At 31.8% G+C, this 72,089-nt stretch overlaps 2 protein-coding genes across 2 annotated transcripts; one reads left to right on the top strand and one right to left on the bottom strand.

The window, feature by feature from the left end:
* Positions 1 to 4,827: 4,827 nt before the first annotated feature.
* LOC111039971 (protein YIPF6) lies at positions 4,828 to 9,282 on the top strand. Its single transcript, XM_022323658.1, has 8 exons — positions 4,828 to 5,065; positions 5,224 to 5,286; positions 5,885 to 6,004; positions 6,070 to 6,148; positions 6,217 to 6,259; positions 6,327 to 6,455; positions 7,503 to 7,660; positions 7,729 to 9,282. Exons 1-8 carry the CDS (start codon positions 5,060 to 5,062, stop codon positions 7,842 to 7,844), a joined length of 714 nt encoding a protein of 237 aa, XP_022179350.1. The 5' UTR covers positions 4,828 to 5,059; the 3' UTR covers positions 7,845 to 9,282.
* A 3,029-nt stretch (positions 9,283 to 12,311) lies between these two features.
* LOC111039969 (POU domain protein 2-like) lies at positions 12,312 to 52,150 on the bottom strand. Its single transcript, XM_022323657.1, has 8 exons — positions 51,035 to 52,150; positions 39,636 to 39,686; positions 21,946 to 22,002; positions 20,509 to 20,627; positions 14,954 to 15,085; positions 14,702 to 14,884; positions 14,307 to 14,619; positions 12,312 to 14,233 (listed from the first exon to the last, which is right to left on the bottom strand). The coding sequence occupies exons 1-8, from the start codon at positions 51,459 to 51,461 to the stop codon at positions 13,644 to 13,646; spliced, it is 1,872 nt and encodes a 623-aa protein (XP_022179349.1). The 5' UTR covers positions 51,462 to 52,150; the 3' UTR covers positions 12,312 to 13,643.
* Positions 52,151 to 72,089: the final 19,939 nt, after the last annotated feature.

The following is a 72,089-nucleotide window of genomic DNA, read 5'->3' as shown; positions in this document are numbered from 1 at the left end:
CATATAGGTACATCATTTAAATTAAGTGAGTGAATTTATTTTAAATGAATTAATATTTTTTGTAGGTAATTTATCATCAATTTACATTTCAAACAAAACAAACCCATATTAAGGGCAGAACTTTTTACATCAAATTCTATATAAATATCATAAATATAGTTTTGCAAAAATGTCCACACTAACACAGATTTAATTATGAATTGGGTACCTACTTCAAATTAAAAATATTAAATATTTTGAAACATAAATCCACAATATTACAATATTAGAAAATTTGTAATATGTATTAAAATAATAAACAATAAATTCTTTGGAATCAATATACTCATAATTTCCTATAGGATGCAAATTAGAGGTTGTAAAATTTGTTTAGTTTGTTTGCTCCTACTGTTTGCAAATATTTCAAGACGATTATATTACGTATACCCTCAATGGTCATCAGCTGCTTCATGATCGCCGTCGCTGCAGACTTCTTCGTCTCTTGGAGGGCAACTTATAAACGACACCCTGTCGCCACTTTGAAAAGATCATCAAGTGAGCGATTTTTCATAGTCGCTTTAAGTAGGTTTTTCGAAATGTTTAGATATTTTTTTTTACTGTTCCTGTTGCCACTTATGTAGCCACTAACCAGTAGGTATACAGGCCTGTACTACTGCGACGGCCGAGCTACATTTTCAACACTGAAATTATTCTGATCTGATGGCTAAAAAATGTCGAAACAATCTCGAAAAAATCATCAAGTGAGTGCACTGAAGACCTAGCGGCGCGCGGCGTACCCATATGTGTATTTACAGTGGCCAAACTTTCTTTGATTAAGTTCTACTAAGAATATATTTTTGCATTGAGGATCGACTCACGTAAAAAAAATATTATTTTATCTTAAAGTCTGTATAACTATTATTCATAAAAAACATACTTAATATAATACAACATTACATTAAAATGTAAAGTTGTATAACAATTAGTGTTTAACATTAAATTTGCTGAATAGCTTCAAATATATATTAACATCATACTGTTGGTGTAGCATCGCCATAGTTTATGTAGGTAGTGATATCAATTTCGTAAGTAAGATTATCTTTGAAGTCCATCAACTCGAGCACTTCACTTTTACTTTAATCAGTTTTTACTTGATTTAAGACATATTTTAAGTAATATAAAATATAATTGTTGAGAACCTAATTTAGGAACTATTTAAATATCAATTTTAATACAAATAAATAAAGTTTGATAATATTCTTTGTATTAAATAATTTTATTAAACAAGACAAATATATTCTTTTGTCTGTATAACTTTTTCAATTGTATATACAACTGTATATGCAACTGTAACATTTATTTTTTTTTCCTCACGTACTTTTAACCTAACCCTAAACGGCGCAGCACAACATGCGCCGGACGAATTTCTTCGTCCGGCTCCAAATTGTGCGACGCCGTTTGGAATGTATAGGCTCGCTGGCCAACAACTCCTGACGAGTGACGTCACTACATTTGTCATGCGTTTCGGGTTCTGGTTGGTCCATCAGTGAACAACGTAGAAGGATGTTCGGTGCTGAGGACCACCGACAGCCACCCATTAATCTTTTACCTATGCAGCCACCGAATTCGCTTGTCTTCAGGATGCCAGCCGATGTTACCCGAAGTTCCGGCTCAGACGTACACGTTGTCGTGTCAACTCTGTCCGGTGTATCCACAACGGGGGAACTAATCGCATGGTCGACCAGCGACATGTAATGACGAAACGTTTGTCCTGCATAGTTCGCTACGGGCATATTGTATTCCGGTAGACTGGATGGGGTAGTAAGTTTGGTCCGATCTTTTTGGGCTGCTGGAGTAACTTATACGATTGTTCGAACGGGACTGACAACGACTGATAAATCTCGGCGTCTCCTACCGAGTGTTGACGACATGTTGTCGCCACGTTTGGCGTCGACGAGTATCTTATTATGGCCGACCCTGTTCTAACGCTGGTTGGAAACGTCGATGGTATGTGAAATTCAGCCGATCTAAGCTCTTCGAACGCTAACTTCATCTTATCACTCTCCGTCAACTGCAGCTTGATGGATTCAGACGAGGTAAACATATTCAAAAATACGTATTAAGCTAGTACAATGATATAGCAGACACGCAGGTCGATGCTTCAAGGTAGAGTAGCAAGTGGGTAATGGCTCATACGTCAACAATCTTCGAGTGACAAAAATAATTTATACTAGTCAAACCTATCGCAACGATGTTTTGTTGATTTTGTATCGACCAGAAAAATATTAGGAACTCTATTAAATATTGTTACAAATACATTAATTTAAAATTAAAAAAAAAAAACAAACGTTTTGATTATCTGAGTCTTGGGCCGACCTTTATTTTTTTTTTTTTTTAAATAGGAATGTGGCTCTTCTGTGAGAATATAAATTGTATTACACTATGGAACCTGTAGGAGGAGTTAGCTGAAGAAAAGATGAAAAGGTGGCAGTGTATACGTTGGCACCTCTTTTATTTTCATGGATTATTAGCCAGATATGAAATTACTTAAATGACAGTAATAAATTATATTAAAATATGTTGTATACATTTTATAATTAATGTTTATAATTAATTGTAAATTATTTTATATAGTTTGTTAAGGTAAACGAAGTCAATTTAGTGGATTGCAAAGTTCCGCAGATTGATATTGGGACAAGAAATAAACCGCACTAGTCCCCCTCCCTACAAGTACGTTTTTGAGTGAGGAATACTTTTCACGTTATGTTAACTAGGTTATTATACTCATAAGTAGTGTAGTAGTCATATTATGTAGAATGATTTATGTTTTACTAATAATATATGTATATTTTCTTAATATTGTTATTTTTTAATATATTAAAATAGTTTACTAACCTGCCAACGTTAAATTTGTTAAAAGATTATAGGTTCAATATTAGGTAACATTAATATTAATTGATATAGTAAAATAATATCAATATTTATTTTATAATTAAAAAAAATATATGCATATTGGTTTTAGTTCTATGTGTGGGTGGGTGGGTTACAACTTACGGATAGCTTCAGTATTTGTCCCTAAGAATAAAATGTTCGTAACGCCACTGAGCATCGGGTCATTCCACACCGTAAGCTAGACCATGATTATCCTCTTAATAATCATCTCAATGTGTTCCTCTGTATCCAGATTTTATGACTTTCAAAGTGAGAAAATATCATTTCGCACAAATAATAGATTAATATGCAATATGCATGCAACAGTGTGAAATTCGTGTTTTAATTTTAATTTTTAGTGTATTAGCGAAATGTATTACATAAAATAATTTCTGTCAACAGTCTAACTATAAAAATGTTGGTTATCTACATAATTTATAAATACCATTTACTATGTTATCATAAAAAAATGTTTGACAGCATAAGATAAGCAGACAAATTGAAAAATTGAACGCTAACTACTGTGCTTTGCTATTACGGTGCGTGCCGGCGGCGGAGCTCCCGTAGGAATGATTAGGGGGGGGGGAGGTGCTTGGAGCTTAACCATCCCAAAAATATTGACCCCCCCCCCCCCCAAAAAAAAAAATGATTGTACATTTTTCAAAGCCACCATTTCTTAGTTTGTAAAGAAAACTTTAAGCTCCCCTAGGCGACAATTATTGGGTACCTACCTTTCTACTAAATATTATTTATTGGTATCAAAAATAGATACACTGCGTTATTTGCGAACCAGCTAAAATGAAACCGCTTTGGAGCATGTTTGTTTTATGAACCGGGCAAAAAGAGATATTAGTATAGAATCGGACGCAGTACCTATCTGATGGATTTAAAATAGGTAGGTCACCAGGTAAGTATAAAGTAATGTGTGAAAATGAACAGCTTAAAATGTAATCAATTAATCGGAAAATTAGACATTTTTATTGGTGTGAAAATAAATCAAGACAGCCAAAAAAAAAGAGTATTTTTTAAAATTTAATATGTAATTTCGTTAGGTAAATTTACATTTTTCAAAACTCAACTATTAAATATCGTAGGTGGTTTATTAACAGTAACACAAAAAGTTAGTAAGATAGGTAAATTAATATTTCACCAACATGTTGAACATATAAGTACTAACATTTCTTAAAAAAAATCCAAAAAACCGTTTAAAAAGTAAACTGTATTCGTTCCTTAGTAAGTTTTAAATTTTGAATGCCTATAAACTATACCGCTATATAGAATTATACAAATAAGCGCTCCTAGTGGACAATACACTAAATTAAATGATGTAAAATCCCGACAGAACTTCTGTTAGTGAAATAATTTGTGATGTAGTTTGGATATTTGGAAACAAATTTCACCATGTAATTTGTTATCAGTGCCCATTCTAGGTACATGATTTATTCTATCTCATTTTATTCAGTGCCCCCGATTATTCATTTCCGTGTTACGACCACGGACTAATACAGACTTTGTCTTAGTCCGTGGTTACGACCCACTTTTGGAAGCCGAGTGACAACACTTATTAGCTACAGTTAGGTTAGGCTCGGATATTCCCATCTACCAGGACCTGCCACCTGGTCGTGTCGGCTGTCACCCTATCATGTACTTAAGAAGATCTTCTTAGTTCATGCCACGAATTAAGATATTAAGATAAGTATATCTTAATTCGTGGTTCATGCACCCTATTCATACTCACGATTTAAGATAGTATCTATAAATACTATCTTAAATCGTGTTCATACTTATCGGCTATCGCGCGGACTCGTGCTTATCCGTCACTAACTTCATTATCTTCATTATATCTGCGTTATCTTCGTATGTACCACGGTCTTTGATTAGGTAAATGCAAGATTATGTTATCACTTATCATGACACGTCTGGATTTTCAGTTTCCTATTATTTTGATATTTCATTTTTAGCCTGTGATTTTGGTTTTAATTTGTAAAATAAATATATACTTATTATTTTAAGTGGCCACGTATAAAATGTATATTAGCTTAAATTATTATTCTGTTAATTCAAAAAATTTCAGCGGAATCGAATGAAAACTTCTAGATTATATTTTGTACTCTTTATTCTTTAGTTATTCCACACATAAATAACAGCAATGGATGTAAGTTTTTTTACGCTCAGTTAGACTAGACTAGACATACACTTGTTTACTTTTAAGTTCTTAAAATACAATTATCTTTAAGTTTTTAATGAACTCTGAAAAGTAAATTTTTATTTAAACATTATTTCTTGTATAATTAATGCTTTTTTTATTTTTAGTTTTTAAATACTAATACCGGACAAAATAACTTCAATAATCCAAATGGTGGTCATACTGCAGTTGTAAGTAAATACTTTATGGGCTGTACAATTTAGTTTTAGTAAGCAACATATTGTGTTTAAAAATTAAATGTCTTATTTCCACAACATAAAGTTATGATTTAAATCAATATTAGAGAAATAATTGTATTTAACAACTCTAACTATGCAAGTATAAATTTACTCATATTACTATAAGTTTATCTGAGTCTTACTAGAAACTATTTATAATTGCATCTATACAGTGTACTGACATAATATACACAAGGTAAATCGTACAGATATAATAAAACAAATTATTAAGTTTTCTGTATTTATCTGTATAATGTAATAGTAGTTTATTTAGTATACCTATTTTTTATTACCTACTTAAAATTAATAAAAATGTCCTTAATAACCAAGTAGGTATGTGTTCCTAGCAAAATAATAATTATTAATTTAGTAATTAATTGTTATCAAAGTTTATAACTATTATTAAATAATTAATTTAATTAGCATGTGTTGTGAATTTGAATAATGTAAATAAAATCCCTGTTAAAGTCTACTACTTTTTTGTTTTTAAAATTTAGATACTTAGTTGATGATATTAGTTTTTGATTAAAATTATTATTTTTTTTTTAAGTATATTGATGACCGACCAATGAATAATGTAGAAGGACGGATGACTGTGTCTGGATCACTAATGCAAAATATTGGTGACCCTGGGTTCAACACATTAGATGAACCTATTAAAACTACTATTGTAATTATGATATTTAATACATTAGTTACTATTTACGGATAATGATGAACATTTATTAACTTTAGATGAGAGACTTAAAAGCAGTTGGAATGAAATTCAAGCACGTCTTGTATTTAAAAGAAAAAAATACGCTTCTAAAAGAGTGTAAGTCTTAAATAATGGTTTATATTTTTTTATTATTTTATATTTTATAATAAAAATTATGTTTTTAGGGGACTTGTGGGGCCCTTTGATGCTTTGCACTTTCATGGCCATGTGAGTTTATTAGTTTTTACTATTTTTTAAAAATATTATTGAGTTATAATAATTATTATTATTTAAGGGTTCTACAAGCATCGCCAGATTCTGTACAAATTGGTGATGGAGGTCCTGAGTTTGCTGAGGTTTTTGTTATTATTTGGATAGGGTCTGTAATTATTACATTAAATTCAAAATTACTCGGTGGCACAATGTAAGTATACCTTATTTATGTTATTGTATGTATTCATATTTTATACCATAAAATTCTTTTTGGAAATTATTATTTTAAATTAGGTTATGTAAAGTATTTGTTGAGTTGTATTGTCAATGCCAAGCCAGGATTAAGACCTAAAATGGTTCCCATTTTCTGAAAAAAATAATCACTGTTTAAACATTTTAATAAAATTGTATTGTTATACACACAATATAACTTTATAATTAGAGGGAAGTTGCATAACATACCACAATCTAAGTACATCAATTACAATTTTGAACGGTTAACTTAAATATTATTTATCATCAAACTTAAAGTTATGAAAGTTATCTGTGTCCTCCTATTGGATTTTTATGGTATTTTAATTTTTAAGTGAATTATAAGTATGTAAAATATGAATGTTTAAAAATGCTCTCAATTCACTTGAAAATTTAATTATCGTAAAAAATAAAAGGAAAAGTACAAATAATGTTTTTATTTTAAAACAACAATAATAGTTATAAGTGAATAATCAATTTGCTTTAATATTTATGCTAACAACACAAAATTGGAACTTCAAGACTTACATTTTGGTATGTTTCGTATTCGTAAGGTGGAGAAAACACAAACAAATGTCCTCTTTTAATAAACACGTCATTGTTATTGCTTTAATATTTACATAAAATATTACTTAAGTACACTTACAGAACTTACACTTATTATAATAGTTTTTTTTAAAGTTAGAATTTGAGAAAAAAAAAATTTTTTTTTATAACTTCTTTATTATTAAGTATTACCAAATTATTATTTAAATGCTTTTATTTTAAGGTTAATTAATTAATCAGATTATAGCTAATATTGTGTTATATTTGTCACCATTAATTATTTTTTAAATATAAACTTTTAAGAGGCTAAAAACCAAAATTATTTATATTTTCTTTCTTTTTCTTTTCTCTCCGCCACTGAAATATTTTTATGTTTCATTTATTTATATATCTTACATAGAATAATACTTTTAATATTGTTTGATTTTTGTATGATGTAATCAATTCATTTTTTTTCCAGATCATTTTTCCAGAGTGTATGTGTCTTAGGTTACTGTTTACTACCAATTGTTATAGCCTTGATAATATGCAGATTTATTTTAATATTTGAGCAAACCAATTTCTTATTTTTTATTCGATTTGCCATATCAATTGGTTCATTTTTATGGTCCACGTATGGTAAGTTATAATGCAATGAACAGACATTTTTAAAAATAATTCTTAAATTATTGTATTTTTTATTTTAGCCTCTGTTGTATTCCTTGGAGATAGTCAACCTCAGGGGAAAAAAGCTCTAGCTGTTTATCCAATATTTTTGTTTTACTTTATCATGTCATGGCTTGTATTATCACATACAGTATAGCGTTGTTGATCAAAATTACATTTTGAGATGTTACGTGAGTTTTGTTTATGACTTGTAATTATTTATTCTGTTTTAAATTTTAACTGTTAAGTACCTAACTATTAATATTTGGCGCTTGATGCCTTCAATGTAAAGTACCCTGTCATGTGAATAAAAGTGCTATGTTTATTGTTTCTGTGCAATAAATCTTTCATAATATTATTGTTTATTGTGTTTTTATAGTTTCAAGTATATCAATCTTATTATTTTTCTCTTATTATAATGTTATTCAATTTTATGGTTAGTTGTTTATGATAAATTGTTTAAATTAATGTTAAATAATAAGAATAGTTAATATTGATCACAGTAAGTTATTTGTTTAACTACCCAGAGTGACCATGTTTATTCATATACTTAAAAACGCATTATTTTTAACTTTATATTTGGTACACATATGATCATAATACATTTGTTACAATTAAAAAAAATATTTTATCATAAAGTGTGTAATTATTTATATTTTGAATTTGAACTCAATTACAAGACTTAATGAAACAGGTTTCTCTAATTAAATGTATTATGGAATAAACATGGAAATCTATAATGAGTATATACTTTTCGAGTAGCCTCTCAAAAAAATACCACTTCAAACACTTAAGTTTTTTGCTAGTTATTATTGTAGTATGAAAAGTTTAAATGTTAATTATATGACATAATATGTATGTTTATATAAATCTACAAAATAGATGTATACAAAACTAAACAACCAAATGTAGATCGTTGAACTGTCCTATAACTTATATAAGTAATCCTTTTTGTCAATCAATTTGTTTATATTTTTTTCTACAGCCAATATGACTGTCATCATTATTAATGGTCCCGATTTTTCTTCTTTTATGATTGAACATAAATTTGGTTTTAATAATTTCTGTGTTTGAAAGTACTCTCACATAGCACTTGTATAATGTCAAATTTAATATAAATTTGAAAACTATGAATACATTATAAAACAAATTTGATTAAAAAGATAGTTTTTGAGTTATATTAAAAGTGAAGTATATATTAATAAATAATTTCATGTATCCGGTAATTATACGTTTATACACTTTATGCTGGTATTGTGAATTTACTTAATGTAATTAACCTCTAAAATATTTTTTAGCTTATAAGTGTTTAAAATATATATATAAGGGCCACATCAAAAATTAAAATTTACTGGTTGGGATCTTGTAAATGATCACCTCTTAGCTGCCCTGGGCCAGGCCGACGCTGTCTATAAGACTTAAGTATGATATTTTATATTAATATACATAATCCATCTGTATCAAATTTAATTTATTTTTATAAAAATTGTACAACAATGTTTTTACTATCTCAGCGAGGACTTGCTGAGATCTTATAGCATTTCTTGCCTTAATCTCAAAATGAATATACCTAAAATGAATTTTATTTTTACATATGATTCCGTTTTATATCAATATTTATTGCATAGTACACTGAAGTGTCAATTATCCTTGCTATAACATTTTTGCACAAATTTATTTATAGATACTAATTTTATTGTTTGTATTATAATATTAGAGATTATTTTAGTATCTGCTGCGGCTCACTTTAATGTAGTTGTGTAATCTAACATTCAGTTGGTTCGTAAATGCTCGACTGAGTACTCATTTGAAATAAAATTAGTTCTAAAAGAAAACATTTTCACATGATATATTTTTATTTTAGATTGTTCTTTGTTCACAAAAATTAAAAATAGATTTTAAGCTAATTTGATGAATTATTGTTTAGCAAATTAAATGTACATTGTTTTTTAAACTTATCAACCTACTTAGTGACTTATTAAAGTAAGCTTATGACTGTTTTAAGGACTTAATTGAAGAAATTCTTTTGTATCTTCGGTTTATTATTTTGGTCAACTGTAAATAAATAAAATAAAATAACTTAAATGTTTCAATGTGTTACTTTAAATATGTTTTTTTTTTAATCAAAAATCAGTTGTTTATAAAATTACATTTTAAAGTGTAATATTGTAACTTATATAATTAAAATTTGATATCCCAATCCAATTCAACGTAAGCGGTAAAAGATTTTATCTATCTTTTAGCTTTTTTAATTTTTTGTATACAGTATGTTGGCAATAAAGCCCGATAAGCTAGGTTTTACTAGTTAATATTAGGATTTACTAATCATACTTGCTACTTAGTAGTAGGTCAAAGGCTTTTACTAAAAACAATTTTGTTCAACCTATTTATAAATATCAACATAAAATCTGGTCCATTAACATAAAATGTTGAAGTACAAAATTCATTAAAATAAATGTAATATTGGCTCAAAAAGTATATATAACTATGCCCAACATAAATACTGTAGATTCATCAATTTCAGCATAACTTTCAACTTGTTAAAATTTTTTCTCCAGATTTTGTTTTGTTTACCTCTAGTTTACTCTTATTTTCTGCATAATTTTAAATTTCAAAGAAATTTTATTATTGAGAATTTGTCTTGGGATATACTATTAGCAGTATTCTTCTCATTGTTTTTTCTTCAAACCCTACTATCTGGTAACCATAAATATAATATTTAAATTCCTAGGTACCATTAAACATAACACCAATACTTTTATATCAGCTACATGTCTGAGTGCTTTGTACTTTGCACATTTTATACCTCTTCTAGAATATGGTACAGTTGTATGGCACCCTTTACTTGCAAAACACCACCTTTTCTTTGTAAGCATGCAAAATAGATTCTCATCATATGCTAGCTGTATTCATAATATCCTGGCTATCCATCACGACTATTCACTTATCTGTGAAGTCTTACAAATTCATACTTTCAATTCATGACACATTGAAACTGACTAATAATTTGTTATTTCTTTGAAAAGGGTCTCCAGATCTTTTTGGAAGAGTAATTTAGAAATCTCTTTTAATCTCCCCGCAATAAGTATCCTTTCTTTATCCCAAGTCTCGCCACTTTGTACAGCCATAACCCCACTCCCTTTACCATACCACATACCTAACCACATTACTTTTCTGCTTGAAAAATCTGTTACCTTATATTTATTATTTATATATTATTTTACAGCTGTTATCTTAGGTTTTGAACTGTATTATATTTCTTTACCACATTTATCATTTATTGCTGTATATACTTCAATAAATAGATCGGTTATAACAATTTTCATAACATACGTATTACTATAATATTGAATAATAATATATGTTAGAAAATCTAAAAAAAAATTTGAAACTCAGTCACGCAGACTAATTATTCATAAGTCGTATTAAAAAACATAGTAAAACTCTTAATTATTGCATTATTTCTTTAATGTACGTAATATTTATGTAGTTTTCACAAAAAATTATATTAAGGAATATTTAACAAAAATAATAATAATAATAATAAATTAAAGATACAATTATGTACATACCAAAAAAAAAAACAAAAACAAAATATATTGATCTACAACGTTTGGGGCAAAAAAAAATGTAAGTTAATGCTAATAGGTTAAGTAAAACTATTTTAGTACACATTGAAATTGGAAATAGGGGTGACATGACAGGTAACCAAAAATAAAAAAGGATTTTCAGTTAATCTTTGTTTTATTATCTTAATATTTTACACATACTAATAAGACTAAAATTAATGTATCCTTAACATTTAGTTACCTGACACTTTTGACGTATACAAAACCGATAACACGGCCCCTAGTATTTATAATATTATAATAATAATAAAAAACACAAATACACTTAATAACTATTTAATTTAACTTAAATTTATAAAATTATATATATAATGTGTGTGTTTATAACATATATATTCATATACACACATTTATATATTAATTAATTTATGTTAACACACCTCTCTATTCTAATGATATGAACAATGGAACGGTATACATTGAATTTTTTGATGTTAAATTTGTTACTGAAGTTGATAGTACTGCTAACCTTTGTAGCACAATTAAAAACATAAGCATACTTAAAAATATTGTTAAAAGCAAACATGATCAATGGCCGGTTATTTGATCCGTTCACATTTCGGGATTGAACGTCTTGACAGTGAACAAACACTAAACAGTCATCGTGTTCTGTACTAGAAGTCAAAACATTCAAGCCCAACTTTAAATCCACAAAAAACATTTCTATTATAAGATACTAATGTACTATAGAAGAGTATTTTGAATTTTATGTGAGGGTTATGGGATATGTTGGAATTGGCTTTGTAGGCTTTGTAGGCTATGTCAAAGAAAGTGGCTGAACACATAATTGTAGGAACAACTAAATATAGAAAAAAACATTTGAATAAAAATTAAAAAATTAATTTCTAGTTCTTTGTAATAATAGATAAAAGAAAACCTAAATTATCAAACAAAATTAATAATGTAGAGAGGCTGATAACACTAATTTATATATTATTATTCTCTACAGCTATAAGACTACATTTTTATTGTATGGGATTGATAATTTTACCAACAATTTGTTGGAACCAAACCGATATTGATTTGTTCCTTGGAATTCCTTGTATTCCTAGCCATGGTTATTGTTTAGGTTATGGTAAACTTACTGAAATCATTTCAAAATAATAACTGGCAAATAATCACTAGGACTTAAAATATGATAAGAATTGATTAATAACTACACAATTGCCTTACAGGCAAGACTTTAGGAACTTTTGTGAAATGAATAAAAAAAGGTGGATTTGAATGATATGTGAATTTAAAAAAAAGTTTCATATGCTGTGAATGGACCCAAAAACCGATAATTATTGATTTTGAATTTAGTTTATTGAATTGAACAGATTTAAAAAAAGCCAAAATGTATTATTTATAATATATAGGTTTGAGTTATAAAGTCATACTAATAAAACACAGCAAACAATGAACTATGAAAATTGTTATTGTCTCCTTAAATGTTTCATTATATTTAAAATTCTTCAAAAAAAAAAAAATTGTACTTTTTTCAAGTCTCCAGGTTATGAATTTGTATAATTTTAACATCATTGACACTGTCGGAGTGTATTTAATCCCAAAAAAACCACCACCTGCAACGGTGTAACAATGAAAAATGATAACGAATTTAACATACATAATGTTCTCGATTGGTGGTTTTCTAAGACTGAATATTTTAATACTATAGTTAATACAATTTTCAGATTAATATAATCACTTACAGGTATGAACTGTCACTAAAACAGTTTTATCGAGAAACACATTAAAAAAAAAAAAATACTTACATATAAATTAATTAACAAAAGAAAGAGCGCTTGTTAGCACAAAAAAATACTTAAAAAGTTTGATTTTCAGACCGACAATGACATTATTTTGATTAATCCCCAAATTTAATGTTACTATTTACAATATGAAAAGAAATGAAATATTTCACTAACATTGTTACAACAGATCAAAAAAAAAAAATACTTATCTAAATTTAAGTTACCTACTAAGTATGATTAATTATTAAAATACTAACCACTATTTCTTTGTTTGTTGCAAAATAATAAATGTATGTACAAACTATTTATAAACAGATATAAGTATACATATACTATAATATAAACATTATATTGTAATAAATTAAATCATAGTTGATTTACTTAATTAAGTATTGCGAGGATAGATCTTTTAATTGTTTTTATTTTTAATTATTTGTTTTACATAGGAATTGTTGCTAATTTTCAGTATGAAAGTCAATAGAAAATTTTATGTGACTAACAGAGTGATAATTTGCCATCAATAGGAGCCCTGAAATATCTACGTTGGCCGAGCTCATCAAATCCATTGTTTAGGGACGATGAGATGGACCAATGTCACTCACTGTTATTTTGATGGTGGTGATGGTGATGATGACCCCCAATGGATGGGGAAGATACAAGTGCTAGTGGATGTCCTGGAGAAGTCAGCATGGGAAACATGTCACTCTGGTTTTGTACTGACATTGAAGCAGTAAACATATCTGTGTTGGTAGATGTGGTTTGACCAGCCATAGTTGTTGTTGGTGGATTAATGCGTTTCTCTTTTTGCCTACGGTTACAGAACCATACACGCACCACTTCTTTTTCCATGGATAGGTTATCAGCCAATACAGATATTTCTTCGGATGTAGGCTTAGGATTTGCTCTAAATGCTTTTTCTAAAGAATATCTTATAGATGTTTCAATGGACGTGCGTTTCTTGCGACGTCTTCCGATTGCTTCTGGTGTTGTCAGAGGATTACACAAAGCACTAGGATTGGTCATTGTACTATCAGCATCTACAAGCCACTTTTGCAACAGTGGTTTTAACTTGCACATGTTTTTAAAAGACAAATTCAAAGCTTCAAACCTAGATATTGTTGTTTGAGAGAAATCATTGCCATACAGTTTTCCCATTGCAAGGCCTACATCACCTTGAGTAAAACCTAAATAAAAAATTTAAGAAATTCATAAAGTTGATTCAATGTAATTTAAATGTGAAAAATATAATATCCTTACCTAATTTGATGCGTCTTTGCTTAAAGAGTTTAGCAAACTGTTCTAATTCTTCGAGATCGGTGGTATCATCAGTGCTAGTTTTGGTTTCTGCCAGCCGGCTTAGAGCAGCTGCTGCAGATAGATCCAAGTCATTATTAGATGATTGGGTCTGAGCGGAGTGTTTAGAATGATGGGATGGTGTTGAAGAAGCAGCTGGACGTATCGACTGATTAGGACCATTGCCAACTGGAGAATGCTGATGGTTGTTAGTCATATTTTGAGCCTGTTGGATCTGTTGTAGTTGAAGTGATGCTTGAGTCAATGCTTGATGGACCTAAATATTACATGTTTTGTTAATAACCGGATAAAAATTACAAATATAATACCTATGTAAAATAATTTTCAATTTAATTTACTTGATTTTGGAAAAAAAATGGAGTCTGGTTCTGATGTGTTGCTGTAGACTGCCTCATTAATAAATATTGAATCTGTTGCTGAAAAAGTGCTTGAAGTTCTTGAGGTGTTAGAGAAGATTGGCCGCCCGGAGGGCTTCCGATCAATGGATTGCTTTGCGGTGATAAAACTCCTAATCCAGGAATCTATAAAATATTATAAACATATAAGGTATGGATTTTGTGTGTTAGACAAATATAATGTATTAATTTTACCTGTGCGAATTGCTGACTTTGTAGTGCAGCTAATGGATCACTTCCACTTGTTACATTTGCTGAACAATTTCCTGATGGTCCGGTACTGCTAACGCCTGAGCTCGAAGAGCTACCTGAATGTCTGTGCGAAACCTGAAAATGTAAATAAAACTGTTCAAATATTGAAACATTCATTGTTTCTTAAGAAACATATTTTTATTTTTATTTCATGAAAATATTACACAAATCATTGTCTATAAAATGTATATTTCAATATTATTTATTTAAATGAAACTGTAGTCACATTGGAAAAATAAGCTGAGAAAAAAGAGACTATAATGGGATATCTAAATACCTACTTGTTGTATACCTATTGTAGAAGAGTTATACAAATACTAGAAAGGCTCTAGTGCACAATATTCACAAATCATGTACTAGGTATTGAGGTATACAGTTGTGAGTAAATGTGTAATTCAAAAACAATTCATTTAAAGAATAAAACATTACCTAGTAATACAAAGCGAAATGAAACTAAAGGATTAATATATTATTTTTATGATATACTCGAATGTCGGACTTGAAAAAAACAGAAGTAAAAAAAAACTTAATCCCTAGTCAGTTAATATACCGATCACGTTTATTTTGAAAATGATAAACCCAAACTCGTGGTTTTATACACATAATTGTGTGAAAATAGTTATCGCGAGTAATGCGAACCGAATAACGGGAACACAATCTTAATAAATAAACTGAACTAAAGAAAATAATAATAATAGTAAATTTTTTTTTTAAAAAAGTCATTTGGTGATTTCTGCGTGGAGAGGCGGTGACACTGTGATTTCGGGGAAAATTTAAACCGAATACTCGAAACGACGACTGGAAAACGTTTGCTTGCGAGTCACACGTCATAGTCGGTTGGTCGTCTCAGTTACGCGAGTGTAGGAGCATAAAACGAAAGGACGTTAAAAGTTCGCGCGTGGTATGTCTCCCTTGTGACACACAAAAGTTGCATCGTCGTCAATGTGTGTTACGCCTTCGTTGTGTAATAGTTGCATAGTATAATATTAATTATAATTAATTAATATTATTACGGAGGCTTGTCGAATAGTTTTTCGATTGCATTGTTTACAAATTTTTCAGTCATCGTTGATGTATAAAATATTTATAATGTTGTAAATATCGTATAATGAGATCATTTGCGAGCGACCGACGACGACGCGCGGAAAAACGAAACTGGAAAATAGCTACAAACTCGGCGCCGAAGGATACGTGACATTACACGAGGTCAGCGGCAGCGGTAAGTACACGATATAATAATAATAATAATAATAATAATAATAATAATAGCATACAATACATATGTATTATAATACGAAATTGTAACACAATATACACAATAATGTCGTATCCAATAGACAATTTGGATGGATAGGCAAAAGCGCAATGCGAGTGAAAAAAAACGATATTATTATTATTGTGCGTAATAAACACACATATTAAGTATATGTGCCGAAAAAACTATGACTTGTTTTTTGTAACCGAACACCGGCTGCCAGTTTTTTATCGAGTTTTTTTCGTTATTTCGTTATAGGTGTATAGTATAGGTGTTATACGCGCCGCGTCGGTGGCACGCGAACGTCGTTATTTTGTTATTTTTTATCTCTGAACGGTTTTACATTTCCCCCCGTCTCTTCGTTATCATTTTGCGTGTTATAATAATTGCGAAAAAATAAATCGAAGTGCGTAAACCTCTTGAAAAAATAATACTCTACGATGCGAATACATCTTTACTGATTTCGAAACGGATAGAAAAACAATGCATACACGCACAAACACACTAGGGGGCTCGGATTTAAAAAATTAAAATACACTACACATTTCGATAACGTTTTATGCACCCAGATATTCATCCTCCAGTGTAAAATGTTGTTCGCGGTATTATATAGTTCTTGCAATTGTAAGATGAATCATTGTCTTCCTAAATAACCAAAATTATTTTGTTTATCATTAAAATAGGTATCGCTTATTGATTTATTCTCTAGTCCAAGCTATTGCCATTTGCTAACTACTAACCGACCAACTATAATAATTATTGTACTTAGCGTAATGTTCAAATTAATAAATTATTACCATGCGTTTTTTTTACCGACATTAATTGGGTTTTTAATATTGGTAAACGATTTATTCTGGAAGATAAGTGAATTAAATACACAGTTAGGACATTGGACTAAAAAACCTGGATGATGTGTATATAATCCATAACGTCTAAAATATATTGTGAGTACGAGTTATAGATTATGGTTTATAGGAAGTGTAGCGTTCTAGTGTGTATAATAATAATTGACACGTCCAACGGTGGCGAGAGAAAATCTTTTCGGGGAAAATAATAATTTTCCATCGCCGCCATCTTTACCGACGACTTTTACCGAGACCAGGAAAAGCCATTAGGAAAAACGCTCGGGCCTTATTACGACGGGCGTTGACAACGCGGCGGGGGTGGGGAGGAGTAGCGTAGAGGAGTCTATATAGGTACCTACGCGTTTCACCAAAGTTATTAATCAATTTCTATCAATCGGTAGATATATGTTGTGTGTGTATGTGTGTGTGTGTCATTGTTTTCGTTGCTTCGTCGAACGATGTCTTATACGCCATATGAACGTGCATGTGCGCGAATATATGACGGCTGTCAAAATTCCTTTTATTTAATTATAACTTATTTCCCTCGTCGATGAGAGGTGTTGTTTTTGGACTGAGCGGCCACGTGCGCTTTAGGGCGTAAGGCATTCGGCGGTGCGACGGTTATACGCCAAACTTTCGTCGAGATCTAATGAAAAAATAATCATTGGCCCAATATACTCTCTCTCTCCCGCCACGCTGTCACCACCCATGAATATCGATTTTTTTCAAAATTCGTATAATCGTTATAGACTATTATAGAGACTTGCAAGTCAATTCGTAAGTGGAACACCTCTTGTCTGTGACAATAATATTATACGAGTTCACTTGTATAAACATACGGAACGAGTAGAAAAAAATATATTTAATTTGACTGGACAGGCACAGTCTTTTTGAACTATCGTGTTGTGTTATACCTCTTTAATTTATAAATACGGCGAATATACGCAACTATATTTCGTCCCGATTATTTTTGATATTATTGTTACCCACTTTCGAATATCGGCCAAAATTCTGTCGCATTTCTACAGGCAAAATTCTAAAACAAACGGTACTACAGTGACATGACAATATCTCTATATATTGTAAAAGGAAACGAAAATCGTAGGTACTTTTCAAATGGAAATTCCAGATGGTAAATTTCGAATTTGAATTTTAAATTCGAACGCAGAGTATATATATAATCTTGGATGTCAAGTAAAAAAAAATTGTATATAAATTGCGGATAATATAATATAATATGGGATTCGATAAGTTATATGTGTGTAACTGTGCAAGACAGTTCGTATATGTGTGTTTTATTGTGGATACATATTCGATGAGTTCCCATATATTATATTATATAACACACACAGCATGTTTGCTGAAATCGAAAGGGGCGATTTTTTGCGCCTTTTATGAGTTTTTTATTTATTTAAATAGCATACGGCGGGCCCTTATTTTGACCGCAGTTCGCACTCTTTTTGTGCCGGACTATATTAAAGAAGGGTCGAATATTAGATAGCCTCGAGCCACACATATTATGTATAATATATATTATATGTTATATGTATAGGAAACCTATCGATGTATAATCTTCAATAGACTGTAAATGTTTAAATATTGGGACGAAAGTAGTCTAACGCGTATCAAAGGCATGTTGACCGGACACTCGGAATACATTATAGCGATATAAGACATCGCATTATTATACAATGAAAACAGATCGGACTATATAATACGCATATACGATAATATGTATATACACCCCTAACCTATATATTAGGCGTGTGGAGAATTACCATTCGCGTTCATATATATTATATATAGGTGCATTATAAACAATAAATGGGTGCTTTGTGCGTATATTGTATATTATTAATGCTATAGGAAGGATAATAATTAATATATCACATTAGAAATAAATATAGAGTGAGTTGAACATAACTCGTCAACATTAATATACATTGTACTTTCAGAGGAAAATATATAAGTACACGCGCACAGGATAATTTTTTTCCAACGACTTGAATAATTGTCGAGCCTGTGGGTTAACGCCCCCGGCAGACGAGCAGTATACATAATAATATTATGAGATACGATATTATTATAATATATCATAGGCATCACATGATATGTATATTATAATATACTACAACACATAGACACGTCGAATTTTGTGCGCGTCGTTAATACAACCGCGCCGCCGAGGCAGTCGTGATTTCTCTGCACGAGCGTAATTGTGAAATTAAAATCGAGAAATTACAAACTATACGGATACCTACGCGTAATTAGTGGCGGCGAGCGTGGAATTTATTAAATCGTCGGGTAGCAAGCGGTTTGCAGTACTCCTCTAATCGCGCCCGTCCCCCGGGGCTCCGGTAAAACACCTAACGACAAGGCGTAAAACAAACACCACCCGACACACTATGGCCGACCATGCACTTAACGTAGGTATAGGTAATATTAAACCGCGAGTACGGAGAGCGTTTTTTTTTTCTGTGACGTTTTAATATTATAATCATTATTATACATAATTTTTTGTTGGCGAGTGCTCGCAAACGTTTATTATATATAGGTACACGTACGCGGGACCGATGGTTATATATGTAGGTAGGTACGTATCATGATATAGTATTACCCGTAGAGTATATTATGTATATTATAATATAATAGATAGGTATACAGTTGTATACACCGTAAATCGTAATATTCGCGGCGACCTGTTATGATATATCGTGTGTTCAAGTGTTGGGAAACATAAACGTATCCACAATCCGTCGTACCTACCTATACATATATATTATATATAGTATACACAAGTGGGCGTAATCTATAAACGCATTTCACGAATAATCATTATGATTTGTGATAACTGATAAACACGGTTTTGAATAACGAAAGGTAAAAAATTTCAAGTATTTATTAATATTGTTTGTACGAATAATATTTCGATCTATGATATTATAATAACGATAGAGTCTTTGCATAAATTGTTCAACTAAATCAACATTTTCGTTATAACTTCGAGTATAGTCGTATAGTAGTATAAATCATATAGATACACAATATAATATATAGTAAACAAGAGCTCTGAACTAGGGCTAACGTTATGTAGGTTTAGTGTATACAATGTGTACAGTGCACAAATATTGAAATATGTTCAAATATGCAATTTCGACCTACCTATATATTTTTAAAAGCATTCCACAATATTGAAATATATAGCTGTTACTGAACTTTTGAATAATAGTAAAACAGAATTAGGTGGGTATTATCATATTATTTTTTTAAAAATATTTTTCCAACTATATGTGATTCGTATAAAATGTCACTGACGGTAGTTGTGACTTATTGTGAAGCGAACATCTTTTATTTATTATACTTAAAACAGTTATAACATTAACTTCTTTAACATTTACCAAGTTTAATGCTCCAATTCTATCTGGTGATCCATCCGAGTTGAGCAACAAATCACTTCCAGTACTGTCCTCGCTGTGATCAACGATATCTTCCACCCTTTCCTCATCACCATTATCATCTATAACACAAAAGATAATATTAATCACAGTTTTATAATGAAAAAAAAAATCGTTCCATAACCGATTTCAAAGTTTTAACAAGCTTCATACTAGACATTAGTACATTCATGTCATACATAAATCATTTGATGTACAATACTTTTTGTGTTGCTTGGCTCGTGCACGAAAGGGGTGTCATTTGCCACGAGCCTCACCCTTTCTGTAGAAAGGGTTTAAAAAAATGATTATAGAATAATTTACGCTTTTATAATACAGCGTCATGATTGGGCCGATGATGAATTGTGTGTAGGGACAAAAGACGATTACAAAAAACTAACCCCGCATCTAAGTCGTGTACTTTTGCAATTGGTTAGTTATGCAAACGAGGGTTCGCATTGAACATGGCTTCCAACTACCCTTTTTTAACCCGCTGAATGTGCGTAACACACGCCCAAATTATAAAGCCAACATAGTTTTTCTAGTTTTACTGACGTTTCAATTTTACTCGGTTATAATCTAAGTTATAATTTTATTAATAAAACAGATTATCTATATACATTGTGTTAACATTTTATTTTAAATATAATTTATTATTATAGATGTAATTTTTTTTTATACCATTAGTATTATGTACATACTATTATAATTAGGGCGGAATTGTCATGACCATTGATATCGAGGGTTGCACCAGATTTTATACCCAATCGTAATGTCAAAACCTCTGTTAATTATGCTGGTGCCCGTATGTCTAGTTTTGTTGAATATAAATAAAATAAATATAGTCTAGTGTACCTACTCACTAATGTTAAAATTAGGACAAGTTTTGAACATTTTCAAAACTAGTATTATTATCTTAACAAACAAAAGAAAATCTTGCTGAATCACTTTTACCCCTATATGCGGGCTAAATTGTACTTTTTACTTTGAAAAATAAATTTCGTTCAATGTCAATCACAAGAGAAATATTTTCCCATAAACGATTAGGGGTTGATTTTAAAGCCAAAAATATAGTTTTACGGGTTTACGAACACACAAATTGAGCCTATGCTATATGCAGTTTTTATATTTTATGCAGAAATATAGGGAGTGAATCTTTTTTACCCCATTTTCACCCTCTTATATGGTTTTACATTTACTTGAATTTGACCCCTAAAGTTATGATCGAGGTTAAAGCAGATGAGCTGTATACTCATATATTTAATATACGATATTGTTATTTATAAAGTTTATTATTTTATGAGTACCTACCTACATAAACCTATACAACACGCATACAAAATATTCGAGTTGCGCTTACCTAACATAATCTAATCTAAATAAAAGTATTTTTAAGCTTACCTTCTTCTGGAGCTGGTGATTGAGACTTTTCACTTTTCATACTTTGGGCATCAATACCTGTAAAAAAAAGAAATTATTATCATTAGACTGTTCTATTTTATGGTATAAAGAGGGGTCTATTTCAAAGGGTTGTGGGCTCGTGCTATGTGGCTGTTGTGTTGTGTTTCTGTTCCTCACGCGTTCACTGCCTAAAGGGAATCGGTCGAGATTTTTTGAATAGAGTCGGCACGAGATATTATACAAGGACCTGATTTATACACACATTACCCATTGTTAAGGGACGTGACCAAAGCGGTTATAAGCGAAGGGTAAGCTATTGACAAAATACAGCACGTGATATCAGTAGCTATTTTTTTTTTATAATTCAGACAATTTCCAATTATATAATCACTTCTTTTTTTTTGATAATATTTTTAAGTTAAAATTCGAGATATATTTTCCCATGAGTAATTTCAAGTTTGTTAATGATCAAAGTTACTATATAAGATCGTTTAATTTCTAAAACTAAACTCTACTGTAATTTCCCAATGGACTTGAAATACCAAACTTATATGAAATAAAATGTATAGCAAAAAAAACTTTTATTTATACATTTTTTCATATCTAACAATAACTCTGATCACGTTTTCACAATATTAATACAAATGGAAACTCGTTGGAAATAAAACGTGAAAAATCTAACAGCAGTACTCCAGTACCTATATAGCTAAAAATGACCACAATACGAACGTATGAAAATTCACGAGTTTCATAAGAAAGACTTAGGGATTGGCAAAACACATTGAACTATTATACAAGACGAGTGAAAAAAGATAAAGGCCATAAGTAGTATGTACTCCCAAGGGTGACATTTCGTGTTCGAAAGTGCGATTTAGTCAGAAGTGATGTGTCTTATTTATACGAACGTAACGCGCCAAAAAAGACAACCCAAACACCCTATGGCCATTTATTACGTTTAACCTCGGTGGACTATATTTTTTTTGTATATATAGGGAACTCTTTAGTTGAGGGGAAACAAACACGAAAGGTGATGGGAAATTTAAATTTATATACCAAAGCGCCTGTCGAACGAGTCCAATAAGTCAGTTAAATATAAATAATGGTCAGTCGTTAGTTGGTCAATTTACCTCTGAAATTCCACTTTTGAATTTTATACTAAGGCCATATGAATTAATAATTTCCTTGCGATCTGGATGTATATACTTTGACAAAGGGGTGGAGCTGTCTATCATGCCTGTCTTTAAATTTGACGAATCGTATACGCAACTTTAACCCAATAAAAAATTTAAGAGCATGTCTATTATACACTTTTACAAATTACTGACAGTGGATACTCAACGTCAAGTAAAATATTATTTTTGAAAGAATGCACATTTCAAAATATAAAAATAAAACCTATTTAGTTATTATTAACATGAGACATTTTTGTATTTGATGGATCCTTTTGTAAAAATTAAAAAATGTTTCCTTATTTGTTATTTCTAAGGTATCAACATAATATGATACAGAATCTAAAAATTATATAAAATACTAGAATATTATACCTAAGCATACTTTATAGGTCATAATAATTAAAATACCGACCAACAAAAAAAAATGTTAAATATTGTCATATTGCAATATTTAACAAACATAAATTATGTTATTGAAATTTAGATTTTTTTAGTGTATATATATCATAAAACTGATGTTGTAATTAATCACCGACCACATTATTGCAGAATAATGAATGTGTAAAATACCTCTATAGGTCTTATAATTTATACTGATCATAGACGATATATTAGTTAGGTACAAGTAATAATGTTAGGTTGTTAGATTGTTTTTGTGTACAGTGGATAACAATTATTTTTCTAGTAATATATAAAAGGACCTTTTGATTTCACTAACTCGCAGAATGACTCATTTAGATATTGATCGTTGTTTGTGTGTGACATATTCTAATACCCTCGCAAATAAGAGCGACCGTGCATGCGTAATCCATATACATATAGGCGAAAAATCCCCAAAAACGAGGGTAGTTTTTGTCTCGAAACTGGATATATGTACATGGAATACATTATAGTAATACAACTCTGTGAATGTTTGCCGCACGTATATTCATTATATTCCCCAATACATCGCAGATGTTGGCTCGGGGGCGGACTGTAATATAGGGGTCAGCAAATCTTGCATATACGAGTGAGCTGTAGTCTGAATCATTCACCGAAGGGAGAATAATTTGAATCGGTTTTTTTTTTATGAAAAAACAAAAATGAATAAATAAATAGACATGGCAGTAAACGGGCCAAAATACAAAGCACATAATTTGAATTTCCATCGAAAAAGAATATAAAATTTAGTATTTGCGAATACTATTTTAATAATTTAAGCATGGTTCAAAAGGTTCGCCCTAAACAAATAAGTAAAATAGCTGGTATACGTTAAAAACGAAGGGCTAAAATAATACCCACTTCATTCTCCGCGCTGCTGGCCAAAAACGTCGGAATACCTATTTTATTTATTCTGGTCACTACTCACTACTTCCATAACTAGGCTGTGTATAACAGTATGTAAATTAAACAAAATATTTCAAACACACGGATTATCACGACATTTGGTATATATATTCCACGCGCGTGTGGCTTATAATATTTAGTAGGGTATTAAAATTGGAAGGATGTATTACGCGGCGTGTATGTGTACGTGTGTGTATATTTTTGCATTATATATTTCCAATAACACCAGGCTACCATTCATTGTGAAAATATACATCATACAAAATACCACCAGCAGTTTTGAAAATGCCGATTCAGGGTCGATACGGACATTTAAAATGTATATTTTATTATTGTACACATTATAATCTTCAACACATGTGCACTGCGTACACTATCTTTACATTATATGCTAATCCTGCCATCCTGGGCTGACCACTTGGTCTGTATCCCAGGTAGAAAGAGAGATTTCTTTGGAAATAATTTGAACAGACCCCTGTACCTGACAAAAGACTGTACCCAACGCTTATGCACATTGACCTGCAGATATTTTTGTATTATTATGATTTCTACAGAGAGAAAAAAACGTGACCTATTATATAGGTATATAATACAATATATTCTCTTATAAAACAAAATATTATTTTTATTTGTATTATGTTTATAATAATGTATAACTATTTGAATATGTAAAAATGGAAATGTTCAAATAGAACGAATTAGGTACGTAGTAAAATGTATGTTTTAGGAGAAAAAATAAGTAGTATAATTTACTAGGTATGTTTTACACTTCAGTTTTTTTTTCAGTAAGTTGACAAAAACTATAGCTCTTTTCCCACTTCAAAACTCCCTTTTCAATTATTTCCCATTAACTATTTCATTATGGTGTCCACTACTACACGCATATAAGTTATCAGCCCCTTCCAAACACCCCAAGCGGCTAACTCTAAAGGCCGTTAATAATAAATATCTATCCTCCCCTACCTCAGACATTAGTTGAAAGTTCTTCATTCCCTAAACTGAGAACCAACATGTGCACAATAGTTCCGTCATCTTGAAACCGAGTATATATATATTAAACGATGATAATATTACTCTTTAGCTCTTATTGTAACAAAATTGTAAGTGCTATCTATTAATATATCTATTATATATATATAAAGTAAAATGATATAATTTTTCTAAATGGAAATTAGAAACTCTGTGAGCCCCGTATAAGTTCATATTACGTCTTATACGTCTTATTAAATTCAACAATCAAAACTACAAAATAAAACAACATAATATAATACGATACAAACAATGTAGAGTTATCATAATCGTACAAGCAATAAGTATCGACTTCGTGTCTATAGCTGGTCACGTAATATAGAAGAAAATAAAACGTATTAGGAAAGAATAATTTATATTCCTTAGAATAAAACTTTCTCCAAGTTAAATATTTTATTTTAAAGTAATATAGAAAGCGAACTATCATAGTTTTAAATTATAAGCGATTTAAAAATTGGAAATATACAAAGTTATCATACCTAACAAAAATATTATGCTAAACAGCGTGTAATTGGATACTAGCCATTGATCGAACGGTACACATGATTGTATGAGTCAATAACGTTTGTTTACATATTATTTGACAATAGATAGTTAAATTTTTAAATTTTGTTTGTTATTCTTATACGCAAAATACTAAAATGTAAGCATTTTATTGAATAATATTTACTATTTAGGTTATCCTAGTCATAATAAAGTATAAAGACTTACTCGGATAAGGAAAATATTTAATGATTTCAATAAAAGGTTCCATCGTTTCTATTTAAATTAATATCACACTCATAAACATAAAAACACGTGCATGAACAACGATATTTACGGATCGAACGTTTCATAAACACTTGGCGTGCTATACTATTCAAATATACGTTCGGACCTAATTTCGACGTTATTTTATCCCCACCCACGTTAAAATTTTTGGTTTTTATTTATGTGTACAGAGTTACAGATTTTTATTACCTACTTAAAATGTGGTCTCTACCTTCTCGATGGGTTCAATTGTGTCTCAAAATTCTTGCTTAACAATATGTATGAAAAGTAAAGACCATCACAAAACATTTAACGTGAAACACAGTTTGGGTGTTTGACACACGTACCAGTGATTCATATTTCAAAAACACCTAATGTTTTATTCAAGGAGGAAGATGTATAATATTATGAATACTCAGTATTGATGATAATTTATACATGATTGTTATTTTAATTATTATTTTTTCAAACGAATTTTGCATACTATACGAATATGAGAACTAATCAAATAAAAAATGAGACCATATTTAATATAAAATTTAAAAAAAAAATTATTACATAAGTGATTTTACAATTTTGAGAAACCCTGTAAATCTGCATGCAATATTTGAATTCAATACGGCTTTACACGTTCGAAATTCTTGGCACCCCGCTGATTATTTTTGAATAAAGATTTTTCAATTGAATTTATACACGTATAGCATTTCGAGATGTTTCTCCCTTTGATGTCAGTACCTATTTTACTTATCAAATACAAAATAGAGTTTATAGTAGTTATCTTCCGGTTTCTACCAAAACCGTTTTTAGCAATCATTTACCACTGAAAAATAAAATAAATTGAGCCCCTACACGTTACGATATTGCGACGTTACTCATTTCACGCCTTTTAAACACGATCAGTCGCCCTTGGCCAAATAAAGCTTATTTATGATGTCCATATGCTTGCTTATGGTATATACCTATCTACTTACTTATTTAACGAAAAAACCACTTTAAAACATTTCAATGGCGTAATGCTAATCATAAGAATAAAGTCGCTACAAATTTTTGAATTAGCTGTCATGGATATAATAGTGTGTACTTACAACAAAATTACGGATATTATCAATAAAAATAATATTTTATTTTTCACCAATGATTATTTAGATATTCGAAAAATTATTTCAAACAGGATGATAATACTTGTTGAACTTAGGATTTATCGCTCAGTCCGTTTAACTACTACACATCGTTATGTCGAGGGGCTGAAAACGGTGGAGAAAATCTGAACAACTAGAGACCTAAAACGAAAAAAATGACCGAATATAAAAAGGGGTGAATGATACACAAGCACGAGTTTATGATGGCATGTTTTCATCGTATTACAAGATGTGCCACCCTCGCATACTCGTTTGTTTTTTTATGCGCTTTTCGCATGTCTGCACATATAAATCAGAGATTCGTAACACCTGCTGTTGAAATGCAATAGTCCCTTAATATATATAAAAAAAAAATTATACTACCGATATCCTTGCAATGTCTACATTTACAAGGCCACCTCTTGTATACCCCATGCAATCCAAGGTATTTTCATTGTTTTTTTCTTTTTATTCTAGCTCTCGATTACTTAGACCGTTCTTTTCTATATAGCAGGTGTGTTTAAGTGTGCATAACTAATTTGTAAAATTCAACTAGTTATAAATAATTCAGCGTTTTTATTTTTGCAATACAATTTTATTTTCTTACTAGAATAATTGTTGTTAAGTTTTCAACATAATAATCTGGACACAATTTATTTCGTTATTATTTATGCGCATATATAAATTATTAAAAGGGGAAGTAGAATAACAAAATGGTAGCTCGCGTTTAGCTTCTGCATTTTATTATGTCCGTGTCACGTGACAAAATTTCCCTTTTTATTATTACCTGTATATTTAATAGAAGGGTTGAATGTAAGTAACGCATGCCGACATAGCTTGTGCCAGCAGTAAAACCCTTTTGCAGTATTTTCAATCAATGAATAGCGAAATTGTTTATACTATGGTACGTGTAACGTTACTCTTTTTAACATGCTGGATTTAATACGCAGTAGTTGTTTTTCTATTCATAAGGGGTGAAAAAAGCACCCTATTGGCTCGAGCTATTTATTCAGCTCTTTTATTCATTTTCATATACCTGCGTTAAAAAGGGTAAAAAAACGGTTGGTTTTACCACCTGCGTCACGTGCTTGTGTCGAAATGCACACCCTTTTTTGTCATCGAAAAATGTATTTGTAAAAAAAAATTATGTATTATAAACTTAAGATCCCGGAGTGTTAGAATGCTAAGGAGGAAGTGAAAATTATAGGGAGGTTCATTAATTCAACAACATATTTCTCGTAACGGATTTTTTAAAAGTACACAATGGCACAATGGTATCCCTTTGCGAAAGCGACCTATAAAAACCGTTATGCAAAAAGGGGTGATTGTAAGGGTTGACTACGTATGGTAATTCAGGACCTGATTGGTTTATGTAGTTCAATGAAAAATAAAACAAAATGGTGATTCAAAAAATAAAGGCGATGATAAATTTATTTAAATAATTTCTGTTATGCTTTATGTTATATGTATTTTATTAGGCGAATGTTAGTATGATGTGAACGAAATTAAGTTCTTAGATGGAGTTAACAAATTCGTGTTAAGTGAACTTTTCAACGTTACGAAGAAAATAATTCAATCTTTCGCTTAAAAAACGTAATTTAAATGCCATTGACCAACCCTAAAATGCGTTCTATACACAGACTTATAGGTTTTTTATATTGTCCACCGTAATCGAATTTTGGCCGGACCCTTTCGCACGTTTCTTTAGAGTTTTACTTTAAGTGCCTTTCAATTTCGCACCCATTTACCCAAGTAGGAGTTTATTTTCTAGCTAAAAAAAACAACCACTTGGCCTTAACAGCTGTTGGCGAGTACAGGGTAAATAAATAATAGGAAGTGAATTTATTTCTTTTGTTTTGTTCGATTTCGAAATGATAAAAAAAAAAATCACTCAGAATTCCGTACACAGCCTTTGACGTTTTTTTCAAAGGGCTGAGGTCAACTACATTTATATATATATACGTTTAAGAAAACCAGTCACATAATTTGAACTAAATCCGATTGAAATGTAAATAGAAATAATTCGGCGGCCAAACGTCGGGCAGAGAGCGAAAACGATGAATTCGTGCTTGTGTGTTCAGTGTTCCCTCAATAATCTAAAGCAGCCGAGGGAGTAAAGATGGAAAATAGGAATTTCAAAAGGTCAGTGAGGAACAATAATACGAGATAAGAAGAGACATGGCAAAGGGCAGATAGCGTGGATACAAAGGCCAGTGAATTGGAAAAAGGGGTATGTTAAAAAACCCGTCCGATGATTGAATATATATATATATATATTTCGTGTCCTCCCCCAATTTACTTACGAGTACATATTGTGAGAAACTATGAGTAGAAGAGGGGGATGTCATATGTTTGTTTTTCTCTTTGACCATAGCTTTTCTGAATTTAATTCTATTAAAATACCAGTCTAACGCTTCACATAATGTTTGAAGTTTAAAATAAAACTAAATTGAAAATACATTTAGAGAACATAATTATACATGAATATATATGTATAATATTGTATATTCATAATACACACTATATACCTTTTAATAAAAACAATAAAAACTATAAAGTAGTAGTATACACCTCCAAAAAAAAATATCTATTTGAGATCAGCAAGAGAAGTAGGTATATCGTATATACAAGCTTAACAGCTACTTATTGGTTACTGTTAGATTATTTTAAAATAGGGTTCAGAATACAAAACACAATAAAATCGAAAGTCAAAGTAATTTTCGTATTCTTAATAAGTTTTTATATTCTTGTAGTTTTTGTCTTAACCGTGGGACAAAGCGTATAGGTTTTCGCAATAAGTACCGATTGTTCGTGCGACGACGGCACGGCGCTTTCTTAATTGTTTCGCTGATCATCTTATACACACGGGCTTCATTAGAATAATAATAACATTATAGGCACAATTATTGTGGTTATTCGAATAGTTAGGACGCTATTTTTCTTGGGCGTTGTTTTGACAACACGGGTTTTATTGCGTAATCCTTGTGCACAACGTGTGATACACACATATCACATTCATATAATTCCCCACTAATATAGATTGATCGAAAAATTGCAAACACATTCTTTTCGTTTTACTTACAATTTACTAATAAGCTAATGTGTAAAATAATGAACACGTATTATGAACGCATAGATAGAAATAATAATTAGACTGGCCGCACAGTGTGACGTATTTCATAAAATATACGCATGCGTATGGTAAATAAAAAAAACAACTTTACTGGTTTTTTTCTTATCTAATTAAAGGATTGAAAATGATTTTAGTTATAATATTATTAGGTACATAGAGATACCTATACCTACCTATTTATTATTGAAATTATAAAACGTAACAATATTTTGAAGAAATGACGCATATTATTATCATATTGCGTAAATACCATTTAGTAAAAATTATTGTTAATTATTTTTTTTTGCATCACGTACCTATGCTGGATTACAAGAATTATATACCTACCTAATAATTTATTGTCACGATTACGCATTTTGTTTTGATTTTTTTTCTTATATTGTACATCATGATAGTTTATAAGCATGCACCCGTGCTATCTTGCTATTATAATCACGAAAAACGCTGTCTTGATTTACACGCAGGATTTTTTTTTTTTATTTGAGTTCTACATGGATATATGCGTTTTTTGGATGGACCCATTGTACAGTCTATACCTACCGGTCTTTTTTATATGCACGCAATATCGAATGTATTCTTTCTAAACCAACACAGCTGCATTATTTTTTTCCGCATATTTTTTTTTTGTGCTTGGTAAAAATCATACTACCCCCCACATAACACGCACACATACACACACACATACTAACAGTGTACGCAGAGCAATCACAATCGGCATGACATGTGTGTCTGTCATTAAAGATACATTGGCGCAGATATATTATACAATGTATAAACGGTAGAATGAAACCTAAGAAATGTTACGTGAGCATAACCTGGTTTACCGCGAAAGATAAGTAGGTTTAAGAAAAGGGGGTAAAAAACGTTATTAAAAAAAAAAATCGATTGTCGAATGTTTAACGGAAAATACATACGCGTCGAATACATTGAATACATTTTACTAGAACGGTTAACCCGATTGGTCTTGCATGTTTTTTATGTACAGGGTCTCTATACATTGAGTACGAAAAAATAGGGATCGAATAAAATGGCTGTTTTAGTCGGGAAGGGTTACACAATATGTTAATAGGGTACCGTCTATCATTGGTAATTTTTATTAACGGAATCGAACAAATGGCGTTGGGGTACACAATTTCCGTTAGCGAGTGTATATCGTTTTTTATTTTTAAAACTATTTTTGTTATATTTCGCTATAGGTAACTATATAGTATAATATATACCTATTTTATATCTGTTAAGCGTTTATTTTTAACGTAATGCTTGTTGTAATAACCTAAAAATAAAATCAATCACACCACAACACTTCAGTATGTAATGTAGTCGTTTTCCATTAAAGTTAATCAATGGATAGATGATTATAATTTATTTATAATAGTATACGGAATACGGATGTATAAAGATACAAGAAAAACGAAAAAAATGGTCTCACGCATTAATAATGGCAAACAGCTGATATTGAACGTATTTAATGATATTTTATATTTTCCTGTTACGCGAAATACCGTCGCGAACAATACCTTCCGATTTTTTGGTTTTTATAAAAAAAAAATTAGGGGACTTGACAAAAAAAAAAATCCGGAACCACTTATCTTTTTAACCCTAAAACCAAGTTATTTCGTACCTACGTATACTATGGTAGGGGGTCAATCTCCCTCAGAAACAGAAAAAAACGGCGGCGTGTTTTAAGGTATAAAAAATATCCAGTATTACGCAAAAAACAGTAATTCCCACGAAAAAATGTCCCTACTTAAATAGTGTACAGATTTTTTTTTGTAAAGGGGGAATCGTTTAATTCAGGTTAGAAATATTTTTTTATTATTATTATTAATTCAACGGTACCTATATACACGTATATATTATTTTTTTTTTACTCAAGTTAGGAATATATTTTGGGGTTGGTTTTTTAGTAAAAAAACGAGTTCTCACGGTTTTATTTTTATATCACGCAAAGGTAGTGTTAATTTTTTCTACGGTTATTGTTTGCGATTGATTTTTTTTCACAAAAAAAAGAAATGTTCCCGTATGGATGATCAGTTTCCAAAAGAGAAATTGCCGGTTTTATCCATGGGTGGGTATGTATGTGTTCAGTTATGTATATATGACGACAAAATACTCGTGGGTATTGGATTCGCAAACACCTGACAATTTTGACGAATAAAGAATGAATAACTTAAACATGTTTTCGTATTTATATAATCCAGGAAAAAAATACAACCCAGATAACATCGTCTTATTTCTTTTCTACTACCTATTTATTTTTTCCATTATTCCTAGTATTGAATTAACAACAACGTTTGAAACTGTCAAACAAAGGACAAACGTATTTTTTTTATAACAATAATAACACACTGATCCTAATTCTTGGTAATAAAAACCAAACACATTTATTGATTTTTTAATAGTTTCTCAACTAACTAATAGTTTGTAATAAAAATACATATAATAAAAGTACTACACTGAATGGTCTTTTACTTTAAATGCAATTTAACCTAAAAAAAGCCAATAATGTGAGGTAGGTATCCTTATACACAATTTACTCAATATAGTTTTAATTGAAATTGTAATTAATGATTTTCTTGTCTTCATATATGACGGGTTAGACTTTTGCAAGTAAAAATGTAATATTGTACAGTTACAATTTTCGGCTCGACCGCGCATGCGATTCGTTTGTGATATCATTATTAGTTAGGAAGACGGATTATTATTTTCCATGTGAGGTAATTCGATACATTGTCACAGGCAACGGTTCGTTTAATCGGCCGCGTCTTGGTCGATTACGCGACGACGGGAGATTCGTCACCGGACACGGGGGTGTGCTCTTCCGACACGAAAGCACGCGTAGGTGTTTTTTAACGCAAGCTTTACGGTTCGAGAAATTCCAAGTGAAAAATACAGATAGAGAGATAGAGAAAACCCGTGTAATCGCAGTGACCTGTAAAAAACTCGGTACGTGTTTTTTTTCCTTGACAATTTTTTCCGCGTTTTTCACCGTCGAATAAGCACATACAGCGGCAAAGGCATTGACGATATTGGTGTTTACACAAAGGCAAAGGCCTCGGGCGGGGGTGGTAGTAAAACAAACAGAATTCCCAGAACTCCTCCCGAATACAATTTCTGCACCGTGTTTGACTTATTTTTATTATTAAATTTTCTGTTCCGGAGTCGCTCCGGGGCGTTTCCATCCCGGCCCGCCGGCTGTATGCACTACAAATCCTGACTGTTTTCTAATAAAATGATACACACACGGGCTCCGTGTAGTTTTTAGCTCTTGCGTATGCGTTATTCGATTTTCAGAGGTCGTCCAGTTCATTCTTACTGCGGCGTTTTTCTTTCTTTCGAGACCGAATATTATTCGTACGTATATAATAATAATAATAATAATAATAATAATAATAATAGTTATAATAATGATAATAATGTATACACACATAGACCGGCAAGGACATTGAAATGTGCAGCAACATCAATCAAACGAGATCGTTAGCTTGTACCGCGGCGCACATTCGGCAATTAGTCGGTGGCCGACGCAGGAGTCTCACGTTCCTCTTTTCAACCATACATATAAGTTTGTTCCTTACCATCACATTATGCGCTTAATATTTACACTATTTATTTGGGTATTTTTTTTTTTTGAATCATTATTCAAAACGTTTAGCATAGTGTATGCAGGTATGCTTCTCACGTAAGATTACACTTTCCAAGCAAGCGCATAATATAACCGAGACAAACATTAATTAGTATCGTTAAATTTAGGTATTTTTGCTGGAGGGAAGGCATAAAAACTTAACTGCGCATCATTACACCCTGTATAAATTTGCTAGATTAGAATGAACATTATATACCTTCCAGTATAATCCTCCCACCGTAGGTACTACTGCATTGCAAGGTACAGAAATAAAAAAATAGACACGTTGCAAACGCTGTCATATAAATGAAACCCTACCTGTCAGTAGGTGGATAATACAATACACGTCAGTATTATGATTGGCAAATGAATATGTCAGACGGGGTTTTTTTTAAGGGTTTTCATAAGCTCATTTATATCCGGTACGGGGGTGAAGGATTTATAATAAAAATTCAATTAAAAAAAAAAATTAATAGGATTAGGTTAAAGGGTATCGAAATTATATTAAAGGTTTACTCGCCGCTATCAAAAGGAATTTGATATTTTTCAACTACGCTGCAGGAAATGGTAATAAAGAGAAAAAGTTTTTGGGTGTCTGAATATACGAGTACCTACATGTTTAAAACGAACGCAATGTTGAGTCATTAAAGGAAAGAATTAAAATAGATTATTATTTATTTGTGATGTCATTATTACATAGATTAATACTTTGATCGAGAAAGACTTGAACAAAATATTGAAATAGAGATTCAAACAGAATCACGTTATTATTTAATTATGTTTCTCTTAAACGCATTAAAAACCTTATAAAATCTATTTTTCGTATAAAAAGTGTGCCATGAGTCTATGACTCATGCGTGAATTACATAATATAGAATTTTATATTATTTTTATTTGACATTCAACGGAAGTTAGCAATTATTTATTAAGGTCGTGTAAGTTTTAGAGTAAAACAGAGTAAAATACTGGGTGCATCTTTATTTAACAAAGAAATTGTTTTAATTTGTAATAAAAATGAACGTTTAATATGGGTAATATATTATTATAGTTATATATAATAATACATTTTGTAATTAGTGCAATTTCAATGCCAATAGGCAAATTATTATGTGTGTAATGTGCATATATTATGTAAAATATTTTAATACCATAGTAGTTATTGTATATACAATGACGTAATTTACCGACAAATTGAAACATTCCGCATTTAACAATTGACGGATAATCTAGTAAATAAAATAAAATACAGTAAAAAAAAAATCGTAGGTACCCATATACTGAAGTTAATTGCATATTATTAAGACAGCGTCTTAATCGATGGACGCCGTGACGTATAAGATGGGAAGAATGTACATGAAAAAAAAAACAAACAACCCGAAATACCTCCAATATAATCGAGCGATGTTCCCTGCACGAATAATAACAATAATATGGCAGCTCGTGTCCCGTTATAGTCGAAAAGTAGCTACGCGGTTGTACCTAGGCCTTTATATTATAGCTAACCGAAAGCGTTTTATAAACGTCCATCGGGTCTCGGGCGAGCGTTTTAATAATAAATATAAAACAGACCCGAAAAAAAGAGAAATACGAAACCTATACGCGGGAGGCGGCAACGGTCTAATAGATTTAAGGTGAAAAAACCGACTTTGATATATTTAGGAGCCAAATACTGTAACCGTATACACAGGCACTGACATAATATTGCACACACACACACACATACAAATATATAGATTGTAAAGGAGGAAAAACGAAAAGGAAATTGAAGCAATATATTTTCACGTGAGGGGTTAGCCGCCGGTCGTTTCGTTAATATGGAAATGGACGAGGAGCTATTATTATTGGGTTCGCCGCCGACGCGCCGCCGCCCTTGTTGAATTTTTGAACGCGCGTGCGTTATGATTGATGCGGAGCGAATTATTATTACAGTCGGCGCGCGCGCACTCGTCGCAGACGATATCCAGGTGAAAGCGCATATACGCTTGGAAACGACGCCTCCGACGATGATGACTATCCGCCGCGAAACTGGTGATTTTCAAGTCCCGTGGTTTGCGTGCAAACAAACCGCACCCCGATGCGACGACACAGAGCCATATTGTTAGATACGATTTTTTTGAAAATATTTTTTCAACGATTTCATAATGTAAACGTTGGGGGAACGTTGTGGCGGACGAAATTTTGTTCGGGGCCATTCCGATGTAATGTATGAGTTATGTTGTGTTTCGGGTTAAGCGGATGGAAACATTTTTCTGAACATTAAGCATTAACATTAATCGAGTACCTATACTTGGTTAAATTTGTTTGTCGGCGTGGAAACGAATAACTATATACCTAGGTACTATAATGGTATGTAATCATATGAGGCGTATACGCGATCTGTGCTTGACAAATATTAAATAGGTAAGTTTGTTTGTAAAACAAATATTATTAAAATAAGCAATCAATAAAAAATAATTGATAGACATTCAAAAATAATCATAATTCTTACATGTATAATTAAATTCATCATTGATGGATCATCAGTAATATACTAATATAAAAAGGGTATATTAGAGTAATAAGAAATAAGTTATTACTATTTAACTATACATAAAGAATAGTTATGATGTGAATAAAAGGAAAACATAAAAAATAATCAAAATTGCTCGAGTATCGTATAACTGTACAATATTAATGTAAATCAGTTGTTTGCGTTGCAATGTTAAGAATTGAATAATTTAAAATATTTTAGTTATTTATCTTCCGCGAGTCCGGCGTATTTTATCGGGTAAATCGTTAGAAAACATATTATTATATTTGCTTAGCAGTGAGTTATTACTAGTATTTTACTTACTTAATAAAATATAATACATTTATTGTAATTTTCAATTCTGTCAATATAATCTTAAATATTCGTACCATTTTATAACTACCATTTCTCTAACACTCATCAAAATATGTACTTCAAATTCTGAGCAAGTATAATAATATGTTTTCTAACGATTTACTCGATAAAAAATTACTACCGGGCTCGTGCAAGACAAATAACTCAAGTATTTTAAATTATTCAATTCTTAACAACACAAACAACAACTGATTTACATTAATATTGTAACGATACACGCGGTTTTGATTATTTTATTTTTTATGTTTTCCGTTTATTTACATAACTATTCTCCATTTAATTACACGTTGTTCACATCATGAACTATAAAATATACATGTGTACTATCGCGTTTTCAACCGATGTGTGCAACGAAATTGTCTGTTTTACAATAGCAGTTGCAGCACGTGCAATAGTTCTTTGAATCGGTGTGCTCGGATTGAAGATGAGTGTACAAAACTACAAAATAAGGTAGGGAAAATAAAATACCCGTCTAGGACCAGTCTGGGGGGTACCGGCTTTAATGCAGTTGTGTAAAAAAACGTGACCAGACTGCAAGAACGAGTAGGAAATTGTCAACAAAATGCGCATACATGAATGGGAATTATATTGTTGCAGGGAGGAAAAAAAGAAAGAATTGTCCGTTTACAAGAATTTATTGAAGAATTTCCTAGTCTGGTTAAGAAACTGTTTTTGTTCGACGTGGTCCAGTAACGATTTTATTTTACATTATATAGTTCTTGTTAATTATCATATTTTCCGTATACCTACGTATACCTACGTATTATTATAATAATTTATCATCGCTTCTTTTCCATCTTTTTTATTTCCGACTCAAAGAAATACATCAAACCCGAAATAAGTATTTTTATGAATATAACTCTAACTACTCCCACCAGAATAATAACATTAATTATTCTTTCGCTGTTACTCGCAATATACCATACATTTGCATATCTGATAATCAAGAGCAGCAACATTCATGTAGATACCTAGTAGGCACTTACTCGTTTCCGATATTGAATTTCTGCATGCAAAAAAACTACGCTATCTGAATCGTAATCTTATTCGGAATAAAAACAACGTGTGCATTTACGCGTTTTTATGTACATTATACTACATACACATTTATTACTAGGAATAAAATCGCATAGAACTTTATATCCATATAAAAAGAAGTAATTTAAAATTAAATTAGATTTACGCTTGTCTGTATAAGACATGATTAATGAGAACGAGCCAGTTCAGGTTTCAGTTATTTCAACAGTAGTGCAAGTCATTTTACATTTTTATCTTATTGGATTTATATAATATAATTCAAAGATACATAACAAAAACACTAATTTTGTAATTTTTGATTTACATAGGTACCCCTGTGGTATAGGCAGTCCGATACATATTCGTTTCATTAAAATATTCCGTAACATGCATTTTGGACGATTTAAATTAGCCGAGTACAATAAAATCACTAGTATTCTGGTTTCGGTTCATTACTTTAATACGGGGAAGCCGGAAAGAAAGCAGACGAACCACCACCTCCCGAGAAGTTCGTGACATACCGAAACCATTAACTCGTGCTCAATGCTGGACCGTTTCGGTTTAATAACGCAATTTGTCTTATACGGAAGATCACGATAATCTAATTAGATCAACATAAATATAGGTATATGTTTTTACGATTTGGGATACTAGAAATGACCGATTGTTAAAATTTCGAAAGACAACAAAAATATCGACCACGGTTCTTAACGAGAGTAGAAAATATATCGGTTTTATTGAACAAAATTATTAAGACGGAGAGTGAAAGTAACATATTATAACATTATAATACACAACCGTTTATTGCTAATAATGAGCGTGAAATTCGGAGCCTAAAAATGTTTCAATTTTTTGTTTTGTTTTTTATTTTTAATTCCGTACCACAATGCCAAATTCCATTGTCAAATATCATTCGGTCGTCTATCACGATTCGTCGTCTGCGGTCCAGTCGAAAACAATACACGAAGCTACTACTTCATTATTTCATTATTTTTTTTTTATTTTTTTATTATTTTTTTTATTCCATAGACCTCTAATAGACTCTCATTAATCTGTGCCGTGTTTCCCACGGAGTTAATCCTTTTACTTGTACCGATTCTCCAGTAAAAAAAAAAGAAAAAATCGGCACCAAACACTCTTATAATAATATTCTTACACAATGCATACACCAACGTTTATTATATTATATACATATAATAAAAACAATATTATATTATATCTAGACACAATACACTAACCTGGGCCAACGTTTTACAGGTAGTCGCTAGAAGGGTGGTGGTGGCGGTGGTGGTGCGTTGGCGCCAGTTTTCTGCACCCGAGAGCTATCATTTTTACCTCGAGCAAACACGTTTTAGAAGCAGTATACTCTAAGATGAGGCCTAATAGCCGTAAAAATATCTTTGATATTTTTCGACCGCAACGGTAATAAAAATGCCAAGGTCACCGCCGATGGTACAAGAACACAGACATAATTATGTTTGGCGAAATGAAAAAAATAAAAAGGAGGGAACTATAAACACCGCTGCAGTGATGCACAGTGTACATTCTACGTCATGTATTGTTGTATGATATAATGCAGATATGACATGTATATGCTTGTGTATGAAAAATGAAAATATAGAATTTTAAAACTCACCATCTCGACAGTAGAATTTGTGTTCGAGGTTCATCAGTCGGTCTGAAGTGTCTAAAAAAGAAAAAAAAGAAATGAAACATAATATTATAATATTAAAGAAATAAAAATATATATTATAATAACACTATAATATTAAACGTTGTATACACGCAGACCAGATTTCACACACTATTTTAAAGAGAAACTATGCAAACGAGAAAACAAGGTGAACGACAGTTTCACAGAATAAAATATAATATACATACAACTAATACCGTGTATATTATATGATATACCGATTAAATGTTTTAATTCTGTCTCGTACTTAATATTTCGGTAGGTATTTGAGTCATTCGTATACAGGTAATAGTCATCCGGTATTCACGAGATGAATCAAATGTGTTGACGTCACCATATAATATGTTTAACCCATTAAATCATGCACCTACCTATACGTGTTATCATATTATATTATTCAACACAGACATAAAATAATTATTTTATAGGTATTATGGTACCTATGGAATTTTGTTAAATTAAAATATTTTAACTATTTTGTTTGAATTTTTTATATCTATTGGGTACCTATTGAATATTTAATTTCCTGAACGGTTATCGGAATCATATTTTCGAAGTTATAATAAAGTATAAGGAGGGCAAAAAAATAAAACCGCAACAACTGACCATTACAGCATTATAGACTTTTACTTATCTAGTTTATAAGAGTGGGGAAGATTAATAATCATGCACAGAGTCGTGTGTGTGTCATTAGCGGGGTCCCAAAGTTTGAGGGGAGGTGGGGAGAGAATCGAAAGGCACACACTCGTTCGGTCTAATGATATTTTAATGAGAAACAGAATGGGTTTGAAGCATATATATGTAAAGAATATTTCGTCGTTAAGCAATACGATATTATTTCTTTACCTCTCTTTCTTTCGGGTTCTTTTTTTTTTTAATAACGCATGATTCAGCCCCGCGTGTCAGCCATGAATAACTAATGGCCTTCTCTCTAAACACTTTTTCATTCTTCCGGGGCTACCGCGGTTGTTATTATTATTATCAACTATTATTATTAAAATACAATTTTCGTCTATTCTAATTACGCGCCGGTTTCCATATATTATATCCACAGACGCTTTTATACACAATTAAGACCAAGGATTTCTTTCGGACCCTTTCTATCTCGCCGCTAATGAATTCCTAACGCTCGGTATAATAGTGTGTGTTTTTTTTTTGTCCATCTTAATGCTTTTTTTTTTACATATCAGACCGCCGCCGTCGTCAACGTACATGTATAAATATATTATATACAATAATAATATATTATATACACGCATGAGCTACCGGGTGGCACCGAAATTCGCAGCAATAAATTCCACTACAGAGACCTTGACTTCATTTCGAGACTCCCTAGACATATCCATACAATAATCGCTTTTGTCTCTATCCCGGGCCCGGTAATACTTCTCTCGGTAGGATCTCGTTTATTGTTGTGGTTTTCGTCACTATGTGTGTCAAGCATTCGAACTCGAATTCACTTTTCGAACGCTGAAAGCGTCCCGCTGGCCCTATAAATCCTATAGTCACGTTCAAGGGAATACACACATCATATTATGTGAATATAATAAGGTAAGGCGCGCACTATCTATGTATGTTTAATGAGTTACAACTATATATTCAAATACAATGGAAAAATAGAGGTTACACAAACATCACAAATATTTGATAAAAATAATGATATCATCGAATCGCGAGCGTAGTAGGTTTATGGGTACATATTCAATATTATATAAATATAAGTTGAATGTCGAGGAAAAAACACCGAGGTAACAAATTTCGCACGTACCTATAATATAAAGTGTGTAGGTAATATATTGTGATATAGTTGGTTTTGCAGGCGTATCGGGTGGGATATGATACGAGTATATGTAATAATAATATATAAGTAGTGTTATATTCGCGATAGAGATAATAATAATATTATTACACGGTGAGCCGTCTATAGATATTATTATTCTTAGGACTAATTTTACTCGTGGCGAGCATGTATAGAAAAATAATGACACCGATGGTCAACTACAGTGGCGGCGGGAAAGTAATAGCGTTTGATGTTGGTGCATACCTATATATTATACACCTTCATACATACATAATACTATAACCACCGACACTTAATTTCGTTTTCAGGCCGCGCGTATATTACCTAGACATACACACAAAACCGTTTAGCAGTCGGTCGTATACCGGCTATTATTGTACGAAATAGGCGTAGTACAGATTTTGAAATTTGTAAAAGTGAGGAACTCTAGACGCGCGCGGAGAAGAAGCGTTTATAATATATAATATTTTTACTCTTTCGTTTTGATTGAGCGCACCTGTCTCGGCGGTCGCGCGAGCGTACGTACCGATATATATAAATATATATATATAGGTATGTATTATACACTGCACACATAGTACATCTATGTATAATAATAGTACTGTAGGCACTACACATTATAGCTCTAGTCTCGTCGTCGTCGGTATATCATATTATTATTATTATTATTATCATATATTATATCGAGTGCGCACGCGGTCAGTAATGAAGACGTAGACGTCGTCGGGCCGCGAACCGATTTACATGCAACGCGGCGGCATCATCGGTCGCCGTCGTAACACTCTTAACGTATTATGGGTATATTATATCATATAGGTACCTATACTGAAAAATAAAATAAAAAACATTCCTAGGTGCCGGTCGCCGGCCTCGGGGGCCCAGCCAATCTTCCCGCCGCCGCCACCGCCAGATCGTGTGGTTATTTTTTAAATATATTACGGTTGCTGTACGCGCATATAATGTGCGTATATTATACCCATGTATATTTATTTTTTCCTTTCCACTCTTTATACGCGTTTGACAAACGACCACCAAACGTATATCTACGACGATGATGCTTTACACATTGCGGCGGCGGCGGCGGTGATTAATCCCTTGCGCGATAATTGGACAAATTGAAACGGTGCGCCGCCGCCGCGGGTAACTTGTTCACACCGTGTCGTCTCGCAGTACATGCGTGTTGCCGCCCGAGGAAGTATACTTTTTTATTATTATTATTATTATTATTATTATGCGCGGTAGTTGGGCGCTCACACATAGACGTATATCTACACAATATTATTATTATAATATATTACTTAATACTTACCTATATCCTACCGTTGCAGTGCCGTACTATAATACACATAGTGAGTATGTGAGTGTGTGTGTTTAGTGGCGGGACGGACGAGCACGTTGGCAATTATTATTATTATTAACAGAAGACGACCGGTGCGCGGTGGGGCAGGTGCGGAAACGACGGGGGCGACGAGTCCGCGCGAGACCACGACTGTCGTCATGTATAGGTATAATAATATTATTATATAACATCATATTATAAGGATAGTATAGTCGATAGTAGACGCGTGAACATATACATACAGAGTGGTGGCGACGGCCACCCGACGATACTCCGCGATTGTAGGTGGAGGTACACCCGCATCTCGTACTAGAGAGTTGAAACGTTTTTATTCTTTTATACGCTTAATTTTTTTTTCCGCTCAACTCGGATCGCCTTTCGACCCCAGTGTTCAAATCCCATAATATAATATTTTGTTTACCCACGCGCGTCGTTTGCAGTAGGTACGTATTTCAAAACTGTCGGACGAGACTACCCAGAGATAAACACCCGAGCCACCAAACCAAAAACTATGGTGCTCGTACTTCAACCTGTACTATCTATACGTTTTATTATTATTGTTTGACATTGATTACGCTAATTACAAGGACTTTCTAAATAATGTTTTATTCACGAATAATTATAATTATTTTGCAACAATGCAAATTGAAACAACAACGAGATTCTTTTCAATAGCTTATGGATGCTATTTTATTAATAATTTATGACTAAAATATATCAACGCTTTTTATACTCATAGCACATGGCAAAAAGTATTAAATATTAAATTACAAGTAAACGGTAAATATTAATTTGCAGTATTTCTAGTTCGACGTGAATGTTTGTAAGTTATAAATTATTATCAACTAATTTTAAAAGATTTAAATACCAAATTTGATTTTTTTCTTTGTACAGATTTCTCTCCTTAGTTTTCTTTTGTGTCACGACATCAATCTGAATACATACATTATAATATAATAATAATGGAATTGAGAAAAAACCGCATGTGGAATGATATTATTGTCCATGTCGGCCATTGGTCGAGACACCAATAAAGAACGCATTTTACTAACAAAAGAATAATTACCCGAAACGGATTACATATATCGCCGGCATTCTTGCACGAGTCACACAATCGATGACAAATAATATTCTTAATGCATTTTTATTTTTTCTGTGTTGCTCTTTCTAAGACGTTCGTCTTCTTATATATACTGTATTCATTATTGATAACTACGAAGGCCTTACACACGTGTAGTATGATGTGAGTATGTGTGTGTGTGCGTGTATGTATGAAAGGAGAAGCTAATTCCGAACTAACAAATTGTGCCGAGTCATTACCGGAGTAGAAATAATACGTTTTAGCTTCTGGGCTTTTAACTGGGCACTTCTTTTTTCTTATATATAATAATAACGTATTCATAATGTGGACGCCGGCCGTCTCTCGCTCTTTCTCAGTACATTTAATTTATTTCTTTTTATTTCCCATTATTTTACTAGGTTTTTTCCCATTCTTATACACATACCACCCTTCTGTCTCCTGTACGACCGAGTGCGAGTCCAATTTAGATTTTTCGGAAAAGTGACTTTAACGCCCCAGGCTTTGTCGTGAGAACGAAACAATACCGACACAGTCATTCGGCGAAACCGTATATGTATATTTATACAGCGATATTTATCTCTGAATACGATTGTATAAGGTTGTATTAAAATACACATAATATATTTTAACATCTTCTGACTAAAATCTGATAGCAAACCTGTTAAATTGACGTATCAACAGGTGGTATACAAATATTATGTGAATGCATTTAAACGTCGTGGGCCCGGGGTGCAATCTACAGGGATCTTGGGAGAAGAGGCGCCACCGATTTTTAGTTATTATTATTGGCACTTGTCCGGGTTCAGTGGGAGCGTGAGATAATGCACTTATAATTATTGTACTCGAAGGAGAGGTCAATTAAAAACCGATTTGATGCATTTAGACATTAACATAAAATGTTGGATGTAGGTATACGATATTATATGGTAATTTTACTAGTCCTTGTTCTAATGTGTTACGATGTATACCAAGCTACACTGCCTGTACAGAATAGTCATTTCTTTGAGTTTTGATGGATATACGTCATTACACCGTAAATGCGATTGTTCACGTGTTCGGATAACAAAATATTTCACAATCAAGGACGAAACCTTATTTTATTCCTCCTTAACACTTTTTATCTTTTGTTTTTACATAATTAACTACACGGCTGTTCAATGAAAGTATATCGTCCATCGGCTGAGATAGACAAGCATATTATTTTATTTATGCCTACAAAATGTGTGAACTCATTGTTTCTGTAGATGATTACTTTAGACATTATTCAATTTTTCATTTTTATAACCATGATATCTCATTATGTCTTATGCAAGTCTTAAAACGGAAATTCCTTGAGATCGGCGGTGCAGATAGGACAGGGTATCACCGAAATTAACGGCACTAGGTCATAATATGCTAACGTGTTATTTGCATAAAATTAAAAGACTACTGTGTTACAGAGGTTGTACGTTATTGTTCCCTTTTGTTTCGAGTAATTTTCCTTTAACTACGCGGTGGTGCCTATATCCAATTATGGAATTAATGGCATGGCAATAAAAAAACATGGAATTTAAATTTTTAATTGAGTAATAAACACGGTTTTAATAATGATATAAAAAATGCATAATTATATAAAGGTTCAAAAAAATGAGGTAGATGATCTTATATAAAACAAATTATGACGTCAATACCTCGGACGTCAATGTATACTTAGTACACAATAAATTAGTCACTACTCACTACAGCGAGAACGATACTAATTACTAATAAGTAATTATCAATGTATCTTCTAATTTTGCGAGTTCATTATTTGCAATAGGTTTTTACCAGTAAAAATAATAATAATAATGGCTTATAAATTACAATTATCTTCAAATAATAAAAACGCTTTGAATAGCACACCTAGACGTTTTCTCGATACGGTTACTTTATAGTTTATATTATTTAAAACGATATACCTGCATAATACCTATATTATAGCGTCAAAGGGAAAATATAACATAATATTAAATGAGTCGTCATTATACGCTAGATAATATAATTTACTGGAAAATCATGCAATCAAACAAACGACGGTTGATATCGAACAATATCGCGAAGAGACATCGTACACGTGTAGGCATGATGTATTATATACTTCTTATGGCAGTTACACGCGATTCCCAAATCCACAAAGTTCAACTTGTAGGTGATAACTGATAACACTGTTACTAATACTGTGTAATGTTGATATATTATTGTAGGCCGATAATTCTGTCGGACAAAAAACTAAACGAAAACCGAAAAATCTAATAATATGTAATACTTTTTCGTTTACACCCTAGGAGGGTCAAAAACGTAGTTTTACTAAATTCAACGCTCGCGCATAATTCAGGTCCACTGCTGGATGGATCAAACCTGTATGTGTGTGTGTGTGTGTGAATTTTTGTTTTCATATTACACTCGACGGGACGTTCGGTTTTCTCGTCCGATTGTCTCTAGAAAAACGCCGACACGCGCGCTGTTTTATTTTTTAATCGTTATTGTTTTTTTGGTAGGATATTGTATTATTATTATTATTTTATAGTTTTGGCTCGAGCGGGGGAATTTACGAGCCTCGCTCGAGCCGAGGTAGACACACGACGACGGTGTGTGCATTATGTATAGGTACCATTATTATAAACATCTGTCCGGGGGACGCGGCGGCGGCGCACGGGCACGACCGCCGGCCCGAGAGTCACCGTGTAAATATTACACGGCGCGCGCGAGCGATATAAAGTAACAATAATAATGGGTACTACACCGCCGGGCGGGCGGGGGACGCGGAAGTGTGCCCTCCCGAACAAAGTAGCCCTCGTGCCCAACCCGTTACACCGTACAATCCGCGCACGGGATTCGGACCCGCAGACCTAACCGACGGCGCACGGGGATGACGACGTCGTCGTCGGCGGTGATGATGATGATGATGGGGGGGTGGATGCCGGATGGGGTTACGCGGACGCGAGCCGTCGGAAAACAAAACGGGGGAAAAAAAAACCAGGAGGCGCGACCCTTCCGGATAACTATACTTGTGTTACCTATACCTCTTTCCTTTTTTTTTTTATCCGCTCTCCGTCCGCGGTGCTGCAATCGTACCATAGGTATACCGAAAGGGGTATAGACCTACACACGGAAAGGACGCGTGCGATACATTATCATCGATACGAGCTCGTGACCAGGGATGCACTTATATAATATATAAATAGTAAAATACAGTTGTACCTAAAAGGATTATAGTAATATTATGGCTCCTTCGCGTCTATCTCGCGGGTTATTATATTATAGCACTGTATCTCATGACAATTTTGTAATGAATACAAACTGCGGTAGCCCAAGATCAGGCGGAGGGGGTTACGGCTTAGCCTCCCATATAATTAATTCGAAGTCGAAGCTACAATAATTAAATATTTGATTATTTTGAAATATTTTGCACGTCTAAGTTAAATTTACGCATACTATTATTTTAGATTCTGAGTGCAGGGCTCTATTGGTTTTAAATTGATATTTATTTCTTCTTCTTTTTCATTCTGTGTACTTACACGTTTTTATAAAATTCATCAAAAGAGATATGTATCTTTAGACAAAAAATCAAATCATCTTGGTAGTTTAATGGTTTTAGTAGGTACACGAACTATACCATAATCTATGGAAGACGGTAGTTTAAAAAAAAGTAATGTTCTAGTTCCGCAAAATATTTTATTTATTCTGTTCAGTTTGGTCGGTTTTGTTATCATAACAAGCAGTACTATAAAAAAGTAAAATATTGTAACGGTAAGACGGGAGAATAAACCCTCACCTCCGAACATTTTACAGGATCTCCGCCTAAGCGGTACCCGGTACAAAATATATGTACGTGATTTGTAAAAAGCTCACCATATACAGAAACTAAATAGTGGTTGGCCGGTTTGAAAAACCATGTATTCCCAACAGACATAGTAATTAATACAATTTTCGATTGAAATTGTTAGTATTACAGAGCCCAAATATCTGTTTTTATTCCGATACATTAATACTGATGGTTTATGACATTTAAATTTCGTTTCCTTATTAGAGCACGACCGTGGACCGTGGTCTTCAAAAAATAAGTCACTCCAGTGTAATTTTCATTGCGTGGAAACTACAGGAAAACTATCTGAAAATTTTCAAAAAAACCAGCTTCGATAATACGGTTAATCGATTTGATATTACGATGTTAACGGTCACCAACGCGGTTAACCTGTGGTAATTGCGATTGGCAATTAGTATAAATTCCTCTCGGGTGGCGTTTTTTTAAAATGCTGTACACCCGCGTAGTGTACCTAGCTAACTGCAATAATTCAACATTTTATTATACGCCTATAAATTACAATAATTATGTCTTAGACGGAATTCATAACCACTATAGTAATATAACCGGGTACCTACTTATAAACATAATATAGCGATAACCACGTAAAATGTAAACCGGGCCCACAAGTATAATATAAGTAGAGTTTAATAGTTTTATAATTTGTAGGAAACGTTGCCCGATGAAACGAAAATAAAAAAAAACGGAGCGAAACTGAAGCTACACGTATTGCACACGCGGGCTTTGTTCGTTTCGCAATTATATTATATTTTCTAGTTTTTACTGAGAATCGCGTTAAAGAACATGAGCGAAAAATAAACATATATATATTTTTTTTTTATTGTTTTGTAGTATAACAACTATATTATTCGTTTCTATTATAATAAGAACGCATTTCATGGATTTAAATACGATATGTGCAAGATTATTTTATGATGGATGTTTGTAATTCACACAATCTGCGCACGAGATAAAAATGCATATAATTACCTATTTTCCTGTGTGTGTATCTACATAAGAATTTATAATGATAAAATGAAAACAGGTGAACCGTAAAGTAATAACTCATACATGAAATGCAAATAAATATGATGGTATAACATAAAGAAACATGGTAATTAATGAGATTTTTAACTGCCTCGGACAAAATTTGAATAATAATTAAACTAAAGAAATGTTATATCATATACAAAACTGTTTTATAAGTGAAATAGTACTGTTTTGTTGTATAGATTATGAATTATAATGATCAAACTAATTATATAAAATACGTAAACAGGACTGATTCCTATTTTATTTATTTTTTTATAGAAGATATTAAAAATATACAACATTAAATATAAATATATAATAATATGCATATATCTTTACGGCTATACATTAAATCATTATGCTTCATAAAATATGTTTGACTGCATTAAGAAATAAGTGTATGCATTCAGATTTAACTAATATTTCAAGAAATCAAATGCACATTCAAAAGGTAATAATACAATGGTTATTAATTATTATGAAGTTAACAAACTATCAACTAATATACGCACTAATATTAATGGTTTATATATTTTATATTTATTCATATTATAAAAAAATCATATTAAGATGTTTAATCAATCAATTTATTTGATACATTTAAGTTATAATATAAAAATAAATAATATATCCTGTTTTTATATACTTTAAGGTTACGAAATAATTTAAAATAATTTACCTACGTAATTTAATTATGCATAAAAAGGAAATTCGATAAAAAAAATGTAACATTACGCTCAAAAAATATTATTTATAAATTACGTTGTTATTAATTTATTATATGAAAATAAATTGAGTATTATTTAATTAATTGGATCTCAATGTTCCTATCCCTTATATATAAGAAGTTTTAAAAATAATATTATTAGTTTTAATTTAAGGCCAAGAGTAAATTAATTTTCTAACGTCATATCAAATCTAATCGTAATTTCACAGTTTACGTACACGTGCCGTCTCAAATAATCTATCAATCTCGTTTAGGTATATTATTCTAATTTTGTATCTTGAATTTGGGAAACGTAGACGGGCTTGCAATGATTACATTCAAACCCGTATCTCGTAAATATATAATTTCTGCGAAATGCAATTTTTTTTAATCTTAAGTACCTATTTAATTTAATTTTCACCAGGATCAAACGGCAGTTTGCGCATTCTTTATCGGATTATTCAATAGAATGTAATAGTGCAAGTGCATAGTATACACCCAAATTCCCATTGAATTCGTTTCCAAAATTAAGTCGTCGAAGAACTAGTATACAACATTATTAATCATTGCATAATATGACTGTCGAGTTGGAGATAAAGAGGTTGTGGGAAAAATATTATACAGAATATCAACCGGCATAAATATCAGTCGATTCTAATGCATAATTTTCCATAACGATTTCCAATAATTATTATGAAATTACATGTCCTTGCAGGCGCGTTTAGAAGGAATACAATAATAGTATGTTATAATAATAATTGTTTAATTAAAAAGGACACAGTTGCAGAGATAATTAGGTAACAGCCAATTGTTTCGTTGCATCTCATATCATAATCGAACAGGTATCTCATCATATTACCACGACTACGGTGTATAATTATGATTATAATATTATGCCTACTATGACGTAAAACTGTAAAAGCGATTGACGAATTCGGGAAAACATGATGATATTATTCATTGACCGGAAATAACTATCCAGACAGACCTGTGGGCATCGGATTATCGATATAAACCATTAAGCCATGACTAATTGACATGTCGTATCTAAATGATCGCTAATTATAATAATATCGTCGAAGTGCTCTCGTTCAAAATATCGTAAAAGACGTGCGACGACCATTCCGAATATGGCGTAAAGTCGATCGTAAATTTGCTTATACGAAATAATTATTGACAGGTGTGCGGGATAGGCGGTTGCCTAGGGTCCAAAAAAAGTGGATAAATATGTAGGTACTTACAATACGTATATTAAAATATATAATTTTCTGAAAATTCATAAAGACGCAACGATAACGGCGAGGAATACTCAGTACTTGAATTGGGAACAAAAAAGAAAGGGGGTGCAGTGTAAAAAAAAATTGTGGGTAATTGAATATTTAAATGCCTTATTGATTATTGGGATTTAATTCGAAGGGACACGCATAAATATTTTATAAAAATAAGAGGGATTTCGTAGTCCCCTTGTCCCTCTCAATTCAAGCACTGGAAACACTTTCGAATATTATAAAAAATGTACAATCGAGCAGGTCGATATCATAATATTATGTCGAGCCTTACCGTTTTCGTTGGGCGTGGGCGGCGGCAGCGGCGACGACTGATCGCCACGACTCCTCCTGCCGCCGATGCTTCCGCGTTCGTCGTCTTCGTCGTCTTCGTTGTCGTCGTCGTCGTCATCGTCGTCGGACGACGAACCAACGGCCGCGTGGACGGCGCGCATCAGGGCCATCGGGGGCGGCGATGGCACCGTCGACTTTGCGGACGACGGCTGGTGTCCGCCGGCCACCCGGTTGTGATGGCTGTTGTGGTGGTGGTGCGCAAAGTACGGATGCGCCCGGCCACCGTTGTTGTACTTGGGCACGGACAGCGAGCTGAGATCGAGCGGCTGCTGGTCCGTGGCCGCGGCTGTGGCGGCGGTGACGTCGCATGACGACGACCGCCGTCCGGCCAGCAGACCGCCGATCCGGTGGTGCTGTTGCAGGATCATGGCCGCGGCTGCAGCGGCCGCGGCAGCCGCCTTCTCTGAGGGCGGCGAGTCGTTGTTGTTATTGTTCTTACTGCTGTGGTTGTTGTTGTTGTTCAGGTTGTGGAACTTGTGCAGGTTCCGGTAGAATTCGAACCCGGCCGGGTGGAACTTGTGCGCGAGCTTTGACTCGTCGTCGACTCGACGGTACTGGGCGCTGGTGGCCGTGGCCAGCCTCAGCCCCTCTCCGCCGGCCACTGCGGGTAAGCCCTCCAGCTTAACGGACGGACGGAAACACGGACGAACTCGCGCGCGCGACGGATGCTCGCACGGAGAATGTGTCTCGGCAACGGCACAATTGCGATTATAATAAAAAAATTAATAATAATATTATCACTGCGCGTATATTATACAGCAATTATATAAATATAAGGTGTATGTAATATTGATATATAGGTGACAACGACGATCCTAATAATAACGCGATATTATTATTAATAATATCGTATACAATAATACTCGACACGGGCACTGTCTCACGACGACGATTTTTTTTGGGTTTCCACTATGGGGTGCGAAGATGAATTTATTTGTTTTTAAAAAATATGGAAAATAAAAAACGGAAAAAAACCCAAAAAAAAACGGACGATAACCGCACGCGGAACGACCGTGTACGTTTGACCGGTGCGTATGACTATATGAAGGCGGCGCGCGGTGTCGTCTCATTCAGTCGTCGCCGTCGACGTCGTCGGGTACCGCCGCCGCCACACCACCTCCACCGACGCCACCGCTTCGGTTCCGATGGGTTGGAGGGGGGAACCGCTTACACACACAGGTACTGGTGGGGCCGTCCGAGGGGGCATGACGGGCGGCGGGACCAATCGGAACACGCCCCGCGTGCGTGTGCGCGCCGGTGTTCCGCGAGCGCTGTTCGCGGGCATTTCCGTCGGAGGCGACGACGACGATTTTCCACTCCGTCCCCGTCGGACGTGTGCGCGTACGGATTTGCAAAACTTTCGAGCCCCCCCTCCCCCTCACACTACCTCTTACGATCGCCCTTCCCGCCCACGCCCGGCGGCCCTTGTAACTTTTCGCGCGGGTACGGATTTTTTCTTGCATCTCCTGTCTCCCCGAAAGGACACGCCTAGTTCTTTAAATCGGACTTCCGTTTGGCCGCGCGGCTTTTTAAGGTTTTCTCCTTCGCTTTTTTTTTCCTTATTTTACGTTATTTTTTTTATTTATACGCTCGGCATTTTTTCTTTTTTTTTTATACATAATATAATAATATAATACAATATATTTATTATACGTGCGCGTCGCTGCAGCAGGTATTTGGAGTACAAATATTATTCCGTTTCATTATTGTATTTTTTTCCCGACTTCCTATTATACCTTTATACGTTTTTCGAGCTTGCAGAGACGTTGAACTTCCGTTTAAAGTTATATATCGCCTATTTTAAATTCTATATACTTTGATGAACGACGGCCTTCCTTCGTCCGTGCTCGATATAGTACAGACCATTTAAGCACGTCGTTAATTTTAAGTATAAGTTTGACTTTACCGTATAGGCGAGGACCTCTATTTAAAATCTCGCAATATATTATCGTTAATTGTAGGAATAACTGCACGATATGGGTAGTTACTTTTATAATTATTTTTGTTACATAATATCGATAAATATAGTAACTGCTTACGCGTCTATATTATGGCTTAAAAATCTGAAATTTATTTCCAACGTTTGAAGTAATTAGCAATTATTATTATATACTTAAATGAAAAATAATCCAGCAGTCTTAAAAATGTTTCGTAGTAGTATTATATTCCTCGCGTCAATAAATTCGTTCTTACTACGAATCGCTCACGTAGCTACCTAATTTTTATAAATAATAATACTGAAGTCACTAATTGGATGATATACACATTCATTAGGTATCATATACTTATGAACTCATATTCTATACTTATACATTTATAACCATTGATTAAGTACAGCACATCTCTGAAATAAATTATTAAGCTTTTATACCTGTCTTTGGTATTTATTATAAAATATGTAACATACAAATAAGTATCCAATATTAAAAATCTTAATTAAATTAAAATCTTCAAATCAATGGTTTAGTTACTAAACTAAACTTTAGTAGGTATTAATACAATGGTGTAAAACAGTATGGCATGTAAAAGTCATAGTAACATTTTTTATTACTTTTTAGTCTAAGTCAATACAATAAGTGTAGTTATAGCTTATTATAGTTATTACTATATGGGTACATCGTTAACTTTATTCATATAAGCTAAATTATATCTTTTATATGTAATATACATACTTTTTTTATTGAACTGTGCTAGACTTTCAAAAAAAGCATTGATTAAAAATAAAATCTACAAATATTTTTGCAAAATTTCGACATTTCATTATTTAAATATCGCTATAATCCTATACCTATACTTATATGGCCGTATATAATTGTAGAGCGATAAAAACTATCGAAAATAAAGCCAACGGATCCGTTGAACGTGTCGCTTTAGAAACTATTATACTATTATATAAAAACAACGATAAAATCCCTTTTGCGAAGTCCCCGCGGTAGTGTGCGAAAGCAGCCCTACTTGCACATCGCTCTAATAATATAAAGCCGGTCGAGTTCGTTCGTGCCACAGTATGTGTGTATAGTGTGTGATACTTTTATAGTCGTCTATTTCGGTGCACCAATGACGCTGGGTAAGCGTGTGCGTGCGAGTAAATAAGCTGTAGGCTTGAGTTCATAAATATTTAGGACGAAGACATATCGGTCGTATTTAGTCGTGGAACCTATATAACCGTTGTCAGGTACCTATTACCGAAATAAAAAAAGTTGTTGGCAAATTCGTGCGACCGCTGCAATATTATTGTACAAAACCATATTATAATACGATCGTATCATGCGACCGAAGATGGATAAATAATTAAAATATTATATTTATAGGTACCATCTCATCCGCGCACCAAATCTCGGGACCTGCACCAAAAGGCTACAAGTTACAACTGCAGTTGGACGACCGTAAGCACAGACGAGAATAATAAGTATATTATTATTGTATAGCTCAATGGAGACAAGTCGGTCGAACTCGGTGTCACTATTTTTTTGGCGAGGTATATCGTATATACACGTTGACTTGGGCGAACCCGCGACAATATATTGTACTACAACTCTATATTTTTTACCGTCGATTAAAGTTTTTTATACTATCAATAATATTTAATCAATATGTTATTACTATATTGAATATCGTCGTCATGCCGAAGTGATTTCTTCGCGACGCTTTATTTTAATGACATTCGAATTTTCCCTTCCGAGTACACCGCGGTCGTTTCCGTTTGCATGATAATATTATATATAATGATAATATGTGTACTCCGGACACGATATCATATACACATAGACGCTCACTTTTGGGTACCGATAATCGGGAAATGCAAAGCGCGACCGTCAAATTTCGCTTTTTCAAAGACTCACTCCCTCCGGACTCGCCTCGACGTTTCGTCCATACAACCCTGCAACAGCGCGAGAGGGAAATTTGTTTCGCCCACACCTTATACATACATATTATAACACGTGATAATAATATAATCGAGAGCCCTTCATCAGTGGCTTTTGTGTTACGGCCGGGGGTAGTCGAACACACATAATGCAGCAACCCGTCATATTCTAATTGCACTCGTATCTTGCATATACATATACGTCCCACATATAATATGCGTATTATTCGACACGACAATGCAACGGTCATTTCAACGCGATGGACTATAATATTATGTATAATGTATAAATATATATATATAATACTCGCTCACACCTCTGCAGCATAGTACCTATGCACATAATAATATTATAACGACGACGAGGACGGTAATAATAATAGACGCCCGACAAGAGTCGTTATATGCACGGTATAATATGCGAAATGTTATTTATTTTATTTTTTCCCCATTTTATTGCTATTCGCGCCACCACCCCCGCGTACTTATATGTTTATATATATACATACACCGCCGGATATATACGACAACTGGGTCATTTCAACAGATGTTGACGTTACACACATATATAATACTATAATATAATGTACGCGCGTATACAGCGAGGTACCTACCTATAATATAATATGTATACTATATCGTGCATTATGTGCAGTGTGCTTATATTATATACAAAGCAGCCTCCGCCGTCGAATGGTCATCTCGTCCGGCAAGGGCCAAAGGTGCGGCGCGGGGGCGGTATTGATTTTTCGCATTCACACACACGGGCGCCGTGCCCGCACGCACACACGTACGCTTACGCACAATGGGGCCCGCGGTGTTGACCGGTGCACGCCGCGCAGAGGGGACGTATTATTATTATTATTATTTTAACCAGACGGACGCCGCCTCACACTATAATATATATTATATTTTATTATGTATATATTGTATCGTAGTAATAACGGATTTCTAACGCTCCAAGTATTTTTGCAATAATATATATATATATATAAGGCAATAGGCATATATAGGCACTTACTACTTATATTATAAGGGTTGTGTTTGACCGACTTCGTCCGCAGCCGTCAACGAACGTCGTTTACCTATATTATATTACGCGATAAATGATATTATAACTTAAAGTGATAAGACGTTTATTATACAGAGCCCGGAATTATAAATCCACTAAAAAGATGCTAACTGCTAAGTATATACCTAAATGTGATGTTGACAGGATGATGAAAAATATAACGAACTATGCACTGACGCACACAAAAACGTTCAAAACATACACTACATCACTACCTATATGCATATTTCAAACTCTTAACCTTCAACTAAATGCATTCATACAATGTGAAGCAAAATTTGGTCTATGAAATCGGTTTGATTTGAAACCTCATGATCTTGCATACACTCAGCATAAACACCCAAACGCATCTGATTCCATCGGAAGCACATTTTCAGTTTAATTTAAGGGGGGGGGAGGGTTAAGAGAGGTAAACCTCTAATCCTCCTATATACATCTGAATAACAACCATACATATTTTGGGAATGAAACTTTGTTGCATATTTTTGGGTTATCATCAGGAAATAATATTATTTCCAATATCAATCGATAAATTCATTTCAAGACTTTACAGACGAAATATTGAAAGTTTTAATAGTTCTTGTTAGGGGATATCTTGGTTTGACTCTCACGCGGACTTGTTTCAAAAACAATTTATTGTGCTCGATACCCTTATTGCTTCTCACAGATGTCTTGTCTAGGTTATAAAATTACACTTAGTTGCAGTCTACAGATATTAACATCTCTGTTCTAATGTTATTTTAACTATATAATGATTGATAGTCATAATACTTTTACAAATATATAATATTAATTACTGCTTACGTTTGAATACTGTGACCTATATATAGATGTGTTTTATTCAACCAACATTCTTCGGGCACTGAGCGGAAATCAACGTGTAAATGTAAATTAGTAGTTGGCTTCAAATTTGTTGAAAAACAATACATCCACATTTTACAGTTCATAGGTATATGATAATATAATATTTGTGTATACCTTATATGAGCCATACTTCAGATTAGAATATAATAGGTAAAATATAACATAATGATATATATTTCAATATATGGACTAAAGTCATAGCCTCCCTCCCAAAAAAAATCTCAAAGTTATTTGAGCCTATTACTAAAATATAATATATCGTAATATATAGATGTGCTACTCAAATATCATTATTTATGGAATAATGATGCATTTTATAATATGGTGTGATGGTCGGAAGTACCTAAAGTGCTATTTAATTTGATGCTACAGTATCCCTCACACCCTTTTTTTGGATTTTTTCATGCAATAATAGGTACTTGGTAGCGTACAGGTTTGTTTCATTAGCAACAGCTACACTACTATATTTTCTATTGTATAAGCAACACTCATTTCGCCCTATACTTTGAACGCTCCTTCGTCAAGTTAAAGTTAAAAGGTTAACAAGCATTTGTAGCTAAACTAACTAATAAAATATTTCATTTTCATTCTATAAACTTAAACAAGTACGATTTGTTAAAAATTAAAAATACATTTTGGTACAACATGCGTCCGCAGACTATAACGAAATACTGAAATGACATCACTGTGGCATATGTCTATGTACTGGGTCGTATTAAAAAAAAAATTAAATCACATTTTTGCGGTGGGTTTAAGAGTATAGATTGAGATTTCCTTCTAAAAACTTTTGGGAGACACATTAAGTTATTATTTTTCTAACCAAAAATAGCACGCAAAACGCATTTGACTACACTATTACGTATACAAGGAACGATTGTTGTAGTCGACTTTTGTTGTTGTTATTATGTCGCGGTATAGTTATACCTAGAGAATTAGATCAAATGTTGTGGTGACTATCTCAATCGACAACCATTATACATAATATACGCCGGTGCCAAATTTCGTACAATAATATTATGATATTATAAGTATAATATAATAAATACGTATGTTACTGCACAGTTATACAATTACAACTGTGCGACGTGACAAAGAAACTGTTAAAATATTGGATTAGTGCGCGATCGCCTTAATAATATTTACGATACATCGAGACCAAAACGAACGTGCCGTAAATAAAACTTCTCGAAAAAATTCATTCAAATATTTCGGATAAATAATTGCATAAATTTGTAAATGGAAATGTTTGTTTGGCATTATAGCATCTTCAAGTGTAATACAAAAAAAAAAACGAAAGGGGCCAGGGACATATGTTTCCAGCTCCTTGTAATGTGATAAATAAGTACCTATTCATGTATTTTCTATTGCTAGATTTAAGTACACGTACGTGACGTCGAGGATTACGGAAACTCAATATCGTCACTTAAGCGCCAACACCACGTATTTCTCTGTTTTGAAACTTTTTATAGATGAGATAAAAAAAATCAATGTCCTAAGTACCTGTATATACCTGCACTTAATTACAATATTGACCAAATTGTAATACAGCCTAGATTTCAAACCTACAGGTATGTTCAATGTTGATATGTACCTAACTATAATTTATATACTATAAATCCAACAGTTATAAACCTGTATACCTACAAATATTGTGACCAGAGCTCATGACCATATAAGAAACAATAACAATAATATGTGAGGATAATCCTGCAGCAGGACGAGTGACAGCTTATAGATATGACAGTTGAACTGCAGACAAGTGGCAACAGTAATACGGTAAGTATTATGTTCAGATGTACATGACGTTTTAAAGGTCACATCTTCAATGCCACTATTAACCTTTCACGTGCCACACTGCATGTTATAATACAACCGCAATAGTACGAGTTTCCTATAATATGTTAATTATTATAATTATAATTATTATTATGTGTATTGGCACAATAAATATTCAAAACATTTTTTATTATATGTTTTTATCTCACAATGTCCCTCCCCATTGTCGGAACCCGGGAGTCTACAACATAATATTGTTTGAACCCACCCAAAGGCCTATTCATAGTGGCAACCGTGACATAATGACATACATATATTATATTATTTATTTACATAATAATAAATGTGTGATGTTAATCAACGATCGTCGCATTCATCAATCGCTTGAATTCATCTCCAACGAATTTAGTGCCAAATGTATGGATCATGTAAATACTAAATATATCAAAATTTGCAGATAAGAAATATATCGTAGCTTGGCTGCAGTTGGCAACAATAATACTACTTATATTATGTACGATTCAGCCACCATTGTATCACAGGTATAATATAAATTATAAATTATAGTTAAATAATGTGTACTAATGTGTACCTACCTATAATCTAAAGTATCTTAATCAAATATACTATTAAGAATTTACTCTACATTTTTACGTGATATTTGCAATTTTCTAAAATAAAGATAATACAGTTTTAGGCAAAAAAAAGAGTTATCTGACATAACTATAGATAAAACTATTATTAAATAAATTCAAATGGTAATTGAAAACCTTATACGTATATAATATTTTACTATGTATACCCATTACCTATATACACATACTAACCGCCTGTATGGTTTTTAGATAATAATATGTTGCCCGTCATAGATAATATTATTTGTATTATACTTTTTATCCTCTATTAGCTATTTTATCGTTCGATAAAAGTGTAATATATTATATTATTTTTAACTTCAAATATATAAAAAAATTTTGATTATAAGTTTAAATTGAACGTTTCTAAACCAATATTTTTATCATTTTTACATTTTTAAGACTATTTTGTATAAGAGCTATAAAATTACCACGGTTAATAAATGGTTTTTTTTTCTGAAATAAGCAAATAAATAAATAAACCATTTGGACTTTTCAGATTCCACTTTCTACACTTTTATATATACAATGTTACTTATTTATTTGTCTATACTATTACTTACATATACTTCCAAATCAATGGCACAACCTGTCTTGATTTGGTCTTTATATTAATTGTCACGGCAAAACAAACTCTTCCACGTGAAATTGAACCCTTCGAAATGTTACTCGAAAATCGTTAAACATAAATTCGTTTATATAAGAGTAAATAAGGTTACAATTCCAAAGGGTCCTAATAACTGATTAGTACATAGCACTAGAACCTATGTGCAGATTGAATATATATACTCTAGTATTACTTTTTAGTAATTGAGAATTGAAATTGAATTCCTTAATCTCAATAATTTAACTTCGACATGGGCAAAAACGAATCTAACATTGAAAAATTACTTTGCATAGTCAAAATTGTATTTGTTCACGAATAAGTCGTACTCAGGTATACCTACATTAATTTTGCACTTAAAACTAAAATAAAACCGAAATCGTGTAAATTGCAGTCACTTAATATTTCAACGTTTGAAACAATCAAAGTATTAAACATAGATATGTTAAAAAGTGCGTATAAGACGTAATGCGTATTCAAATTTGTACTGACATATCATATTATAATATCACTGAATATTAAGTCATAATAAACTGTTTAAATAATCGATTATATGATAAAAATAATAATTCAAATTATAAGTATACATGATTAAAATATGCTGATCAGTGGTAGCACAAAACTTAAGCATTTTTAAAAAAATTACATTTAGTTAAAAACCCATTTCAAGTATTTAGCCGAAATTGTTCAGCTTATAAATGAACATAATATCGTGCTAGTAAAATATATGTTATAATTGATATTATGTTCCTATAGGTACGTATTATTTATTTCTCGGATCAATTTATAATATTATCTACTGCAATTATTTCAGAAATAACCAAGTAAACGATCTGTGGTTGAATATTACAAAAAAAAAATAACATATTGAGCACCGTCTATAGCCTATTTAGGTATACTTATACTATTCATACCGTATAATAAATAGTTATATATATATATATATTATATATACATATGGTTGCCGATAAATGTCAACTCGTGGACGGATAATGCAACCCCGCTGTGAGGAAAAATATTCAGGAAGGGTCCAGCCCATAGGAAAGGAAAATACAATAATCGTATTTTAAAAGTATGCATTATTATTATATACCGTGCAGACGTGCAGTATTTTTAATACAATATGGAATAGCCTAATTACATTAAATGATACACAGAAAAGGTATAAATTTCCATTACCATTTTATATGTGGGTACCGCATGTCGTTCGATCCCTCTCAACTTATTAGCCGTTTTTAATAGCGCATTAATCTTCACCCATTTTTCATTAGTTGTATGTATATTTTTTGGGGTGAAATAGTTCAAAAATAATATATAATATCAACCCTGATACGAACTGAAATAATATATTAATTCAATCATGTGTTAAGTCTTCGCTGCGCGTATAGTGGGTACTGCGTATGATAAAATATTACGACTTGAGAGCAGGCGGTACACGGAGAATATTACACGCAATTATATTATGTTTTTACGATAATATTGCATTTCTGTTGCCTACAGTATATAGTTGGTACCACTCAAATATTTTATTGTGCTGCAGTTAAGGTAAAAATAAATATTTTGTATAGTGCCCACGGACGGATCGTGTTGCTTAATCGCAATAATTTGCGTCTTGAACAAAACACTTCACGCACACCTGCACTCTGCACTCATGCTACAACAAGGTATACATAGTTAGGTACCTACATAAAAATGATAGGCAAAAATTCGTTTCCTTTCGATTCTCTCCCCCATTTGTTGCCGTTAAATCATTCAATTTGTCGATCATCGCGGGATAAGCACAAACATATACAACCGTATAACAAACCTGACCCGAGGTTTTATCTTTTCTTTGCCATATACATTGTTAAAATATAATTACATTCCGGTTCCCTGCGTGGGAGTTTCGTATGTATACATCAATAATATATACCTGTTCCATATTTCCATCCATATTTTGCATGGATGACGTAAAAAAAAAAACTACACCGCACCCGAAGACTGTGAAAAGAGTTTCGACCGGATTTTGATTAAAGTAAAAAAAATCGCTCCCCAATCGAAGTTGACCTAGATTCCCTATACATATAATCTTGTAATTATTCTCGCAGTATCCGTCGAAATTCGCACCCATCTGTTAAAAAAACACCCCAATAACGGAATAAAAAGAGGTTTTAGAATATTTTTTCCCATGAATATCCACCTTTATGTAAGTTTTTTTTCAACGAAAAAACGATGGGGATTCGTATAATATATATGTATTTTTTTTTAGTGTGAGACCGAGATTTTTAGGTCAACGGCTGCTGGGGATTTTTACTGTTTTTTAGAAACGATACATAATACGTTGTAGTGACAACCCTCTTTGGTTTGTCTAACGTCTCCGGGGTGTATTGTGTCGATTTTTTTTACGTTTCACCGAAAAAATATACAAAACGTAGAATATACGTATTCAAAGTAAATACCGATAAAGTGGAAAGGGTTTACCGAAAACCAGGAAATATCAAAATGCCCATGTATATAGGTAAAAATGCACAACGAATTGGTTATTGTATCATTCTTTGAAGGGTTGCCGTAAACAAATTTTTTTAAACCCTATTTTGAAATGAATCTTTGTCAACCAAATTTTACTTCATAAAAAATGTCACACCTTACTATACCCAAATATTTTCGAGTACCTACAGAATATATTTAACCGAAATCTGGAACTGTAACGTTGTCAAAAACGAAATTACAGTTGGGACCGTTAAAAGATTAATGCATATAATGACTAGGTATATGTATTCTTATACATATGTATATATATACACACGGTGTAACAGAAAGAACTGACTAATGCAATAACTTTTGTTACAATCAATATTTTGAATTTGTTTTTTTATATATAATTTAAAGTCACTCTCGCTACATGCATAATATAAAAAAATTATTTTTAGTTTTCTTTACTGAATATAAAAAATTTTAAATTTAACTAAATTTTTTTTGGATAAGTTCAAAATAGCCAATTTGTGAATCGGATTATTAGAACAATTTTGATGGTAAAAACATTTATCTAAGTCGAGTAAATTATTTTTTTGGAATTTTTTAAAATATCAAAATTTTTTTGATAAATTCATTTGGAACGTAGGTAATAGCTTTTTTCAAACTATAATTTTAAGAAATATGCTGACATAAGTTTATTTCTTAAATTATTTACTACTCACATAATGTTAACATATTTTGTCCTACGTTAAAGTAGCATCATTTTTTTTTTGTCAGGTCTATCAGTTATACCTTCTATATGTACAGGTACCTATATGTTGACGCAACAAGGTGACTTTAATAATGAATGGGTGTACTTATTGCTCATTGTAAAACTTACTGCTATAGTATACGTTTAGTAACAACGGTTATTTGCATTTTACAATAAAATAATAAATTTAAATTTAAATGTATTACGTTTTATAAGATAAATTAACATACGCAAGCAACAATGATTTGTAAAATGATAATAAAACTACTAACAATATTATGCGTAATGAAGGATTATGCAAATATAGACAATATTAAGTGTAAATAGTGTTATTTAAGAATATGATTTCAGAAATGAAAATGTAAAGATTAATTTTAATTAATTGTATATACTTTCTACTAAAAAATGAAAATATACATACATGTATATATAAGTATACCAATAAACATATCTAGAATTCTTCACTACTTCCTGTTTGAGTTATTTTAATTAAAATATAATAAGTTTATAATAAAAGATAACATTTCAGTATCCAACATTTTTGTCTTTTTATAATACATATTTCTCATACATTACCTATATTATCGTCCTACCTATTAACCTACAGCAGTTTATGAGTACCTACGTTTGGGCTATATGAGTATAGAGAGCAATGATATTTTATGTGCAGCTGTTTGACAATAATTAGTGAAACATTTCATAATTAATTAATTTTTTTACTTAATGGTTCGATTTCAATTAATGGAATACATATAATATAATACCAATATACCATAATATTTATGTCTTTCAATTTTAACATAAATCATCTAAGTCTAGATTGAACTATTGCATTTTTGATTAGTATAATATTTTATCTAAGACATGGTTTATTGTGGCTATACACATGTAAGTATGTAACACATAATTATGTCATGAATTAATACATTATCACGTTCGTTTTGGAATGAATATACTATTTAATATTATATTGGTCAACTGTAAATGAATGTAATAATATTATAATCATAAAATATACGATAAACTACGTCAAAACTTTTACTTCAAACACTTTTTAAAAATAATTGAGCCGAATGCATATGCCTGTGGGGTGGGAACAGATGTGTGTTGTGCACATCCGTATAAAAAACGCTATATCACGACATCATTTTTACTGGCGTCTGGCAGGCTTATGTTTCGCTCAACAACAGTGATTTGAATACGCATAATATATGTGTATATATATATATATATATATATATATATATATATATACATAATATATTATTTCGTTTCACGCATCACAATAGGAGGCGTACGGCGTTTCACGGGTAAAAAGATATTGAACGACGGACCATTAATAATGCGAAACCGAGACCGCTGTGCATCGGGGCAGACGTATTATACATGTAAGGTTAAGAAAAAGATGGAAAAAAAACAGTGTTTTTTTTTCGATCCCTGCAGCACCGTGTAGTCGTACGTATTTACCCCCAAGTGAATTTACATAATATAAAGCGACTGACGAGCGTCAAAAGAATTTCGCATACCTACATAGTCTCTTGTTAGCTCCAGTCAATCGTAACACCCTATATAAACTAAAGGCACATGATATTATAATATAACAGTATATACATATTATATGCGTGTGCAATGTCCGTATAATATACCCACCCGCCGTATAAGTCTACGCGACGGAGAACACTGCGCTTTGCATCTATTACAATATTATATATGGAGGGGTGGGCTGTACTGCAGCAAAGGGTGTTCGTCCCTGAAAGTTGGTCGATCCGTCAACAGGTGAAGGAGGTATTATTTGTGTACACCGTAATGTATGCGCGACCGCGTACGCAAATCAGAAAAAAGGGGTGTGCCGTTTTTTAACCCACGCTAAAAAATGATCCTTCAAAATACGCGCATGTACATTACATTATAATATAGTATGTGTACACTGTACATTATCATAACGACCGAATGTAATAATAGCAAAATGGCGACAGTCGATTATGTAGAAAGACCTCGCAGTAATAGGTATATTATAGACATAAATAATGCTCATGTATATTTTGTATTATTTTATTAGCATAATATACGAAAACACTTGCAGTTCTCTCTATGCACAATATAGTATCTATACTCTATACTATTATTCATAATATGAGTGTATTATTTTCATAAGATTAGATTCATAATATGTGTAATTAAATACTTAGTTTTAAATTAATAAACGGTGAATTTAAGTGATTTAACATATTTTTTTCGCATATTACATTATAAAGATGACCGCAAGTACCACCTTCGTGTTAATTATTTAACGAATAATTAAAAATAATTGAATACAAAAATGACCTGCCTAACATTAGTTTTCACCAAAATACCTCAAGTCATTAGGTATATTTGCTACCTAATTAAAATTAATATATATATATTTTTTTTTTGTAGATGTATTTGCTATGGTTAACTTACTATATAGATATTATTAAATAATATATTGATTAAATAAATAAACAAGTAGTATGAAATAAAATTGCAATCATACGAAAATCATAAATATTATAATATCTACGGACCATGGAATTCGTCGTTAACGATTTCAATGATCCTAATTTAATGCCGCTTTATGTTAAACTGTCAACCATTCTGGGCAAATTCCTCAGCATAACTTCTATATTGATTAAAGTACTGGATCTACCATGACCCCCCCACCCATCATAAATATATTTTTGGAGCGTCAAAAATTGTACACTCAAGCTGCCTCTGTGCTCTGCCTCTATGCCTACTTATTAATGTATTAAACGTACATATTGGATATATGACTAATATGGAGTACCTATAGAATAACATTTTGTGATGTGTGTATTAAAATGGTGTTGAGTGTCGATATATTTAATTTTTGTAAAAACTCCAAATGATAATATTGTTGTGCATTGCCGTTTTTATCGTGAACGAAAATAAAATATGTTATCATGTGTAGGTACGTAATTACATTGTTATACTGGAGTAGTAGAGTGGTAGAATCTATGGATGATTGACCGAAGTAAATAATATTTAATATTCGTGATAAAATAGTCTAGACATAACATACCTATTATTAACAATCGTTTTAAATGGTAATTGACACAGAAGTATTAATCTATGATAAAGCGGCTATATAAGTAATATTACTAATGAGTATACATTTATAATTTGGTTTTATTTCATATTATTTCGGATATTCTTACTAGTCGCAGTAAAATAAAATAACGTTACAAAATTAATATAGTTGTATCAATTTAATATAAAAAAAAAATATAAAATTTTTTTAAAATATCGACATTATTGTATTTAATTGATTTAAAAATAGGCTAGCGTTTTGATTGGGTAAGTTTATGTTTTATGCTTCGAATCATTAAATATTTAACATTTAAAATTTAAATTATTATTTTATTTACGTTAAATCATCTGCTAAATAAATAATATTTGAAAATATTAAATAGCTATGTAAATAAACTATTGAAACTTAACTATTTCAGCTAGTGAGTAGAGATACCGAAATAACTACATTACCTATGTACCTCGCTAAAATACAAATGGTTGATCAACCTTCCAGTTTATTTAAACATAATATTTGATCTCTGTCCTGTTGTTTAATATGAGTCCTTCTTATGGTACAGCAATTACGGGGTTGAGGCGTACAGGGTACAGATACAATATCAATAATTCTCAAGTCACTTAATTTGAGTCTGATGTATGTAATAATATTAGCCACCGAGTCGGTCACGATATTATCCATAGTACATTTTTACTAGGAATGTATTACATTCGATTTCTCTCCCACACATATCTAGTATCGCCCCCTCTCTTACTTAGTTATATCACTCTCTATCACTCTTTCTAATGCTATTTGTGATTATTTATGACATTATGGTCGTCTACTGGTATTTTTTATGATCGAATAATACTTTAAATACAATTTACAACATTGAAATTATATCTATGCGCATATAACGGAGTTTTGTTCGAATAACAACAGATTATAAGTACTAAATATCACCAAACGATTAAAATAGAACGTGGCGTCAGCAACTGTCAAATTCTATAGGTAGGTATGTCAATACCTAATGCAGTTATAAGATTAGGAACATACGCATTTTATCATATCAAAATCACGTTTCGTACATAATAAAACTATATGAGTTCCGGATAAATTTTAAGCTCGTATGCATTTTAACAACTCATTATGAAATTTAATTAATTAATTAGTATCTACAGCACGTTGGAATCCTCTGATATAACATAGTATTGAGTACCTACCTATATCCTATAATAATATGTCATCGACACTTATTGTAAATTAAAAGTCATCTTAAATTTAATTTGCTTTTTAGACATAATGTAATTCAAATTCTATTCAATTGACAAATAAACAAAAACGTGATTTTTATATTTTATTTTATGAGCTTGGAGGGAATAAATTTAGAGATATTTTTTAACTATTTATACATACATAATATTATATAGTTAATATATTATGACGTTTATTACAATATTATAAAATCGACTGATTACTGTTTAATGATTATGGATAATAAATCGTAATTTTTTTTTCTTAAAGTGAATTCAAGCTTTACTTTAACCTCAACACATAACAGTTATTGAACCTATTTTTTAGTAACATTTTACCAATTACTAGTAATTTGTTGCTGACACCGTTTTAAAATGTACCCAATTGTGCAAATTACTATAATAATTAAAGACATATTGTAGTATTGTATCGCATTAATAATTAATATCTGTATTGATCAACACTAATTTATATAATTAATAAAGAGTTCGTGCAGTAAAATTGACAAGATATTGAAATAATAATGACTATTGATTACTTATAACTTCCATGTAAATAAGGTACATTATTATAACAGGAGAACAATGTACATAGGCAGGTAGCACATCCTGTTTGCACGTACATCATATAATATTGTATAATATTATAAATTATAATAGGCTATATTTTTAGGAACTTTAAGTGAAAATTATTTTTTGTTATTCTCTTCCATCAATAGTTAAAATGAATAATATTAATATGTGTTCAGCACACATTCATATCAGTCTAATTATATCTCCTGCGATTATAGCAGGATAACATTAAATTTGGGCAAAATATAATGTGGTATTGCATGTACCTATTATAATAGTCGCGATAGGAATCCAATCGGGCTATTATACTGATATAACATCTATATAGCTATATATGTACAAGCATGTTGTGAGTTACAGAATTTTACATTCAATTGAACTAGGATTACAAGTTAAATTAATATATTGGAAATGTTATGTGAATTTGAAATTAATTAGTTTATTATATTGTGTATAATCACTATTATAATCACTAATGTATATAGTCACTAATTCATTAGGTATATTATTATTTATCAATTAGACGGGTACCATTTTTAAACAAATTTTCTTCGAGTTGATTATCTCAATGTATCATTATTATCCTTATCTTATCTTTATTATCGTTATTTTCAAACATATATTCCTTTTAAGAATATCGTATTTATACAATGATCTAGTATAGACCTTATATTATTGCAGTATAATATACATAATTACATATAGTGCAACATAGATGTATTGAGGTATACGGCGTGGTCTCACTTCTCCAGTTTTTTAGTATGGCTACACTCACTAAATTTACGACGTTTATAACTAGGGTGTAATGGTATACGGACTTGTAAACTTATTAGAATCTTCTAAGAATTATATCCTATAAGTATTTTCAATTTTAAATTCTCAGACCTAATATAGATATCAGGTATGGTCATCATTTTGTGAACCAATGGCTGAATGACCCAACAAAGATTGAGAATAACATATTGACAAATGTAAGATCCTACATGACACAAAAAGGTACACAATATAATATTAATATGTAAACTTCCTACACGGTGAAAAAGGTATGTAAGTTCCTACACGAGTATAAAAATGAGATGTGTAAGTTCCTACATTGGACATGGCAGAAAAAAAATATTATTATACAGTATAATTAATTTTCATAAATTAATATTATATGGAATATAGTATATATTTTTGTGACAAGTATTGAAATGTATATAAACGACATAAAATACAACTTTTTTGTATGAAATATTATATTAAAATGTATGAAAATGAATTGATGCATTATGATATTTTTAACTTATAATATTGTATAAAATATGCAATTATATTAGGTTTATTGAATTATAAAATGTATGAAAATGAAATCTAATTATATAATAGTATCTATAATAATTAATACCTATTTTTTTCTGTCTTGTGGGAATTTACATAAGCATCTTTTTTTACCACGTAGGACTGACAAACGTTTCTTTTTTTAAGTGTATAGAAACTTGCGCATCTTCTACTATGTAGGAATTAACGTTTGTAATTGTTTACCCATTTGAAAAATAACTATCATATCATTGTGCTTATTATCTTAAAAAAATATTGTATGGAAATTTCAAAGTACATTTTTTAGTACCATACTCGTATTATTCAAATTGGTCTTGTAAATTCATGGTAGGTGACATTTAATTTTCATGACTTTTTTAGGGAAATTCGTTGATGAAATGTCCAATTACCATCTTTCTAAAGTTTAAACTGTATTTGTACTCATTATGCACAATAACTCACTGTAATAAGGGACTATAGATAAAATATCTTCTACATTGAGTGAGGCAATGCAATTTTTTTTTTACTGAATGATAAGTTTTATACCATTGTCACTTTTTTATGTGAAATACCCACACATTTTTTTAACAATACCTCACTGATAGTATAATGTACTATATGTATCTACTATAATACTATCTGACTTATTAGTTATTAGTATTTTAAATTTTGGGCGTATCTATTTTAAAGCGATCATGTTTCGGGTTAACCAGTTAGTTCTCTAAGTAAAAATTAAAGAAAAAGTAATAATTCACTGTATATCCGTTTTATATTTTAACAATACGATTACATGGTATAATTTGAGAATTATTTTTCTAATTTTTGGAAGATGAAAAACGTCTATTTTTAGTCTTGAAATTATTTATAATATTTCTTTTTAGCCATTTCAAAATACACAATTTGCAAATGTGTAAATTATCTAATGTTAGGCGAAATTGATAATATCTGTGTTCCTCCGATCGTAACATATTTTTCCGTTACCTTAGGTTTTTGTATTTCAGATGGTTTAAGTCTAACGATAAGCAATATAAAATATTTTTTAATAAAATAAAAGTCTTTAGTATAGTAAAGTACCTTTAGCTGGTAAACTCGTTGAAAATAATACGACCTACGTTCGTGTAGGTTTTAAAGGATACAACTAAGTTTATTTAATACATTTTCAAATTTCAAATAAAAGTTTACCTTATAAATTATTGAAAAAAAGGAATAGATGGGTCTATTGCAGTATAGAAGTTCTATAGAATACAAGCTGTTCGTTTTGCTTTTAATTAATTTATTAATAGTACGTAATTTGAAAAACTTTTTAATCTCTTTTACTTTTATAAAAAATATTAATTTGCTGGTAAATATTTAAAAACCACTTTTGTCAAAGCAAATTATTATTATTTATATTTAGTCAACATTGTTGCTTTATTATACGCATTTATACTACATATAATTTTTTTACATTTCCTTGCCTGGTAGCAACATATTGTATTATCAAAGGATCAAATTTGAGAATGAACTTTTATTATAATGTACTATTATCAGTAAAAAAAAAAAACCCGTTTACTATAATTCGATCACTTATTATTTATATATTATATGCTTTTAAAAAGTATTCTTTTATACTGGCTGTATACAAATTAAAATTGTTGTCAAATGTTTTTTTGTAAATCACCGATAAATATAGTAATACTGTAATAGACTATGTATTTTATTGTAAAAAAATGTCGAGTTGTAAATACTCCAAACTATACAATTTAATCTTATTTTTCAAAGACTTTCAAAAATGTACTCGGACAACTATAGCGTGTACTGTGTAGCCTACCGCAGTCCGACGGATCACTCCGTATATACGCATAATAATATGATATGTGATATTTGGTATAATGTATACATCGGCGATAAGTCGATTTAGAACACCGTATGGTATAGGTGTTATAACAATATATAATAAACAATAATATTATAGTTTCCAATATGATATACACGATAATAGTAAATAATAACAATAATAAGGGGTATATAATATATTATGTAAAAAACGACAATATTCGTATGTATTGTCGTGATAAACGGTTCGAAATAAAAAACAAAAAAATAATAATAACACATAGTACACAGCGTGTCACGTGACGGTCTTAATATCACACGCACACACATTCACCCGATCACTCGCATTCACTCGACACTAGCTCACACTCGCGCAAAATTTACACGGTGCCTATTATACACACAGTGTAGACTATTATAATAAAGTATACTACTATACATATACGTTATCGTGGCACACCATAGACGTGTGTATAAAATATAATACTGTGTGTGTGTGTGTGTGTGTGTGTCGTGTGTGTGTATGTGTGTGTGTGTGTGCTCTCACAATGGCTTTGTACGGCGATTTCAGCAGCTACAGCGGCAGTCCCCCAGCGCGTATTGTTTGGCGCGCGCTGAGAATATTATATTATTATTATTATTATTACTATATATACGCGAGTAGGTATAATATATTATTATTATTATCATAATGCCCGTACAGTATGCATATATATATACATAGGTATATAAATAGGTGTCGGCGGCAGAGTTTAAAAATCTGTCTTCGTATATTTATTGCACTCGCTCGCATATAAGTAGAGGTGCGCATAATATAAAATAATGTACAATAATAATAATAATATAATATAATATACCTGTTGTACGCGCTACAATAATAGTAATAATATTATAATATCGCGTACCTATATCACGGGCCGATACGACCGCGACGACCGCGACCGCGGTTATTACGGTCACGTTGCAGCACCAGTGTAGTACCTACCTAT

Source organism: Myzus persicae, unplaced genomic scaffold (genome assembly GCF_001856785.1).
Source record: "Myzus persicae strain clone G006 unplaced genomic scaffold, MPER_G0061.0, whole genome shotgun sequence".
Lineage (NCBI taxonomy): Eukaryota > Metazoa > Arthropoda > Insecta > Hemiptera > Aphididae > Myzus > Myzus persicae.
The sequence above is the reverse complement of the archived record's forward strand: the minus strand, read 5'-3'. Positions and strand labels throughout refer to the sequence as shown.

Coding starts and splice junctions, on each gene's coding strand:
- LOC111039971 (XM_022323658.1), top strand. Junction 5,287..5,884: donor ATGGTGGTCATACTGCAGTT/GTAAGTAAATAC, acceptor TTTTTTTTTAAG/TATATTGATGACCGACCAAT. Junction 6,149..6,216: donor AAATACGCTTCTAAAAGAGT/GTAAGTCTTAAA, acceptor TTATGTTTTTAG/GGGACTTGTGGGGCCCTTTG.
- LOC111039969 (XM_022323657.1), bottom strand. CDS start 51,461: ATGATCCTGCAACAGCACCACCGGATCGGCGGTCTGCTGGCCGGACGG. Junction 22,003..39,635: donor CAAATTCTACTGTCGAGATG/GTGAGTTTTAAA, acceptor TTTTTTTTACAG/GTATTGATGCCCAAAGTATG. Junction 20,628..21,945: donor ATCACCAGCTCCAGAAGAAG/GTAAGCTTAAAA, acceptor TTTGTGTTATAG/ATGATAATGGTGATGAGGAA.